At 43.3% G+C, this 72,089-nt stretch overlaps 1 protein-coding gene across 1 annotated transcript; it reads left to right on the top strand.

Annotated features, from left to right (window-relative positions):
- Window positions 1-38,403: 38,403 nt before the first annotated feature.
- slc25a36a (solute carrier family 25 member 36a) lies at window positions 38,404-69,066 on the top strand. The gene is made up of 7 exons (XM_072688298.1): window positions 38,404-38,842; window positions 45,554-45,718; window positions 49,854-49,931; window positions 56,320-56,420; window positions 66,064-66,130; window positions 67,320-67,609; window positions 68,402-69,066. Exons 1-7 carry the CDS (start codon window positions 38,802-38,804, stop codon window positions 68,593-68,595), a joined length of 936 nt encoding a protein of 311 aa, XP_072544399.1. The 5' UTR covers window positions 38,404-38,801; the 3' UTR covers window positions 68,596-69,066.
- Window positions 69,067-72,089: the final 3,023 nt, after the last annotated feature.

Here is a 72,089-nt window from a genome sequence, read left to right as displayed (position 1 = left end):
AGCTCCCCCCCAGCCCTGAGTGAACTTAAATAAATCTAGCACACGTGAGCCCGGGCTACCCCCTTTTCATTCAGGATGGAGGGAAATAAATACCAGTGCAGGGACTGAGCCATGCTCCGCTGGGGTTTGGACAGAGGGACAGAGAGAGAGAGAGAGTGCGAGAAAGAGAGAGTGAGCGAGAGAGAGAGAGAGAGAGGCTGGAACAAGATCCCATCTGAGCTACAGAAGGGAGGCCCCCCTCAGATCTCCCGAAAATCCCCCTGCTTTGTTTACCGCCTCTCCTCGAGCCCGGATTGGGAAAATATACACCTCGTCCGTCGCAGACTCCCCTGTGGGCTTCCACTGCTTTCTGAGAACAGGTCTCATTACCGTCATCTGCTCACTCCAGCGCTCCACCAGCACCTGCTGTCCGTCTGCCCAGCCTGCCCTCGTCCTGACTTTACAGGAAAACGTGTATAAATACAAGACTGTCAGCGCGAGGTCCAATATACTTGACCGTTCAACCCACGAGTGCAGAGACTAGCCTGCTTTGTGGACTCGACTGGAACTTGAACCCCAGAGAACCGAGGCTTGATTCGGACTTGAACCCCAGAGAGCGATCACTCGACTTGGACTAGTTCTCCAGGGATCTAAGGCTTAACTTGGACTCAAACCTAGGAGACTCGATACTTGACTTGGACTCGCACCCCAGAGAGCGAACACTCGACTTGGACTCGTTCCCCAGTGACCTAAGGCTCGACTTGGACTCGCATCACAGAGACTCAAGACTTGACTTGGACTCGCACCCCAGAGAGCAAACACTCGACTTGGACTCGTTCCCCAGTGACCTAAGGCTCGAATTGGACTCACATCACAGAGACACGATACTTGACTCTGACTCAAAATTCGGAGACTTAAGACTTAACTTCACCTTGAATCCCAGAGACCCAACTTGGACTTGCACCACAGAGAGTTATAATACAACTTGAACCCCAGAAACCTAGGACTCGACTAAGACTCGCACCTAGGATTGGACTTGGGCTATAGCGAACACTCAACTTGGACTAGTTCACTAGTGACCTAAGGCTTGACTTGGACTCGCACCCCAGAGAGTGAACACTCGACTTGGACTCGTTCCCCAGTGACCTAAGGCTCAACCTGGACTCGCATCACAGTGACCCAAGACCCAACTTGGACTCGCACCCCAGAGAGCGAATACCAGACTTGGCCTCGTACCCCAGTGACCTAAGGCTCGACTTGGACTCGCATCACAGAGACTCGATACCCAACTCAGACTCAAAATTCTGAGACTTAAGAATTAACTTCTCCTTGCATCCCAGAGACCCAAGACCCAACTTGGACTCGCACCCTAGAGAGCGAAGACCAGACTTGGACTCGTACCCCAGTGAGTCCAAGTCAAGCCCTGGGTCACATCACAGATACTCAAGATATGACTTGGACTCACATCATGGAAAGCGATAGCAAGGCTTAGACTTGCACCCCAGAAACCTAGGACTTGACTAGGACTCACACCCCAGATCTAACTCTAAAGATCTGACTTGGACTCACATCACGGAAAGCGATAGCAAGGCTTAGACTTGCACCCCAGAAACCTAGGACTTGACTAGGACTCACACCCCAGATCTAACTCTAAAGATCTGACTTGGACTGGCACCCTAGAGACCCAACACATATGAGGTTTGCAGTAGACACCCCAGAAACTCGCTGAAGACTGAAGACTCGCACAATTTCAGCCTTTCAGTTTATGAAAGAGACAAAACAACTTTAAGCATCTTTATTCTTTAGAGCTTCAGCAACCTTCAACTGGACTGATTATTGCACCAACCAACAAGCACACTTGCTATTCAAACTGCAGACTAAGCGAGCTGTTCGTGTCTCACTTCTGAGGGCTTCAGATCTGGCCTTCACACTGAAGGTATAATGAATAATGAAAGCCTCATTATTTTAAGCCAAGTTGATCTGGGCAGGTTTTGAGTTTTTAATGCCTGTAGTGTAGAACAAGGCTAAATATTTTAACTAAAGACTCCAGACTCAACTCAGACCCTCACCTCAGAGTCTTGCAACTCAACTCAGACTCCAGACTCAACTTGCATTTGTGGCACAGCGACTCAATACTTTCTCAGACTCCCACTCCAGAGACTCAAGACTTGAACCTGAACCTCAGAGACTTGATACTTGATTCAGACTCTCACCCAGAGGCTTAAGTCTCAGCTGTGATTTGCACCCTAAAGACCCAAAACCTGACTCGGACTAGAGACTTAATTCTCAACTCAGACTTTTAGCCCAGAGACCCGAAACCCGACTCACACTCTGACCTTGAACACTCAAGACTCAATTTAGACTTTAAAATTTGGACTTCTGAGACTCTAGATTTGACTTGGACTCACACCCCAGAGAGCGAACACTCAACTTGGACTCGTTCCCCAGTGACCTAAGGCTCGAGTTGGACTCGCATCACAGAGACTCAAGACTTGACTTGGACTCGCACCCCAGAGAGTGAGCACTCGACTTGGACTCGTTCCCTAGTGACCTAAGGCTTAACCTGGACTCGCATCACAGTGACCCAAGACCCAACTTGGACTCGCACCCCAGAGAGCGAACACTCGACTTGGACTCGTTCCCCAGTGACCTAAGGCTCGACTTGGACTTGAACACTCAAGACTCAATTTAGACTTCAAAATTTGGACTTGTGAGACTCTAGATTTGACTTGGACTCACACCCCAGAGACAGAAGATGTGACTTGGACACTCCAGAGACCTCCAGACCTCCCGTCTGATTAATGCATCCTTCCACAGTATCCGCATCAGCAGTCGGGCTGTATTTTACTTTGGTCAAAGTGGAAAGCAAAGTGTAACGTTTGTAACAACAAGGAATTGAACAGCCCAGGAGCGCTGCCAGGGATTTTAGGCCCCATTAAAAGATATTACACTGGGCCCCGGTCACTCAAAGGCCCTTAGAATCGTTTCTAACTTTCCCCGCAAAACGGCGCCCCTGCTACAGCCCAATACTTGTGCCTGGCTTTTGTCATTATCCACCCGAAAGTCCGAAGAAAGTCTGAAGTGCAGACCTGACTCTAACTGTAACTTGAAGGTAAATGTAATTGGTTATGTAATTACATATGTAATTGCATTGAAGTAGTACAGAAAAACAATAAGCAGAGCAGTAGACAGACCACCCCCCCCCCTCCACCAGCTCAGCAAGGTCAGGAAAAATTCAATCACAAGCCTCAAAAAATCTGTGGCTGTGGATAACGAGACTTCTCCATTCTGTCCTCCAGGCCACGACACTGCAGATGGAACGATCAGGAGATCTTTGCTTAGAGCCGAATTAATTGACCGTACTGAAGCTTTTCATTCCAGCCCGCGGCGTGTCCGAGGCGGCCATAAAGAACAATGGCGATGAAATCCGAGTCCCGGGATGCCTGCAGGTCCCAGTGTTGAAATGTGCTGCTGGCCCACTTTACCCCACCGATGGAGCTGATGAACAAGTGGTGGCTTTGTTTGAAAGTGAGAGCGAGGTCGAGGAATAGGGAAGAGTGAGACACAACCCTACTGTACAATCCAGCTCAAGACCGGCTTTTACTGGTAGCTGGTTTCAGATGGTCAAGGTGGTTGAAAAGCTGGTCATCTAGAAAAACAAAACAAAAACTAAACCAGCTGGTTAACCAGCTCTTGACCAGCGTAGTGTATGTGGCATTTGATTTTGTTCATGCTTGGTCATGCTGGTTGACCAGCGTGGTCATGCTTGGTTATACTGGTTGTCGAACTTGGTCTCTTGCTTGTAGACCAGCTTAACCATCAACTCAAACAACAACAAAAAATACCCTATGCTAATCAGGTTGACCAGTTTGAGCTGACCAGGCTGTTTTAGCCCCCCCTCCACATTAGCTACTCACAACCCCCAGAAATACTGTATACCTGTGCTAATACTTGGAGACTAGACACCCCTCAAAAATGATCCCCCAACAACCCCCCCGTAACCATGACAAATACCATAGCAACCACCTAACAACATGTTTGCAATCAGACCGCTCTTCAGGAAACTTATGTTTTTATACCAGTCTTAAATGCACAGTAACAAAGCCAGCCAGTCCAAATCTAAGGGATAAAAAGGTGTCATGTAAAAGGTCGTGTAAATATTTATCTGATAGAATTTTTGAATGAATTTTGAAACATAAAACCTCACAAACATCATAAGTGGGGGAAAAATCTGGCCCAAAAATATACGTGGCCCTTTAACATATTTCCATAAAAACAAGTGCAAACTGAGGCCAGACTGAGCTGTGGAGGTGTCCTGGAGAATGCCCCACCAACGATGTTTGGTATTCTGTTAGGCGTCAGAGAGCCATGTGGAGCGAGTTAGACGGTGCAGCTCAGTTTCACTCCCAGCTGCTATTGTTTTGCTCCACTGTGCCTCATGTCACAATGTTTGTGCCTCAGCTGCGTTAATATTTTTCTAACACATCAGAACGTCGCTTGCTACCGATGTGTTTCTCGACTGAATGGCTTTCTGATACCGTTACTCCGGGGGTGTTGTGGCACAATACACAAGCATTTGCATACGTACAGCCTTATGGGGAGGTTCGGCTGCCCTTGGCCAAAGGACACATTTTGTGGAGAGAGGTAGTAAAGACAGCCCCTGTTTGTTTTTTTTTTTGCTGTATTTCAGCAAATCCTAATAAACAAAACAAGCAAAAACCAGGCAAGGTTAGTTTTGCTGGACCGCCACTGGACGCCTAGGTTCTGCGGTATAACATTACCTCTGTTGTGTTTCCTGTACAGTTATGTGTGACCCTGCCTGGTACTCAAGGACTCAAGCCTTGTCCAAAGATGTAGACCCCAGTGTTTGGATGTGAAGGGCCAAGGACCTCAAACATGGGCAAGGCCAGCAGTTGGCATGGTAGTGATGCTAACACTGCAAAAGCAATTAAAAGCACAGTGCTAGTGATGCTGGGCGAGGCCGACGGTCATCGTGTTAATGATGCTAATGCTGTGATAGCGGTGCTAACACTGAAATAGCAACGCTACATCCGCAGTGGAGTTGCTGGGCAAGGCTGGAGGCCGGCAGAGTAGTGATGCTAACGATGTGATAGCGATGAAAACACCACGGTAGTAATGCGACATGCTATCGTTATGGACTTTGACACACACATTAATGCCACAGGGTGCCATTATGCCTAAAAGGGTGTTAAAGTAGTCGGTGGCCGACAGGGTTGCGGTGTTCGGATGATTCTAAGGGCCTGTGACTCACAGGGGCCCTAAAAAGTATTAACCGTGCCCAGCAGCGCCTGGTGAGGAGGCTGAGGAACGCTCATCTTCCATCCCCATCCTCACCATGTTCTATAGAGGGACTATGGAGAGCATCCTGAGCAGCTGCACCACTGTCTGGTTTGGGAATTCAGCGCCTCCGACAGCAAAACCCTACAGCGAATAGTGAGGACAGCTGAGAAGATTGGGGTCTCTCTCCCCTCCGTCATGGACATTTACACCACCCACCCCTCATCCAGACTCTTCTCGCTGCTTCCGGCTGGCAGAAGGTACTGGGAGCATTCGAGCCGTCAGTGCCTGTCTCTGCAACAGCTTCTACCCCCGAGCCATGAGACTCCTCAACACACAGGCACTGTCGACTAACTGCTGCGCTACTGGCACAAGTGCTGATGAGCTTCTACAGCGCCCCCACCCTGTGGCTCTCTTAAATGCACATGGGGGAATGAGCAAGATATAGACATGGAACAGAAATTTGACAGATCAGACACGTCGCAGGTTTGAAGTCCGGTCCTCATGGTATACGGTATGACCGTTCCACCGCCCAAGCCTAGTGGTACAAGTTTCACAGTTTCGGTTCCATTCACTTAATAAAGGATTGACTGGCTCTACTAGGAAAAGGTTAAGCTAACGAATCCCAAAGTATTGTTTATTTGTATTTATTTTAATGTTGGTGAGGTTTTTTATTCATATAAACATCTTTTCTCAGATACCTAAAGCCTCCTGCACAATACTGTATATTTTCCTAAATTTTACATACCCATAGCTGCTCTTAAGTCTGTTGTTTTTAAGCAGCTGCTGTATGAACCAGTGTTAGCGTAAAGCCCCCCCACACCCCCCACCTCGCTGCTGGGTTCCAGCAATGGCAGAGAAGGTATTCTGGTGAGAAAGAATATTATGCTAAGCCTTAGTAATGAGCACAGTCTGATCTGACAGCCCAGCAAGACAGCACTGTAGGGGAGGGAGGGTCATGCACACACTGCAGAAATGTGATGAGATTCATAGGACTGCAGTTTTATTAGCAGCAGCTACGAGAAAGGAGGGTAATTGTACAGAACAACACACTGATGCAAACACACACATACAGTATACACATTTCTGAGAGAGCACACACACATCAGAGTGGACAAAGGACAAACCTCCTGCACTTTCAGAGATGTCCTCTGAAAGCAAAGGCCTGAAAGTGCCGGTGTTTCAAACACAGCAATCATCCAGATATACTTCATGTTACTGAGCTTCAGTGACTCGATTGGACAATCAGTAATTAGGGGTGGGGTTTAGTGTAAAGTCCATGACTGGTTCCTCCAATCTGAAGGTTTATTACTAGGGATGTCCCGATCAGGTTATTTTACCACCCAATCTGATCTCTTAAGTCTCTTAATGTGGAATCTCAGCCGATACCGATCTAATCTTTGCATTTATATAAATAATCCAGTCCCACAGTTTAGATCAGATGAGCTGCTGATTAATCTGTTCAGTAAAATCCCTTTATTTTTAGTAGCAGTTTCTATAATCAGACATTCTGGACAGATTGATTTAGAGACTTTTCCTACAGATCCCAGCTCTTTTACAACACTGCAGTCTAATCACTTCCTGTGTATGTGTGTGTGTGTGTGAGTAGTGGTACGCACTCAGGACTGATATCCGTGGTTGTTGGTCGACTAGTGTGCAATAACTGGTTTATAGTGGGTGAATATGATGCTGTGATTAGGTGTTTATAGCGTGTGTATACAATGTTAAAAGGAACTTTTGGAGGTTTTTCAGTTTGTGACTGTGGAGGAACCTCTTAAGGTGCTTTAAGGAACCTTCTACAAAAGGTTTTTAGAAGAAAACAGGTTCCTCCAGGTTCACAGATGGTGTTCTGAGCGCCACAGAGTGCAATAGCACTTTTCTTTTGAAGACCTTAGGCGTGCAACCCTATGGTCTAAAGGGTATGCCAGCCTTGCGCCCAGTCATTCCAGGTAGGCTCCAGACCCACTGCAACCCTGACTCTAAGAAGATGGATGGATAAGTGGAACAGATGGATGGATGGATGGATGGATGATTAAGATGATGGATGGATGATAACAGGGTGGATGGATGGATGAATAAGAGGATGGATGGATGGATGGATAAGAGGATGGATGGATGAATAAGAGGATGGATGGATGGATGGATGGATGGATGGATAAGAGGATGGATGGAAGGATAAGGATGGATAAGAGGATGAATGAATGGATGGATAAGAGGATAGATGGATAAGTGGATGGATGAATGAATAAGAGGATGGATGGATAGATAAGTGGATGGATGGATGAATGAATAAGAGGATGGATGGATAGATAAGTGGATGGATGGATGAATAAGAGGATGGATGGATGGATGGATGTATAAGAGGATGGATGATTGGATAAGTGGACGGATGAATGGATGGAAGGATAAGTGGACGGATGGATGGATGAATAAGAGGATGGATGGATGGATGGATGGATGTATAAGAGGATGGATGATTGGATAAGAGGATGGATGAATGGATGGAAGGATAAGTGGACGGATGGATGGATGAATAAGAGGATGGATGGATGGATGGATGGATGGATGTATAAGAGGATGGATGATTGGATAAGAGGATGGATGAATGGATGGAAGGATAAGTGGACGGATGGATGGATGGATGAATAAGAGGATGGATGGATGGATGTATAAGAGGATGGATGGATGGATAAGTGGATAGATAAGAGGATGGATAGATAGATAAGTGGATGGATGGATGGATGGATGAATAAGAGGATGGATAGATGGATGGATGGATGTATAAGAGGATAGATAAGAGGATGGGTGGATAGATAAAAGGCTGGATGGATGGATGGGTGGATGGATGGATAAGAGGATGAGTGGATGGATGGATGGATAAGAGGATGGGTGGATGGATGGATGGATGGATAAGAGGATGAGTGGATGGATGGATGGATAAGAGGATGGGTGGATGGATGGATGGATGGATAAGAGGATGAGTGGATGGATGGATGGATAAGAGGATGGGTGGATGGATGGATGGATGGATAAGAGGATGGGTGGATGGATATCTGGTATGCTGTGTAGTTAGAAAGTGGTGATTTCTAAAGGCAGGCATTGTGACAAAGTTATTTGAGTAACTTTCAGCATCAGAGGACTTTAATATCTGTATCCAGTCAATATTGTATGATCCATTGTGAAGTATTAATATGATTATTAAAGTATTCATACTGTTTCCACCTTTGAACAGTAGCGTAACCGTGGGCTGAAACGCAGTGGCACATTTTGCCCTTCGAACGGCTGATGAAGAAGTAATTAGCAACTCTGTGCGAATGGATGCGGAACAGTAGCATCAGTGGAGCCTCCCGGCCTTATGAAGGCGTTGTGTGTCCACCATTCAGTGCACTTACGCTGCAGTTCGAGGACAGTAATTCACACTGGCAGAGAGAAATGTATAATGTAGTGGCATGACAAATGGAAGTGACAAGCAGCAATAAAGGTTAGCGAGAGCCGGGAACCGTAGAGAAGTTGCCTTCTCGGCCTTCATTCCTTCTGCCTGCTGCTCTCGCGCTCTCTTCCTCTCAATCTGTCTCCTTCCCTTAGTTCCTCTCTGTCCTTCTCTCTCCACTAATGGATCGATACCTGCCCCTTCTTGCTCTTCATCCTCTGTGGCCCGTGGCGATGACGTTCTGTCATCACGACCCGGAGACGGCGCCACCCGCCCACATATGTTTTGTGTTTAGCTTTGTGCAAAATGGATGTCTTTGCTTCTCAGCTCTGACTTCAGGGTCAGCCTTGCACACAGTGAAGGACTTCTTACTTACTGCATGATGCTTCTGAAAAAATGCCCTCTGAGGCCTTTGCACGTAGCCTCTGTAAGTTACAGATGAAAACCGGCAAGTTACAGACCCACACCGCTCCACGGCCACGCTGCATATGAACTGCGCATACCCAAAGCCCAAAGCTGACCCTGCCCCCTATTTACAGAGCGGGATGTTAATATAAATGCGTCTTCAGTGTGACACTGAGTTTAACTTACACAGTCTCTCAGTCACTCACTCACCTAAAAACTGACAAAAACAACTAAAAACCCAAAGAAAACAAATAAACTAAGTAACTACCAAAGTGTCTCTTTTAAGGTCACTTTGCCGGTCACAAGCCCAGATAAAGGAGGAGGGCTGAGCGTAGAGTAGCAGTTCCACCCTACATAACGGCCTTTCGATTACATTTAATATGCTAACATTTAACTGACCAGGACAAAACTGATTTATGTAATTTACGTAAAATGGTTTATGTAATGTGGGTCTAGACAAAGCATTTAAGTCATGAAGTTATTTTGAGGAGTGACGGCCTATTTCAAAGGCACAGAAGAAGTTCATTTATTCAGAGTTCATTTGTAGTTCTAACATATATTACAAAAGCTGCTTTCCTCACTGGGGACTTGGCAACACTGCACAAATGCCATTCTAGGAAACTGCATGATTAAAAAACAACAAAAAAGGGCAACTACATGATTAATCGCACTATTTTGGGAGGCTAATGGCAATGAATCACATTATTCTGTGCAGTTAATCATGAATAATAACAGTATTTTATGTGGTTGACTGCTATTAATTACATGCTTCTGTGAAGTTAATCATGATTATGAACTTTGTTGTGCAGTGGATTGCGAGTAATTGCACTATTACACAGTTAATCATGAATAATTCCATTATTTATGCTGTTATTCATAAATTAATCTCTTTATCTTATGTAGTCAATAACAATACACTGCACTCACAAAAAAAGAGATTAACCATGGGTCCACCATCTACATTAAAAGAATAGTGTATAATTATGCTGACAATAATGTAAGCAATCATGGTTAATAACAATTTGTGTAGGTGATTGCAATTAATTGCATTATTTAGTTAATTATTTAAGTTAATCAGGATTAATAACATTACTTCATGTTGACTGCAATTAATCCAATTATTTTTTGTTGTAGTAATTTTGTGAAGTTAATCATGATTATTTGCATTATTTTGTGTAATTAACCATGATTAATTGTTTTATTTATCATGGTAATCATTTTTATTAAGGTAAGAAATACAGGCTTCGGCGAGATTTAATTGTGTGAGCATTTCTACCATTTCTGCTCTAAACTTTATTCTATTTTAAGGGGGATTTGGTGCTTTTACCCTACTGTCCTTTACCCCACAGTGTAGTTTCCCATTATTAAATTTATTGTATTAATTTGGTCAATATTTTCTAACAAATAATGTAGGTTACATATCCGTTTGAACACTGCTTTAATATCAACAGGCAATTTTGATAATGTCTATTAAATGATACATTTCCTGTTGATGTCACACTGATTTTCCTGGTTTTTTTTTTGGTTGTTTTTTTTTACCTCACCATACCAATTATTTTCAAAATTAGAGCAACAACCATTAATAAACTGAGAATTTATGATAGTATGGATTTAATGCAAGCTAGTACTAGCTGTGATTTAACACACTGGAGTAGCACACAATCATATACCTTATATAATTATAATTAATTGCAGGATTTAGTGCAGTTAGTCATGATTAATCCCATTATACTGTGTAGTCAAAAGAGTTTACTTGCATTGGCCTGTGCAGATAATTAGGTTTAATTGCATTTGTATACATGTTTTACATTTTACCATAAAAACATTATACTCATATAATTTCAGTTTCCATTAAAAAACAAGAAAAGTGGACAATGTAAGATAAATGACCTGCACAAGCTGAATAAACACAGTCGACGTCCAGTGAGGGCAACCCTGCCTGCATGTTCCACCCATTGACCGTACACTATAGCGGATCCTCCTATACGCAGTCAATTGCCTGAAGCGGCAACTTGCCAGGGGCAACGGCTCTGTGCTAAATTATTCTAATAAATAAAATATATTTCTTTTTAATGAATTCTTTTGTCCCCTTTTTCCAGAAATACACCAAAGATGTTTTTTCTCCCATAAACAAACAGAAATACAATTAGATTTGGATTCGGGGTCTGAAGTCCACTGAGAGTGTTTAGCATTCGTCCTCCCTCATTCATTGCCTAACATCACTTTAAATGATGTTCCTCTAAAACCATCTCACTTGAAGGCCATCCATCATACTCTTTCTTTCTGGCTCTGCTCGCCCTGCCCAAGTTATGCTTGGATCGATATGAAATTCGGGTGGAATTTGCTGACCCCTGAGGAACGGCCTGCACTCAGGCACTCTACTCTGGGTAAGTGCTCCTGGAACAGCACGAGGTGCGGTAGAAAGTCGCAGGCCTATCTAAACAGCCTACTCCTTCCCTTAGCAAGGTTCTCCCGTGTAATTTAAGGTTTCTGTGCTTTACTTGTGCTCTATTGTTTCATTTCCTTTCATTAGGCCTTCATTCCAGGCATAAAAAGTAATATTCCTCTCGTCTCTTTTGATAAATCACCTCCTAAACTAGGCTGTTTACTTTTTGTAGCGGCAGTTTTACATCAAATAGCTCGCCGCCTGAAAGCCGTAGCCGGCGAATGGGTGTAGGGATATATGTGGCTCTGGCGGTTACGGTATCGTTCCATGGCGGGGAAAAACCATTTTTGCTCTGTGTTTTATTGTTATCAGACTAAGGAGCTCTTAAAGCTTTCAGGCCTGGCCTCGCATTTTCGTTTCCAAACTCGTGGTTTAACGAGGTGAGGAGAGTCGGGGAACATTAGCCAGGTACAAGAGGTACCTCTCTGAAAAATACAGCGGCTGGACGGCTTGTTCGGGCAACTTAACGAGTGAGATATTCCAGAGCATGGAGGGGAGCTGTGTGTGAAAAAACGGCCATGCTGTCCATGCTGTCGGGACAAGCTTGTAGGACCGAGGGAGTTGCGGGTCCACATAACAAAGTAATTCACTGTAGCTCCACTTACGTATAAAGCTGTAAAGTTACGAGGGTAATTCGGGAAAGTGATATATCCCTCTGGACGAAGGCAGCAAGGAAAAACAGCCCAGAACGCTAATGCAGTGGATGTTCTGGGTGTTACGAAGCTTCAGTGAAGTAAAGTAAGGACGTGGAAAAAGCGCAAACTCGACTCCAAAACATAAATCTTCAGACTGTTTTCAGGACACATCCATCCAGCCAGTATTTTAAGCTTCCTCTGAGGTTTATTGTAACTTCTTTCAAGCATTTAGGGTTGTGTTCTGCTTCTGGTAGTGCATTTTTCCTGGATTACAAATGACACGTCCATATTCTGTGCCATGTCATATCGGAATTGATTTGAAAGCTCCAAGTTTACACAGATGAAATATAAATGTATTTCCCTAACGAGGATTCTCTACGTCATTCTCAACGGATTCCCAACCTATAGGAACGCAGTGTCCGAAATGAAGCCCAAAGAGTATTTTAAGGTATACAGACATGCCCAAGTTAGAAAAGGGCTACAAGACGATATCCAAGTGTTTGCATATCCCAGTGAGCACTGTCGGATCAACTGGAAGGACATGGATGAGGCATCACAGCACCCAGGAACTGCCTAGACAAGGCGGTCCCGCCAATCTCGATTGATCAGGTCAAGAAAAAGGGGCTTGTATGGGAAGTCACAGAAGGGTCAACAACCACTTTGTAGGAACGGCAGAGTTCCGTGTCTGAGACTGGAGTGAAGGTACACCAGTCAGTGACATCAAGAGCTTACAAGGAAGCCAGGGTAAGATTTTGTGGCCCAAATTTAACATGAAATGTATGTGTGGGGGCAGCAAACCCCAACACTATGGTGGTGGCAGCAGATCCTTTAACTCCTGCCAGTTGTGAGGTGGATTCGTCATGGATATGATGATCCTGAAGAGTCCCAGGCCTTCCAAGTGATGCAAAAGCAAACAGGACTCCTGAAGGACCAAGCAAACTTCTTTCATTGCTTCAAAGTCCAGCCCAGGCACTTGTTTGCCCACTGCAGACACTCTTGACAGTGGACAAGGGTTAGCACTCCTACTACTCTGCAGCTGTGCCACAATGGTTGCTGCACCGTGTGTTGTGAGATGTTCCTGAGAGAGTAGCCCTTCTGTCAGTTACTCCCAGATGGGATGGCCTTCATCAATAAGACTTGTGTGCCCAACACCATGTTGCCGGTTCACCTGCCGGTTGATTCGAGCCTCCTCGGACTACTGCTGAGTGGACTAAGGCGCTGTCACTATGATGCAAGGATTTCTGGCTTGAATACCAGGTCATGCTGCTTGCCACCAGCAGCCGGAGTCGGAGAGAGCACGACTGGCCTTGCACTCTCAGGGGTGGGATTTGGCCCTGTTTTGGCTCTGTTTGGATATCCCAGCACCCAGGCACTGCCTAGACAAGGCCGTCCCTCAAAACTCGTCCAAGGTCTGCCGGAGTCGGAGAGAGCACGACTGGTTTTGCTCTCTCAGGGGTGGGATTTTGACCTATGTCAGAGTTGCTCAGGCAGTCATGCCTGGCCATTTCTCCTGCATCCAACATGTCGACTACAAGAACCAACTGTTTGGTTACTGTCGATCATTTATCAGGTGTATTTTTTTAGCCATGTATTCACCCACACACACAGACACCTTTAGCTAAACAGCTGAGGTGGCACAGCATACCGCCGGGTATATGTCATGCACAGGAGTGTATGTGTGTGAGGACGGGAGGGAAGTCTGTTAAACTGAAATACATCACAAACCGTTTGTAGAGCATTCCTTAAGGCTCTGCCCTGTGTTCTGATAACTGCAGACAAGCAGAAACGGCCCCCTCCGCGCTATCCGTCTTCATCCGCGTCTCCGTTCCCGCTGTTCCTCGTGCCCCTTCTCCAAGGAGAAAGAGATGGGCCGGAGACAAACACGGGGAGCGAGAGACCCAGGCGAGGCCAGTGGCATGTTTTCCTCATAGATTACAGTGGGACTGGAGGGGGGGAGAAGAAGGTGAATCTTGTTTTCATTACGGGAGAAAATTGAACTGGCAGCTATTGAGCCCCTATCAATCATGAATTCCATCACGGCTTGTCAGGGTTGAGTTATCAGCCTGAATGGCATTCCCCCGCAGACAGAGGGCAGGCGGCTCAGACCAGTGCCGGAGGCCTCATCAGTCCCTTTCCTTCACCCTCTCTCCGTCCCCCTCTCATTACCTCCCCTTGTCTGTCTCATTTTCAGATCTACGTCTCCCAACTACTTCTTCTTCTACGTCTCCTCGTACTTTTCACAAACTACGGCGCTCACGCCTTCAAAAGTCTCTTTTTCATCTTTTGGGCTCCGGCAACTTGGCCCCCAAACTTCTCCTGAAAAGTTTGCCCTGAAGTTGAAATCCCATCATATCTGGCGACATTGCACAGAGAACAGGGACTATTGTCAGTGCCACTGACTTAGACTTGCCCTTATCTGACTCGTGACTCCACTTGGAATCACCATTAACTGTCCAGATTCAGACTTATCCTTAACTGACTCCTGACTCTATTTAGACTTGCCCTTAACGGACTCGTGACTGCCCTTGGACTCACCTTTCACGGACTCCTGACTCAAAATACTGTAGATTTGCCCATAACTTACTCATGGCTGAACTAGGACTTAGCATTAACTATTTCCTGACTTGAAACGGACCTGCCCTTAACTTAGCCGTGACTCAACTTTGACTCACCCTAAACTTACTCCTGACTCTATTTAGACTTGCCCTTAGCTGACTCATGACTCCACTTGGACTCACCATTAACTGTCTCCTGATCAGATTCAGACTTGTCCTCAACTGACTGGTGACTCAACATGGACTCACGCTTGACCGACTCCAGACTAGATTTAGACCTGCCCTTAACTTACTTGTGACTGCGCTTGGACTCACCCTTCACTGACTCCAGACTAGATTTAGACTTGCCCTTAACTGACTCGTGACTCAATTTAGACCTGCCCATAACTTACTTGTGACTGCGCTTGGACTCACCCTTCACTGACTCCAGACTAGATTTAGACTTGCCCTTAACTGACTCGTGACTCAATTTAGACTTGCCCTTAACTTACTTGTGACTGCGCTTGGACTCACCCTTCACTGACTCCAGACTAGATTTAGACTTGCCCTTAACTGACTCGTGACTCAATTTAGACCTGCCCATAACTTACTCGTGACTGCGCTTGGACTCACCCTTCACTGACTCCTGACTCTATTTAGACTTGCCCTTAACTGACTTGTGACTGCGCTTTGACTCAAAATCGATTTGCCCATAACTTACTCATGGCTCAACCAGGACTTAGCATTAACTATTTCCTGACTTGAAACGGACTTGCCCTTAACTTAGCCGTGACTCAACTTGGACTCACCCTAAACTTACTCCTGACTCTATTTAGTTTTGCCCTCAGCTGACTCGTGACTGAACTTGGACTCACCCTCAAATTACTCCTGATGAAAAAAAAATACTTGCCCCTGACCTACCTGTGACTCAACATGGGTTGAGTTTAACTGACTCCTGACTCGAAACAGACTCACCCTTAACTTACTCAGCACAAAGACACACAGCTGCTGTAATCCTCAACTCACAAATATGATCTGATGCTCTCTCAGGATCGGCTAATCGAGAAATATCATCCGACCACATATTTTAGCAGAACATCGGCCAATACGTTACGTAGCTGACCGATTTTTCCATCTCTGTCTCCAGCTTTATTTACATTTAAGATCCCTCCACGCTTAGATACTACTAAATACAAAAGTCCGTATGGAGACACAATACTCACACTACACTTCGCAAGTACTCTCGGAAGAGGAGGGTCTTCAGTCTGCGTTTGAAGACGGCAAGCGACTCTGCCGTTCGGACACCCAGGGGAAGTTCGTTCTACCACTTCGGTGCAGGACAGACAAAGCTTGGATGCTTGAGGATGGCGGGTCCATACTTGAAGCTGAAAGGGCTCTTGGTGCAGATCGGCTTTTGACCATTGTGATCAAGTACAGAGGGGCTAGCTGGTCCATTCCTGGCTTTGTAGACCAGCATCAAGGTTTTGAATCTTATGCAAAGGCAGCAGCTACAGAAAGCCAGTGAGGCGAGAACGCAGCAGAGGAGTAACATGGCTTTGCATGAGGCATCCCTTTATTTTTCACAGTACAGGTTTGGACAATGTTGTGCATATTTGTCATTGTCGTTTGTTGCTCCTGATTCTTCTCTCTAAAAATAAAGCCCCACTGCCAACAAACGAACGAGAATCATGGCTTCCTTGCCCCCCATCTTTCTCTCTATCTCTGTTTTTTATCTCCCCACATGCAGTTTGTGCATCTGTGTTGTTGTTGTTCCCTTAGACGCACCAGTGCTCAGGATTGAGTCATATCGATTGGAGGGCAGACGTTTTATTTGGCCGATGCATCAGCCAAGATGCACAGCATCAAAAAAAAGCTCAGAGGAGCCTTTCATGTGGGTGGAGGGGGTGTGCGTTACCGACTGAGATCAAGGTTTTTGGGAGCCTCTGTGTATGTTTGTGTGTTGATGTGTGTGTGTGTGTGTGTGTGTGTGTGTGTGTGTGTGAGCGTGTGCGAGAGAACAAGTGCACATGCAAGCGCGAAAGAGAGCCTGTGTGTGTGTGTGTGTGTGTGTGTGTGTGTGTGTCTGGACAACAGAAAAAGGGCACATCTCAGTGGGGATGGAGGAAAGCAGTGGACAGTGAACGCAAGGCACTTCCTGCAGTATCAAAGTATTACAGAGAGATGAGGCTGACCATCAGTGCACTGCGTACTGGCCTTGGGTCAACAAATGATTTAACTGGACTTTGCAGTAACTGAAGTCTCGGTATTATGCTACATTATTATGCGACTTTTATGTGACGGCCATGCAGCTTTGTGCTCCTGGGCTCCCCCTATAGTTTGTAATTCACTTTCACACCACTGCAGTTAATACATATCAGGCTTCACACACAAGCATTTTCTGACAAGCTGAGACACAGAAGCAGCATCTGAAGGTAAAGAAGCATGTGGACTGAGGCGGTAGAGCAATAGTACAGGATTTTACACTAATATGACGAGCGTCACGCAGTTCTGGCGTGAGGTCTTCCTCGTGCAGCTCCACCATAGTGGAGTTCCAGAGTGCAAGAGTGGAAATGACAGAGACTGCTTAACAGTCAGACTGCTAAATCATGTGGCTTTCAGCTCGACTCTACACCACTATTAAAACTGAGGATCTGATCTACTATGGTACTTCCAATTAACCCCCCCCCCCCCCCCCCCCTGCCTTTGTAGCTACCACTAGCACTAGCAATGGTTTCGACACTAGGAGGGTAAGTAAGGTAAGCCAGCCACCGCCTCTTTTACAACTGTTAGGTGCCAACAAGCTCTGAGGAAAGCATCAGGACCTCAGCTCCGGCTGCTGACAGCAAAGCGGCATGGCTCTGGATTCGAACTTGTGCAGTGGATTAACGGCAGCCACTCGCTGAGCCACCCGAGATGTGTGATCATGATCATTAAACTAAACGGTATGGAAAAATAGGCATCAGCATCCCCAGAGCAGCTTTTATTTTCTGGCAGAGGTCAGATCTTGATTCTGTGTGTTGCATTTGATCATAAAGCTAAAATCTGAGCTGGTCAATATTGGAGAAGCCCAGCGGCCGAGCCGTGCTAATGCAGCGCCAGTGATGTTGGACGAGCCTGGCAGGCGGGCCGTGCTACTGCCACGCTAGCAATGTTGGATGCAGTCTTCAAACCACTGAACGATTCTGTGACAAGGCGTGACGTGCCACTGGAATGGTTACCCTCCGAGCTCAGAACCGTTCGGCCCTGCAGTGGAGAAGAGGCCCATCGTGTGAACATGAACCAGAATCTTTAAGAATGTTTCCAACATCTTGTGGAATCCATATATTATTATTTAATACATATATAAACAAACTGAAACAAACCATATGATGATAAAAACCAATAGTCACGTCAGCAAAAGATCTTAACTTCATTCCACTACTTTTATTTTATTGGATTATAATATTTTTTTTATTAATTTATTAGCTTACATGGTAATGTATGCCGCAAGCTTGTAGCAGTCACACAAGATCAAACTGACGCAGCGTTTATTAAGAATGTATCAGCACACGTTATCAATTATTTAAAAGGAGAAAGCGCGGAGGCTGGGTGGGGATGTGGAGGGCCGGGTGGGGGTATGGGAGGGCTCTACAGTAAACATTAAGTAGTTGTAGAAGAGCAGCTACCATGTTCAAGAACCCACATTTGAAATCCTACAGTGTTTAGGTGGTAACAACGCTCGATCTGAGACAGCACAATACAAAATTCAACACACACACACACACACACACACTTACACTTATGAGGCCCCCTAGTGTGAAGGCAGCGGTGGAGAAACGTCACGGGCCTAAAACAATTTGCCAAACTAATGCAAGCGAGGAGTTCGTTTAGTCCAGGAACTGTTTGACAAAGAGAGGAATCTCGGCTTTTTCGCCTCACACAGGTCCACATCACACGGCTGTAATCACGGCCCGAGGGCTCGAGAAATTAACACCCTGCTAGTGACGGCCCGATCATTATTTCACTCTGCTTCACGCACCTGTTACCACGGATACTCGCACAATAATAAAAAATATTTTAAAAAAGCCGCTTTCAAAATTTCTGCATAATTAAATATTTTAGAGGTAAACAAAGTCATTCAGAGTGATTTGGTTGGAAATGCTCAGTTTTAGACAAACACACCCGGCCGTAATTGCTCACAGTGGTGGTGAGGGGAACCAGACACCCGGAAAGTTTAAAAAGGCATTGCACCCATTTATCACAATTTCTGCATAAATCAGCCGCTGAGACGTAAACACTGTCGTTCAGAATGGGTTTGGTGCGAAATGGTCCGTTCTAGTGAAACGTGCTGACTGCGGTGGTGATAGGACTCAGCTAGCCATTTTACTTATTATACAAACTGTATGTGTTGTCTGGGTCTTATAGGCCACTGGAGTCGCGTCAGTCATTTTGCAGTCGGCGCCATGCTGTCATGCCCATATCTGGGACTACGTTGGGTCTACACTGAATTTTCAATGGCGGAAATGCATTGGGGTTGGGGCTAATGCGCTGCGACTATAGCCGTCAGCTTCCTGAGTCAAAGGGAGCACAACTGTCCGTTCTCTCTCTAGGTGGGTAGATGGCCTGCTAGGGGGAGTTACGCACGAGCGGATTCATTGGCCATATCAAATTGGGAGAAAGAGTGAAATATTTGACAAACAGAATAAATAAATAAATAAATAAATAAATAAATAAATAGCACTCTGGAGGAATTTATTTAGCATCTAATGTCTTTTGCAATTGCAATTCAAAGAAAGAGTTATAAATAACAGCATAGAGAACTACTCAATTTGTAATGAATATTATTATATTATGTAATGTACAATATTCCATAATAAACCGTGTGTTTTACCAATTTTAGCTGTAGCCTATAGATTAAACACAGTCAGTTGAAGCTTGAAAAAAAAAAGCAAAAGTAAATAGTAGCGAATAATGTCTTCTGGATGTGAAAAAAAACAGATTTTTCAGTAACTGTTTTTCCCCTTTTTCTCCCAATTTGGTGCTGCCACACACAACTGCTAGTGCTGGGGGGGGGGATGGGGTGTTACGAATGGGTGGGTTAATCTGCAGTACCGAACTGGGAGAAAGAGGGGGATCGAACCCTTAAAACCTCTTGTTCTTAGACCTGCCTCAGTTACATATATAAAACATACAAGCCCGTCTGTCAAGCATGGTGGAGGTAGTGTCATGTCAGGGGTCTCTACAGAAGGACTCATTAATATGTTTACTGATGATGTACCTCATGATGGTATGAGCAGAATAAATAAATAAATAAATAAATAAACAAACAAACAGGAGGGAAAAAAGGTGGAAGGTTTCGCTACATTGCGTTAAAGGTCTGTTGGGTTTGAGGACGTGAATTTGCACGCTCCAAAAGTCACTGCAGCAAAATCGCAGCGAATCCCACTGAAGCAGATGGGCCCGTGTCGTCAGTGCTCACCACTGATGGGGCTCGAGAACGAGTGCGGAAGGGCTGCAGACTGGCAAGACCGAGATTAGGATGGAAAACGATGAAGTGCTCGGGTAAAGGGGTTCTAGTTTTGCTACGCCTCCGAACACTGGGAGGGGGTTGAGTCGGAGTCCGTGTTGATAAAGATACGTACGCTGTGTGTCGGGGAGGAACATGGAGACGTGGGAGTGGAAGGCTTCCAGTGAATTTGCTCGCACTCTCTCTCCTCCCCTTCCTGATGCAGAAATCCTTCTCTCCTCCGCTTACAGGGCTGGATGGGGGGCTAGGGGGGGTACAACCCACTGAGACACTGAGATCTGAGAGAACCCAGTCTGACCCACTTTACTGAGGGCCGAGAGAGAATGCGAGAGAGAGAGAGAAAGCGAGAGTGAGAGAGAGAGAGAGAGAGAGAGAGAGAGAGAGAGACACAAGTAAAAGATGGGGCTCGAAAAGGGAGGGAGCAGAAGGATAAGGGGTCTTGCATCCATCTGCAGTCACCTCACACAAGCAAAGAAAGCACACACACACACACACACACACACGGGCGTACGCACGCCTCTTTGAAGATCAATCGGCTTGTAACCGCAAACACACACACGCACGCACACACACACACACACACATATGCATTACCAATAGCTCAGCATGATCAAAATAAAAAGCAGTAACAAAGAAGATCACAGAGGAGCGTCGAGGCCATCAGTGATCTGCACGAGGGACACTGGAACTTCTCCACTGATAAAGGCATTAATTATGAATGGAGAACATCAACAGCAGATTACCAGGCTCGATAGAGAGATCCCACATTCGCTACCCTCCAGCACTGGTTCGGTTATTGCACTGGTGACTCTGTAAGACCATGAGCGAATCCCTCAGAACCCCTTTACGGTGATGAAGAAGTCACTGAACTGCAGCTCCCATAATTAAGTCATTTCTTTGTCTCGATATTTTGTTACTAAGCCCAAACCGGAGTCTCCTGCAGGAGAAAGACTTGAAATCTGATCCAATGGCGCCACCCAGTGGCCGATGGTGATACTTCGTTACTGCAGTTTTTGCCACCAAGGGCAACTTCAAAAGGTCAACAACAGCATTTCCAAAGCTCACCTGGTCTAAGGCCAGCATTTCCAGCTCCCATCCAGCACCTAGATTAACGGAAATCAGGTGGAACTAAACAAATCCGTACAGTGGCTGAAGTGGCAGGCGCTGTGGGTTCGGAGTCAGCCCGGAATCACTGGGCGCAAGGCAGGAAAACACCCCTGGATACAGGGCACCACACACAGAACCATTCACTCACACCAATGGCCAGTTCACACGTCACGTGTGTTTTTGGGTGGCAGGAAGAAACCCATGCAGACACAGGGACAACACGCCAAACTCGGGGGACAGAATCAAACCCATAACCCCAAGCCCACAGAGCTGTGCGACACTCGCACGACCTGTGGCGCCACCGTCACACCCTGTTTACCTCCTTTCTGTTCAAAATGGAAAGGGGAGCGAGGGGAAAAATAGATGTTTCCAAAACTGGAACCTAAACGTCTCAGCAAGACCTGGTAGACCACCAGAACTGCCCCGTCAGATGAACAGCACTCAAAGCTTTCCTCTTTGATAATGAGAGAGAGAGAGAGAGAGAGAGAGAGAGAGAGAGGAGGAAATCAAGGTACTTTATAATTTATAATTATTTAAAATTCATAAACACTTTATTAGAGAAGTCTTTTGGTAAAGTGGTAACAGCTTCTTAGAATCACAGTATCTGTAGGTAATCAGCAAACACAACCAGACACCACTTGAATGAATCACTGCTTTACACTGATATACTTTATTAACGCATGACCGTGATTATAATAATAATAAAATGACTGAAATATCGAATGTATGAGCTTAATTTTACATTTTTAATTTTACTATTTCAGGTAGCTGGGTTAATTCAAATATTAAATAACACTGAAATTGTTGAATGAGTTTTTTTTAAATGAAATATAAAATGTAAAATACAGAAGGCGACTCAACACTGTGGGTCTGAAAAGATGTGGAGCTGAACCAAGAAACGAGGCAGCCACACCAAATGAAACTGCTGAAGCTGCTCCCGCTCTCAGGACAAAGCCCTGCCCAGAGTCCAGACCTCGGCGTCACTGAATGTGTTAGGGAGCACTTGGATGCTGGGAGGCAGAAAATGCTCTACTACTTCTACGACTGGATTTTGGAGGCGTGGAAACTGGATTTAGCTCCTGAAAATGAACTTCTGCTTAATGGCAGCTTTGACTGGGAATGAAATACATGAATGGTGATCTCTGACCTTAATAGCACTAGCATGTAGCTTCAGTCTCCCGAACTGGAAAGTTACTTTAGGCTCTTGTGACAAACGTCTCATTCTAAAGCGAATTCAGGTTGTAGATTTCCAGAGCATGAATAACATCAACAGTGTCATATTTATTGCCACCTTCATACATGCTGTATACCTCTTCCTGCAGTGTACTCTCTTTTGCCTTTCACCTTAATGTTTCCAAAGCCATACGATTCCTGTGAACAAATTCAATTGCCAACAACTTCCACTTTCAACCCACACGAGCATATCAGCCGCCCACCAGAGCCTCCATCTGAGGCCTCCATCTCTACCTTCTATCCCTTTAAGCAGTTCCTGCTCACCTTTAGGTCTCTGCTGAGGTCCCAAATCCTTGAGTTGCTGGTGCGTAAAGGGGGATCTCCATTCCTGCAGACAAGAAGAAACCATTTACAGAACTGACGGTTAAGCAATGAAAGCTGGGCTTACACCTTCCATACAGTACTGCTCAATGAAGAAGAACATCACTGTTCACTGAACTTCTGAGGCCTCCTAGAGGAGGGTCCCACTGTACAGTAAGGTCAGATTAGGTCATAAAAACCAAAATAACCGTAAAATCTATCATCTATAATCTGCTGTAGCACTTGAATGGATGTTGTTACAGTGATCTGCTGCTTTGCTTATTGGCGTACTTACTGAGTTTCCCGAGAGTCTAATGCTGCGTTATATATTTCCGACACCCCCTTAAGTCGTAATTCCCAGTGGGAAATTCTGAGATAATGTGGATGACAAAGTTCCTGAGCTAGGGTCACCTTCAATTGTTCCAGGTGGCAGAGAAGAAGACAGAAGTAATGGACGATACACATAATTCTTCAAATAAAATTCTTTATTTTTTAGTATTTTTGTTTTTACTAAAAGTTATGTTACTTTTTTAACCTGATGTACAATATTGCTATTTATTGTCCCATCATTTACATGCTGCAGATGCTCTTCTCCAGAGCGACTTACAAAAGTGTTTCACTGTTACTCAGAACCCTAGATACCCTTAGCTAGTTTGTATAATACTCCCACTACACTACGCTCAAGTACTCTTGGAAGAGGAGGGTCTTCAGTCTACGACTCTCCCGTTTGGACACCCAGGGGAAGTTTATTCCACCACAAGCCCGGATGCTTGTCTTTTATGGGTCTTAAAAGATGGCGGGTCGTATATGAAGCTCTAAGGGCTCTTGGGCTCACATTGGTCAGAGCAGATTGGGTATTCTGCTAGATAGTGCAAGTTATTAGCGTTACTGTTACATTAGCCGCCATTTTCCAGGTCACTCTGACAACAAAAGCACTTGAAGGAGATGTCCTAGTAGGATCTTCTGACTAGCCCGTGAACACAGCATTAGTTAGCAAAAAGATGCTTCTGACATGGTGGAGTGAGCATCAACACTGAACATTCTTACTCTACCAGTTGAGATATACGCCAGTTTTAACTCTAAAATACTTCAGAGAAACCGGGCCCATATCACAGTTCTGAAACGTCACATTAAAACAGGGTGTTAAAGGTAACTTAGTGAAGTACAGTAACTCGGGTCAAGCCCAGCTAGCTAGATCATTTACCTCCGAGCTGCTTGAGCGAACATAACATTTAGCTGTCTGAACTTGTTTAAAACCTTTTCAGCTTCAGGAATCAGCTAAACACTGAGCCTCTGGATGAAGAGGTCAGCATGTGTTTGACTGAAGAGACCTTTTTACTTCCCTTGGTTGAAGATTTCTGACTAATTTACCACCATCATATTGCAGTGGTTACAGTGATAAGTTGAGAGTAGCGTCAACAGTAATTAAACCAACTGACCGTTTGGAAATTAAAATATCAAATCATTAAGAAGTGATTAATTTGTTGAATTAGTTTTTAAGTGCAATATATAATGTGCTTGGTGTGGTGCAACAGCTAACACCACTACCTGCCACTGAGTTGCCACACCACGTGGGAGACTGGGGGTTCGATTCCCGGTCTGGGTGACTATGCTGCGCTACACCAATAAGAGTCATTGGGCAAGGCTCCTAACACTACATTAGTCGACCTCGGTAATGCTAGTACCCTTATAAGTCTCTCTGGATAAGAGCCATCAATGCAAATGCAATGTCAGGCAATTTACTGAATGCAGTTGCTTGTTTTAACAGTAGGGGGCACTGCTTATTTGCTTAATACCAATCTGTATTATTGAGACCCACCAAATAAATATTCCATTATATCCATTATATATATATATATATTTTCACAATTTTTTTTTGTGCTTCAGTAGAGCACTGGTTGGTACAACTGTTGGATCTGATGGATTTGCCTGTGTAAAATAGTAGTTTTACACACATTCAAGTCGAAATGGCTGTTTAGTGAGTAATCTGCTTTCGCAGAATTCCAGCTGAATGTGGGAACCATCATAAATCCCAGCTATGTCCTGCCTGGATGAGCGAGGAGATGATATAAAGATAAGCAGAACTGCAGACTCATTTGTTCAGCTGACCTTTCCACGCTTCCAGTGAAAATGGATACTCCTCTGGAGGCGGCATTTAAAGCATACATCATCTTCAGGCCTTTTCTCTTTCTAATTGCCAATGATACATCATTTAAACAAAGGGCGCCAAATATAACCTGCCTAAAAAGATCCAAGAAGCCAACGCGATTCATGAGGTCAGTGATGATGATAGGAGTATTTTTAGGACAATGAGAGTTTTTTTTTTTTATTATATTAAATTTTTTACTTTTCCAAACAGCCTGGTGCTCTTTGCTTTACAGGGAACTGTGTGTACAGGACTGGGACGCTGCCAGGGATTTTAGGCCCCATGAAAAAATAGAACACTGGGCCTCAACACCCTGCCGCCCCAGGCCACTCCAGCCCTGAAAATAACATTGTACGTACAGTGGAATTCAGGCTTCTGTTTGATGATATAACTGCTAACAAAGACCATACATTTCAGGTTAAATATGATTTTATTAGTAAAATTATTAAATGATCAGTTTCTTAATGTTAATGAAATGCCCTGAGAGGAAAAAATGAATAAACAAATACACAGCATAGACCAGCCAGGCTGGTCACCAGCAAAACCAGCATGGTTTTAGATGCTGCTAAGCTCGACAATCAGCAGTGGCATCCTGGGGGTGACTAGCTAAACCAGCACAAGATCAACACTAGTCTTGCGAAAACCAACACAGACCATTTCATTGTAAAGTTTTCATTAATTTTAATATTAAAATAAATTCCCACTTTAATTTTTCCACACAGTTTAATCTAAAACCTTTTCAGCTTCAGGATGGAGCTACTGAGCCTCTGGATAAAGAAGTTAGCGTGTGTTCGACTGTTTGATGTTCCTTGGTTTCATATTTTTGACAAATTTACTGACTGGTTAAGAGTAGTGTCAATAGTCATTTTCAAACTTTCAATAGGTTTAATAGAAATATTAAATCATTGTAAAAATTGCCTAAATTATTAACATAAAGGTTTTTTTAATGTGATATAAAATGTAACAACACAACTGACTGAGGTAGCTGTACTAAATGCAGTTGTTTTTTTAAACAATAGGGGGCGCTGCTTGACCAAAGCCGTATTATCGAGACCCGCCAAATCTAGAAAACAAATAAATCATAACTAGCATTAGCCTGTTTCACTAAAGACTAATGCTGCGTTCACATGCTAGCAGAACACCCCCCTCAAGTTGTAATTCCTAGTGGGAGTCATCATTCTGATGCCCAAGTTCCCGAGCTGAGGTGACCTTCCACCTTTAAACAGTGCAGCCACAGGGCTATTTATCGTTCTGTCCAGAGCTAATTGACCACTCTGTTAGCGTCGAGCGAGTTATTAACATTATATCATCCGCCATTTTTCACGTAGCTCCGACAGCAAAGCACATGCTCATTATTCCGACTTTACATGTGGGAAGTGGAACCTTCCGGCTAGCATGGAAAGGCCTGTATAAACAGGTTCATTTCTGACCTTTTCGTGGTTTTTTATGTGCGCAGAGAATTGTGGGTAACCGAGGGCAAGGAAGGATACCTCAGTCACGTCCCCCAAATCATGCCATACGGAAATGCAGCCTACGAAGGCAGGACTGGCTAACTGGTTGATTTCCACCGCCCACAGACTACGCCCACCTTCCTTCCGGAATAATCGGGAGACGTACTGTCGCGCTTTCCAAAGCCTAGGCTGCGGCCTCAGTAGGACTGTCCCGTGAAAACTCCTTCTTAGTGGCCTATTGGTCACACAGATGCAACAGTCTAGCCAGGTTGCGTGGTGACATCACAGAAAAGGCCCCGCCCCTTGCAAATGCAATTTCTAATCGGCCTCTGCTCTGGAGCCTTCATTTCCCACCATTTTCATGGTGCAAGCCCTGTGTTGTATGCGTTTTTTTTTAATAAAACAGGGAAATAATTAAAGTTATATAATAGTTTAACACTGAAATCATAAAAAAATAATGTTTATACATTTTTAAGGCTCCTGTCACAGGCCCTTAGAGGACACCAGCCCTCAATACAAGACCTGCAGTTCATTTGTTCCTTTCCAGTGACATTTGTACATCTGTAGCCCGGAGGAAGACTGGAATTGATCCGGAAATAGGCTTGGGCAAAAGTTTAGGCACCCCTGATCAAAATACGTGATATTGTAAATCGCTAGTACAGAAAAGCTGCCTGTTCTCTTAGTTGATGAGATGGCTGCGATACTCAGGAGCCCTTCAGCATAATTTAAGAACGAGATACGACAAGACAAGACAAGACAGCCATGGTCACCATTAGTGTTGGACACCCATGGAAGTTGACCTCCGACTTTAACCCATCCGTGCAGTGACCAAACACACAGAGTGACCGTAAGGGTTAAGGGCCTTGCTCAAGGCAGAGGCAGCTTGGGTCCCAACCGGATAATCGACCACAAACAAGCCATCGGTACTACTGCACATGAACTACTGCACAGTATATCCAGTAGGTGTCATTAAGACTGTTTTCCATAAGGTGTGGCCCCAAGATAATATTTTGAGGGCACAAAATAATATACTTTGGTCAAGTTTCATGATATATCATAAAGAGTCATAATACAGTATAATATAATGATATATCACTATAGAAAATTGTAGAAAATAATATATTGAATTTGTTATAAATATAATTCATATTATTTTCTATATAATTATAAATTGTATAGAAAATAATATATTGAATATAAACTCCATATGACATTTCTGGAGTTTGGAGTGCCCTTTGTTTTGCCCTACAATCACACTGAACAGCTCAACAGTGACCTGCTGTATAAAAAAAAAGACCCAGAATTTCAGGGCGCTTGGAAAATACTGGAATCGTCCCAGGATGAACCCAGCTGGAACTTTCGCGAACCCTATGATTCATTTCCTGGTGTCCTATTGATCCGTCCCTTGCAGATCAAAGCTCAAAGTCCAGAATGAAGCTCACTGAACACTGCATGCGTTTCCCACTGGCTTGGGACAATGCCACATCATGTGACACCAGCTTTGAAAGAATGCTAAATCATTAGAGCAATAGCCACAACCAGCCGCACCAGTATGACCAGTCCAGTCTGTCTGCTGTCTGATCTGAGCTACTACTGTCCACTGTGGCCTGAAGTTTACCGGCCTAATCCGTTTATCTGTCCTTTGGCACGCAGTCTTTGAAGGCGTACCGGCTAGCAAAGTCCGGTTTTAATGTCGGACGGCGTGACTGTCTCATGAAGCACGCGGACACGGAACAGATGTCCAGTCACAATATGGGATAGGACAGTTGCGCCATGTTGGGGATCCAAGTCATATGAGCTCACTCAAAAACGTGCCTCCTGTTAGACGCTATCGGCCCACTCAAGTCATGGGATATAAATTAGGCTAATGCTATCGGCACTCTTATCATTATCACTTACTTTTTTGGGCTTTTTTTTATATAATAGTAGCGTGCTCCCCTTGGCGCTTTCTCTAGCTGGCAGTTCTCTGAATGGTGCTTTACCTGGTTGGCTAGCGTTAGCTTTTAGCATTATTTTTTTTACCCCAGCTTCCAAATTCTCTCAAAGTAGTCGTCCGGTTTAGCCTCAAAAGGCTTGCGCTAGTGGGCTGGGTGTACAGCGTGTTTGAGGGTGTAAGTAAGACTAGTTAAGACTGTTATGTAACAGTTTTGGGCTTTTTGCAATTGGAACCATCTAGATCATCCTGGGTATCAGGACATGGATATTTGAGGCTCATGGTATGTCAGTTTAATGTACCGTTCTCTCATTATTCAACTATGCCAAGGTAATAAAGTTCATTTTAGGGCATCTTTAATGTAAACCTACAGGCTTACAGCCGCAGGATATGTCTTGCAGAGATTACCATTGAATGCTTTAGCGCCACCTGCAGTACTGGAGCACTCAAAGGTCACCGCCAAAATGAAACTGCAGAGACTGTGCCAGCTTGTAAGGCCTTTGCACGACTGTTGCAAGCTCTGTTTCTGACATTTCTGGCTGAAGGTACTGCTTTACTCTTTAATGGGATAGCACCGGTGTCAGGAGGGTGGCGCGGTGGAGCCGCAGGTAGCGCATGTGCCGCACAGCTCCTCTGTTAGGAGTTTGGTGCATTCTCCTCGTGTCCATATTGGTTTCCTCCGTGTGCTACAGGTTCCTCCCATCTACCAAAAATGCATTGACTATGCTAAAATGCCCTGAGCTGTGAGTGTGTGTGTGTGGGGGGGGTCCCCGGTGATGGACCAGTGCCTTGTCTGAGGGAGTATTATTGCCTTGCAGCCAACGATTCCGGGTAGGCTCTGGATCTACTCTGCGCCAGAATAGGAAATGGATTAGGAGATGGATGGACTGGTTTCCCCCTAATATGTCCCTAATATATATATATACACACACACACACACACACACACACACACACATACATACACAGGTCAGCGCAATGTGTGCAGGCACAATAGTCACATCACACCATTTGTACTATATGCAAAGCAAATTAAATCACAGCATGCTAATTAATGCTAATTAATAAATACTTGCAGAACAACAAAATATTGCAATGCCAGTAAAGAAAAACATTTAAAAATGTAATATTTAAAATATAAAGCATCTAGCATTTAACAAATGTTACACTTTTTCTCAGGGATTTTTTTCCTAATTCCTAGAAATCACTAGTACTTCTCTGAAGGCCTAGAAGGCCCTAAGGGATCCCCACAGAAACACACGATCTCTGCTTTTTTACACTGGCCTTCAAAAACTATGGTAGAAAGCTGCACATCTTCATGCTGCGTTGCTTACAACTGAAATATAAATGCAGATTTTCGCTGACGTAACGATTCCAGTTTAGTATCTTTCCGCTGCATCTTTAGCCATCGAGCAGATGAACACAGGAACACCAGGAATCAGAAAAGATCCTCAATTCTAAAACTCAAGAATGTTTTCCTAAACCAAATATGGAGGTGGGTTAATGTGCAATCTGCTGCATGCTCAGAAAGCGTGCTGGCTGTGTGGTTTGGACTCTTGGCCAATCGTTTATTTATTTTTGAACCTTTTTTTTTTTTTAACATGTGATGTGATTGTAGTGTACCTCGATGGCTTAAACAATTCCTAGAAAAGCTGACTTTTCTAAACAACCTATTTAGGCCTCTGAAACTCCTTTGTATGTTCACTGAGGAAGCAGATCAGGGAAGCAGGCAAACAAATGGTCAGCTATTGCTATAAAAATGCTGGCAGATGTTGGTCACATTATGGAAGAGCACATTTAAGAGAAAGAGAGAGAGTTTGGTGTAGTATTTACAGAAGTGCGCTGTTCACGCCCAGTCTAAAGGGCCTGTGTAGAAACTAAGCTGCGAAAACAGCCTCATTTGATAGCTTGGTTTTTGTGAGGTAACAAAAACGGTGCATTTCCACATTTCCATCGATTTGATCTACAACAGGTAAGCTCCTCCTGTTCATCCTAATTCAAGCCCTAATTCATCTGTTAGCATGGCGTAACCTGCATGTTTAAAAGCACACTCGTCTCAAAGCACACCAAAGAGGCCGTTTTATAGATGTATTACCCAATCAAGTTGGAATCCACTGTATGGAGTTTGATGCAAGCTTGTGAGGCTTTCAGCTTGCAATTAGCACTATGCTAACAGATCCTGGTCCTGGCTTAAAAGACAATATACAGTATTATATACAGAATCGTAAACACATTCAGCACAGTTGTTGGACTTCAGCTATTAATACAGAATCCCTGCAATTTGTGCTTTCCACTCAGTGAGCTGGGCTGTGCTAACGCTGCCGTAGTTATGTTGGATGAGCCCAGTAGCTGACGTGCTTGTGCAGCTGTAACGGTGGTGGACGAGCGCGGTAGCAGGACCACACCAAAACCACAGTAGCAATCTTGGACTAGACCTGTAGACCTGCTAATGCCACAGAAGCAATGTTGGACGAGGCCTGTAGCCGGTATGCTTATGCACCTGGTAGGCCCGGTAGCCGGCGGAAGTCACAAAGGAACCCAAATGAACTGCAAACCTCTCTCACCTCAAATAAGGCAAACAGGAATAAGAACCGAGGAGTTGAAAGTAGACCGTTTTGGAAGATTGGCGTTCTCTTACATTTACATTTAAGGAATTTAGCAGACGCTCTTATCCAGAGCGACTTACAAAAGTGCTTTGCTATTTACCCAAGAAAAACCTCAGCTAGTTTAAATAGACTAATAATTTAAAGATCCTCTAAGTTTAGACTCTACTAAACACAAGTCAGTAAGGTGACCATAGTACTCTGCTATTCGCCCAAGTACTCTCGAAAGAGGAGGGTCTGGAGTCTGCGTTTGAAGACAGCGAGCGACTCTGCTGTTCGGACACCCAGGGGAAGCTCGATTCACCACTTTGGTGCTTTAGTACATCTGGCTTAAGCTGACACAGATTTTCCAACAGTCAAACATGGTGGTGGTAGTGCGATAGGTGATCATGTGGGGATGCTTTGCTGCTTCAGACTCTGGACAGGGACTGAAAAGAACCATGAAACCTGCTCTCCAGAAAACCCTGCAGGAGAATGCCTGGTCATCACTGTACAATCTGAAGGTCAAGTGCAACTGGGTGATGCAGCAAGACAACAATCCCAAGCTCCAGAGAAAGTCTTCCGCGGAATGGGGCAACAGACACAAACTGAAGGCTTTGGAGTGGCCTAGGCAAAGTCCTGACTTGTACTCCATTGAGGTGCTGTGTCAGGACCTTAAACTAGCAGTTACTGCTGGAAAACCCTCTAATGTGGCTGAATTAAAGCAATTCGTAATAGAAGAGAGGGCCGGAATTCCTCCACATCAACGTGAACGACTGAACACCAGTTATAAGAAGCATTCGGCTGCAGTTGTTGCTGCTAAAAGTGGCACTGCAAGTGTATGTGTTAGCAGTGTTGCCGATTCAGGTCCTGAACAAGTGGCCTGCATTCTGCTGCATTAGCTTTTGTGCGTAAGCAGTAAGAATGCACACTGTGTTTTTGCGAAATGTGCAAATGTGCAGTTAGATGGAACCAGCATGACAACTTTGACAACTGCCTATTCACCTGTGCTGAATCAGTGCATTATAGAGATTTTGACCTATATGATAAGGAATGCTATGGACTGGTTTCCAAACAAAGAGCCATAGACTTCTGAAGTTGTGCGTCATTCTACAGTCAGCATCAGACCCTCTCTCTTTCTCTGCAGTGGACGCATCCTGTGGTAAACCAAAACACTCCAAACTGATACATTTCATCACAACGACATTGTTTAGAAGTGGAAATGTGACTATATGACATTTTATTACATGTAAAGCAGCTTGTGAAGTTATTTATGCATGTTCAGCAGGAAGAAGACTCTCCATAAGGGGGCGCAATACGTTCATAATGTGTCCTTTTTTAAAATTGCTATTTTCATTGCAATACGACACGTCAGATTATGACCACCGACCTAATAGTGTGAATAACCACCCTTGGTTCGGTTGACGCTAGCGAGGCGGCGTGGCATGGACTGTATTGGGTGACGGAATGTGGTTAACTGGTCCAGTGTGGTGCGTCAATTGCTTCGTACCATTCCCTGGAGTTGCCGTTCCCATCTGAAAACAACGGCCCTGTGAGGCACTCAATGCGAGAAGTCCATTCTCGGTACACCTTCACTACAGCTGCTCTAGCACATCCCACCGAGTTAGCGGTTTCCGAGATGACAGTACGACTTCAGGGGTCCATTGAGATAGGGTTGGCTGTGTTTATTTATTTATTTATTTTTTCTAGCTGTAGGCTCTAAAACAGACAAAATAATGTGGCCAGTGTTATTTTCGTAGATACCTCACCTGCCTCTAAAACAAGAGCAATGAATAGACAGTTATTTGTATGTGTGTATGAGAAAAGTCAGATCAGTCTGTTTGATTGAGAAAGATAGGACAAGAACTATGAACCTTATCACTTTTATTTATTTCTCACACTGTTTTCCTGTTCTGCTGGGGTTAGAACCTCCCTGTGGCCTATTTTTAGGCTTCTTATCTACGGCAAACAGTCAAAGGCTGACCACCTATTTGTTTGCTGAGATCTTGTGTCACTAGGTCACATAAAAATGTGTGGCTTGTGCAATTAATCAACTAAACAAAGCTACATTTAAAAAAATAACGGGAGCGAAGTGAAAGGACTAGACTGGTTTTCTAGCGTTTCAAGATTCTTCATAATCACGATGGTGATCAGAACCAGACATCTACAGAGTTTAATCGCTAACCAGCGCTAATCGGTGAAAGCTAATACACAAAGTAGTAAAAACTAGCATGGCCAATGCCCTAAACGTTGATTTGAGCTAGGTTTAATAGATGATTTTAGCCTGAAATACATTTTAAAGACCATTTATGACAAAACAAACGCAAAAACCTGCAGATTTATGGGCAGCTTTGGATCCCGGGAGGTAAAAAGAATCAGAATCAGAATCAGAATCTCTTTATTTCACCAAGTATGTTACACATACAAGGAATTTGTCTTGGTGAGAGCAACACGTATGCCCAAGACAAATTCCTTGTATGTGTAACATACTTGGTGAAATAAAGAGATTCTGATTCTGATTCTGATTCTTTTTACCTCCCGGGATCCAAAGCTGCCCATAAATCTGCAGGTTTTTGTGTTTGTGACGGATTTATACAAAAGTTCCTTTACAGTGAACAATTTTCCACCGAACCCACTCTGAATGACTTTGCTTTCATCACAGTGACGGATTTATACATTTTGACATTGAAAATTCCCAGAAAAAGCTCCTTTAAACTACTGTACACTGTTAGAAATGCATACCCTAGTTCCAATTCCATGAGGTTATGCAATCTAACGAAGCCCAAGATGTTCCACATTACGCTAAAATGCAATGCTGTTCCTGGTTTCTCGTGACTGGGTTTTTGGATGCTAGCATGAGACAACCTAACTTTACCTCAGAATGACTGGGGCAGAGGATGCTAATTTAGGATGCTAAATTGGGGTCTCTAATTGGCCTTAAAATGTAGAAAAAGTTTTTTCTAGGCTTTCATAATGTTATCCACAGCATCTGTCGAGCAATATTTTTAGCATGAATGTTTCTCAATAGGCTCTCTTTGGGCTAGCATTTTAGCAAAGGCCTGATAAATCACTTAAACCTATTTAAAACCTATTTACTGTACAGATAAGCTTGTTTGTCTTGGGTTTGCTCTAAAATACATCAACCTTTGCTTCGTCCCGTCAGCTGTGAAGTTAAGCCGGGAGCAGTTCTCAGGACACTCATGCAAGTCTAATGAGTGGACACTGAGGTTAGGTTAGCATTCTTGTCCTCAGTGCAGGTCACAAACCCTGGTTTCAACCCTCATTAGGTCTGCACGGTCTGGAAATTCGATTAGCCCGCACATGATCTAGACTTGTTAAATTGCGAGTCTAATTGTGAAACCAAGAGGCGTACGCATTTTATTCCGATATTGGATTAGGAAAGCAGATTTTCCCGTGAGGAATGTCGTAACCATTGTCAGCTGATGGAGGCACTGTCACAAGGCCTTTAGTGCCTTAACACGGGATAATTCACAAAGCAAACTGTGGCATATCCCATATTTGAGAGAAAATAAAGGGGGATTTCACGGATTCTTAAATAAATTCTGTTTCAATAATAATAATAATAATAATAATAATAAGTTAAGTGCATTGTGAAATATTCAATTCCAGAAAAACTTAGCAAGGCAGATTTGTTCACAGTGCAAGTGACCAGAACCAGCCGTCCAAAGCACTCAATGCCTCTAAAGCTGTGTTACAGAACAGCATGGATGAAATAGATTATGAATGGGTCACCTGGAATCTAAAACTGTGTTTACATTTAGTTTTAACAGAAAAAAAGAAAGATTTTAGCCGGTCAGCAAAATAGTCCACAAAGATTATTTTTGATTGCTGTAATATTCCTATTATCAACATTAGTTATAGAAGGTGTTAGATATAGATACTAGATACAACAAGTGCAGGTTTACTGGTGGTTTTGAAGAGTAAATAAAATGACTGTATTTGTGTTGTAGACCTCTAGTACCCAGGACCACCATTGTAATATATTATTGTAATATATATTATTGTAATATAAATCTCTTATATTTCTAATTTTCTTCACAATGAACCATTTTCCTAGACAGTATTTTTTTTTTACTATCTAGGGAAATGATTAATTGTAAATAAAATATGTATTAGATATAAAAGAAGACCTACATCTAATGTTGATAATAGGAATATTATGGTAAATTGAATATTTTGCTGACAAAATTAGGCCACAATTAGGCTAAAATCTCTGTTAAAACTACTGTAAACACTGTCGCAGGTACCAGGTGACCCACCAAACTGCTCCGAATTACTTTGTTTACATTTCCACCACTGAATTCTGCTGGAACTGGGAAAAAATACACTGCATTTAAATCCATATATAAAATTGTACTGTATAAAACATGTACTGCATGTTCCCTTCAACAGCATTTTATTAGCAATTTTGACTGAAGCTAAATGATTTTACTGTGATACTAATACTGTGACTTTACCAAACTCAATTCGAACCTCAGGAACTACAGTGAACATCACTGGCTTTATACTTCTAATAATAAAAGCTGCATTTTGGTTTAAAGAAAGTTCTCCATCGTCCGTGTGCAATCTGGTCCCCATAAAGATCGAAATGCATGGCCGCAAACCCACCCCCCCAAAACACATATACATATGAAAGGCTTGATCTTTAAAATGGATCAGACCTAAAAGGGTCAGAGCTATTTCTCTTGGTACAGGTCTAGGCATGTTCTACGATCTTGGCCTAAAGACCAGACAGGCTTCAAAATGTACGTTTGTCAGTTTACAAAGAAGAGCTTCTAGAGCAACACGGGAGTGGCATTTACTATTTTAATAAATAAATAATGTTAATTATAATAGTTTTAATAAATGTCCAGTATCATAAAGTAACACTGTGTCCAGTTCTATTTAAAACACAATGTTTTAAGAATGCACTGATCTGAGAATTGGGGGCCGATATTTCCAGTATTTTTAGATCTGCCAATATCGATACATAAACACTCAGATTAGATCACGCTGGATCAGAATTATGGCGAAACCAAGAGTATGAAGTGGGCCAAAATCATGAAATATTGTTTTGAAATATCAAAATCAGATCTGCCTAGTGCTGATATTTTGCTTCCTAGCACTTGCGATTTGACGATCATTGCCCTGCTAAAATCAAAAACAGCAAAACCGGCACATGCTATGTTTTGGATGTTGGTAAGCTGTGAATTATTAAGTGTGTGGTGCAAAACACAATACTGCCCATTCTTCCGCAAACACAAGAGTGAAGCATGGGGGTGGCAGCAGCATGTAAAGGTAAGGTAAAGGTGCACGTATTTGTCACTGTACATCTGGTAGTGAACACACACACTCACATGTGTTAGGGGCAGTGAGTACACACACACCCAGAGCGGTGGGCAGCCAACTCCAGCGCCCGGGGAGCAGAGAGGGTAAAGAGCCTTGCTCAAGGGCCCAACAGTGGCAGCCCAGGAATCGAACCCACAACCCTGTTATCGATATCCCGGCGCTCTAACCGCTGAGCCACCACTGCCCCTGTGGTGGGGATGTACCTGATCCCAAGCACAAGGCACTGGCAAAACAGGAGTGGTTGAACAACAAAAAGGTGACTGTACAATGGCCAAGTTGAAGTCCAGATCTCAATCCAATCAGGAATCTGCGGCGGTGTTTGATGATTGCGGCCCACAGGCGTCATTCAAACAGCCTGGAGCAATTCTGCCAGGAAGAATGGATGGAAATCTCTTGTAGAAACGCACCCCAACAGTTTTAAGGATCTGCTCTACACTAATAGCGAGTTTTGACTTGATTATAAAAGCATTTTGGTTTGCGATGTCAGATGTAAAGTGTATTTCTTTCATTATTAATTTCAGTGACACTCCAACATGAAAAGGCATGAAACTAGATGACACAGCTTTGAGACCATGTTGCTCAGTAATGGTGTAATAACTTATTTTATTAGCAATATGAACTAAGGCTGACATCATCGCATTATGGCAGATTGTTGCTGTAAAAATCTTGTAATTCCCTTTTTTTCTTTTACATAACTCAAATCTGGCTGTTCTGTATATTGTGTCTTATAGTGACTTTCATGAAGACCAATAGCAATGCTTCAAAATGACCTTTTACCTTGACTTTCACTGAAAATTAAGGAAAACAAGTGCACATTTATGTGTTTTTTTGCAATGGATGAATGCCCATACTGACCAATCATAAACGATCAAATGAAGCTGAGTGTAGTAGGTGTGTAGTACTCAGGCTAATCGTATTGGATCATTAATGTATTTACTGTAATATGTACTGTAAATAATATGTGATCACTGTCATGCAAAAACCTTGTTTCTCCAAAACAGCAACTTTACAGGAGGAGGACAAAAACCTTCTTAACTTTCAATGGATGACAATGACGAACATTTTATTCATCACTATTGAGCATTTCCATTGATCCATTCAAATTCTGATACATCGTAAAGGACAACTGCCAGATTACCATTATGTAAAAAATGAAACATGAAAAGAAAATTGATCAAATGAAAAAAAACATATATATATATATATAATACATATATATACATATACATATATATATAATTTATTTTTTCATTTGATCAATTTTTTTCATGTTTTTCATTTTTATACACATATTATATATATATATATATATATAACATGACAGTGACAATATGTAATGTGATTGAATGATGGCAATAAGATACACATCTATCTATACACACACACATACATATACATATATACACACATACATACATATATATATATATATATATATATATATATATATATATATACACATACATACAGACACACAATATAAATATATTATTTATGATTTATTTTCATTTTTATATACACATATAATATATATATATATACACACACATTTTATATATATATATATATATATATATATATATATATATAATTTATTTTTTCATTTGATCAATTTTTTTCATGTTTTTCATTTTTATACACATATTTTTATATATATATATATATATATATATATATATATATATATATATATATATATATATATTACATGACAGTGACAATATGTAATGTGACTGAATGATGGCAATAAGATACACATCTATCTATACACACATACATACACACACACACACACACACACATACATATATATACACATACATGCAGACAGACACACACACACACATACACTGTAGTTATTATATAATTCTTCATAATTGTGTTTTCTGTCGATGAAAAAACGCCATTAAAATAGACCTGATTTGCCATCACTGATTCATCACCGGCGCGATCATGTGAAAGGGGCATGCTAGGGGGCGGGGCGGGCCGACGTCACGCAGCGACTCGACCAATCGCGGCCTCTGTTTTGCGGCTTCTGATTCGACTGTAAATACCGAGCCCGCTGTCCGTCTCCCCTCGCTCTGCGGCTGCAGCTGGCGGACACGGTACAGGCGAGACACGCGAGACAGGCGAGACACGCTCACACCGACCGGGGAAAACAGACTGCGCTTGGGATTCCTTACGGTGGCCGCCGCCTTCAGCTCGTTTAGCGGGGGGCAGATACGAACCCTGCTGTACGGAGGTCGACTTCGCTACCGGTTGGACAGAGCAGAAGAGCGCCCAGGCTGTAGCGCTACTTCAGGGTCAGATCGCCAGATCGAGCCTGCAGATCTCGCTGCGAGCGGAAATCGACGTTGCTGGTCGAAGCGGAGAGGATCCGGTGGTTTTGGGCCGGGCGGCTGGCTGGTTGGCTGGCTGCCGTTCGCCTCGCAGGCCGATCTGAGCGAAGACGCGGAGAATGCTAAAGGATGAGTCAGAGGGACACCCTCGTTCATCTGTTTGCTGGAGGGTGAGTAGCGAGCCGCCCGCAGGAGCTCACTGGAGACTGCAGTAGGTCTTTATTACACACACACACACACACACACACACACAACTGCTCAGGTTTAACAGAAAAGGCTGATTTACGACCCAGCCGTCCTCTCTCCAGCACCGCTGCTGCCTCTGCCGCCGCCGCCGCCGCCGCCTTCTCAGCGGCCCTTCCTAACCCAGGCCTATCCGCTAGCTTAGCACTGAGCGAGGCTGGATCTGATAAGACTCCCATTGATTTTTTGATCTTTACACTCTGATTAAACCCTACAACTGTGAGACACACAGCGAAATCCGACAACAGCACAGAGTAGCTAGAAGATGGTCTCCATTATGGACGTTAGCTAGTGTTAGCTAGCTAGCTAGTTAGCTACTCTCACGGTAACGGTAGCTAGCTAGCTAACTGTCAGTGTCAGGTAGCTAGTAGCTAGCACCAACAGCAGAGGCTCCTCCTCGGGTTTCGGACGTTTCTAGAATAATGTAGCTAGCTCGCAGTTCCTAATCGTATTTTTTATTGTGCACAGAAGTGTAAAATAGTTTATAAGCCGATGTAGGCTGCATTTAGTGTCCGAGAGAAAGCAGTGCTTATCTGTAAGCCGTTAAATCAGTGTGTGGAGGGGAGGTGGTTTGACAGCGGACCCCTGTCTGACTAATACAGCGCTAGAGCTAGAGCTTATACAGTAAAATAAATAAATATATATATATATGCAAGTATTTATCTTCTGTCTGTCTTGAAAACCCACGAATGAGCTGTTGTTGTTAGCTCTGAGCTAGCTATAGCTAGCTAACGCAGTGACCGCTGCTTGTAACGACGGTGCTGTTGTTAAGGGTAGGACAGCTAGTGCTAGCCAGCTAAGTGTTAGTGACAGATAATGCAGATGGCTCTATAACCTTTTCCATTTGTCCTAGATATCTGATTAATGCTGATTACATAATGTGGTCATTACATTAGTTGGCTAGCTACCTACAGGGTAGCTGACTTGGCCAGCCAGAAGATACTAAGGGTTACTGTCAGTGTCGGGGAACACAGGCAGTTGGTCTAGCTGGCACCAACACCAGGCCCTGTTGTCCTTCAGGGCGAAATGGGTTAAAATGGGTTGAAATGGGTTGAAATGGGTTGAAATGGGTCGTATTTTGTATAAATGTGAGGTTAAATCTTTAGGTTTCGACGCATTTCGGCATTTCGATGCAAAAGACGCTTATTTTCCCAGTCAGTCCGCAGTTGGGATCCCTTGACTGTTTCCATTAGGACTCCCGTTTAGTCCAATGTGAAGGACATGGCTTGAACCTGGATAACTTGGACCAGTTTACGACACCTCTTAGCGTGGTGGTACGTTATTTAGACGTTATTCGTGACTGAATAACGACAATAACGTCAGTACCAAGAGCCCTCCGGTACGAGCTTCAAGCATGGCTCGTCTCGACCCGCCAAAACCTCAAGGATTCATGGAAGACGAGCCTCCAGGCCCTTTTCTGTCCTGGCACAACCGAAGTGGTGGAACGAACTTCCCCTTGGTGTCTGAGCGGCAGAGTCGAACATGAGTTCTGGGCTATGGAAGATACTACTACTGTTGTGGTTGTCTTTGGGAGGGACACAGGCGTGGCAGAATTTCCTCGAAGCAAAATTCCAGAGATTTTTTACCATTTCTGTACAATTCGGTGGTCAGAACGGGGATAGGACAGTGGTGGTGGTAGGAATCGGGGGTGGCGATATCCATTTTACGTACTTCCCAAAACCACCACCAAGCGTCTTCAGAATGTTTACATATGTAGCTAACATTTCTCTGAGGACTACTTTGCCCAACATCGCTCTGCATGCACCTCGTCACCCTAAACCCTAAGTCTTATTCCTCCATCCAAACCATCAGAGGTCTCGTAGAGATCTGATGTCTCCGACATCAGGCAAACATTCTCTGTAGCTTTTAAGGAGGTTAAAACTCTTTTCAGCTATTCACAACCGCACATTTCACACTCTGAATGGCTTCGTTTACACCGTAACTATTTAACTATGCAGAAACTGTGGAAATTCGCCTTTAAAAGGGGACTTTACAGGGGCTGAGAACTTGGCACGGACATATCAAAGGCAACCACACGTTCAACAGATCTATCCCCTATCTTGTCGACTGAATGGCATTCTCGTGAACGCCGAGGTCCGAGCTTGCCAGCTGCAGCGGCCAAGCTGTGTCCAGTATGTTCCACTCTATAATTAGCACCTTTCGTTTTTTGAAGTGACCCTGTGTGGTTCTCGAAAAGCAAAGCAAAGCATGCTGAGGTGCACATAGTTTCACGGTATTGTTGCGCGCCAATGTATCGCCAAATAAAGCGGGGTGTTCTTGATCTGATGATCGGTGAAGCCACGTAGCCAACGCTGTATGCCTTTTTCAGGCGCAGCAGTGAGGTCTGATCTCGGGAAGGCCGAAGCTCAGCCTCTAAAAGCAATTTGCCGCGATCGCTAATGGAAGGACATGGTGACCTCGCGGCGGGTTGGATTGTGGATTTTGTGCACCGGCTGTACACATGAATGTTAATAAACAGCTTTAATCAAACAAGAAGACTTGAGTGAGGGGTAATTGCATTACGCAGACTGCAGCAGATTGTCTACGACTGGTTTTGTCTGATTATTAGCCACGCTAGAACGCTAGAATGTCAAGCTTGCCAACTTTTTTTTTTTTTTTTTTTGGTTTGTTTGTGTAAGACATTTCAGCATTATTCAATGTTTGAGAAGTCAGTCAGAGCAGTTTAGTCTCTACAGTGGTGGCGACAGGAACCAGGGGTCATAATGTCTGCGGTGCAAATCTACCCATTTTATAGCCATTACTATCCAGAATGACCACACTTTCTCTACACTTCTCTAAACTATTTTTGCCATACTGCTCTCTGCATGTATCCCTCCACCACAAACACATTTTAATGCATTGCAAAACAATGTCTTAGCCTTTAAGATTTGTAGGAATTTATTGTAAAAGCTTTGTGTTGTAGCTGTGATTTTATAATTCAGGTTAAGCTGAAGTTATTGCTTAAGTCCAGACCAGCCTGGTCTGAGTTTAAGCTCCATTAATTCTCAGGACTAATCATTAGCTAACCGGCTCAGCTTTAGGGAACAATTAGCAGACAGAATCTTCAGAATCTTCCCAGCTTCCTTCCCATGAAGGCTGAGCTGTCGCAGCACTTCCCCTTACCCTCAGAAACAAAATCCTGGCTCAGAAAGAAAGAGTTGAAGGCTTGTGGAAGTGCTGGGAGGATAAGTGTAGGGGGATCCGAGCTATAGGCGGCTTTGTTTTGCTTCTGCATCTGAGTGTGATCATGTTTCCACACACTGCTGCCAGCTAGCGAGCGAGCGAGTAAACTCCAGCATTAACAAACCGGGAGGCCCCGTATGTGGGCCGAAGGTCACGGCTGACGCCTGTATGTGGGTCGGCCTTTTGAAAGGCGGAGTAAAAATAGGCAGAGAGAGAGGGGGCAGGACGATTCACAGACTACTGCTTCAGCCGAGACGAGCAGTGCATTGAACAGCAGTGCACAGTTTTCCACAATAGCCTAAAGATGGGACAGCAGGGTCATGCTGAAGTGCTGGGGTGGAGTTCATTTAGGCTTGATACACTAAACCTGATGCATTTTTCAGTGCATGCATGGCTAGAAATGTACCTTAAATTGACAAGTTAATATTTTCATGTTTCATGGTTTGTAAGAGAGTTCAGTGTTCTACAGTAGGGTGCAGCAGTCGGGGCATCCCTGGTCAAAATATCGGTTACTGTGAATGGATAAAGAAGTGGAATAACCCGACAAAATAAAGGAAAAGGGCCCAAAGCAAAAGTTGGGGGACCCCAACTTTAGTGAATGCTTTTTATAGAAGCTAAGAGTCTTTCAGTGCTTGTTTGGGGGATTTTCGCCTGGTTGGCTTCCCTGCAACAAGCTTCTAGTTCTGTGAGATTCTTGGGTCGTCTTGCTGCACTGCTCTTTTGAGGTCTTAGCCATGTTCAGCTCCACTGCTGCGTTCTCTTCACTGGCTTCCTGTAGCTGCCTGCATCAGATTAAAAACCCTGACGCTGGCCTACAAAGCCAAGAACGGACCAGCCCCTCCGTACTTGATGGCAATGGTCAAAAGCCGATCCGCACCAAGAGCCCTTCGAGCTTCAAGTACAGCTCAGCTCGACCCGCCATCCCTCAAAATCCACGGAAGACAAGCGTCCAGGCTTTTTTTTTTCTGTCCTGGCAGCAAAGTGGTGAATCGAGCTTCCCCTGGGTGTTCGAACAGCTCGGTGTCTTCAAACGCAGACTGAAGACTCACCTCTTCAGAGAGTACTTGGACGAATAGCAGAGTACTATGGTCACCTTACTGACTTGTGTTTAGTAGAGTCTAAACTTAGAGGATCTTTAAATTATTAGTCTATTTAAACTAGCTGAGGTTTTTCTTGGGTAAATAGCAAAGCACTTTTGTAAGTCGTTCTGGATAAGAGCGTCTGCTAAATGCCTTAAATGTAAAATGTCTATCCATTCATAACTTCCCCCATAGCAGTACAGTCACTCCCCACATTGGGAGGGTAAGGACTTGGTACAAGTCTCCTCTGATACATGCCAAGCTAACCACATGCTCCGAGAAAAGCACTGGGTCCCCAGCTCCACCCACCAGCTAAGAGCAACGTGGGGGGCGAGCACAGCCAATTGAGCCCTCTCTGACTCCGGCTGCTGATAGCAAAGCGGCATTCGCTTGAAGTCACGACCCAAGGGTTATAGTGGTAGCGCTTTTGCCACTCAGAGCCTTGTCCATTGTGGATTTTAAGGTGCATTTAGGCTCATTATCCTGCTGTAGAAGCCTTCAGCCTTTTTAAGACAGTGTGATGTTTGCTCCCAGAATGTCCTGATTTTTAATTGAATCCACTCTTCCCAGGCTCACTGGCTGCAACACAAGCCCAACGCATGACCAGCATAATCACTTCACAGTTGGAGAAGTGTTCTTTTCATGAAATTCTGCTCACTTTTCCCCTCCAAAAGCACAGTGTTAACTTTCATCCGGCTTGTTTAGATGTTTTTAAAACCCTCAGGAAAGGTTGTCTTCTTATGCCTCCTTCATGAAGGTCATATTTGTGCAGGAGTTGCTGCACAGAAGAACAGTGCACGACTACTCCAGAGGCTGCTAAATCTTCCTGAAAGTCTGTTGCAATCAAGCTGCAATCTTCCAGACCTCAGCTTGACCTCCACATTCAGTACAGAACTAAAAACAAGCATATCTTGGCTGACTGACTAAGCCTTAGGCTAAGGGGAGATATCTGCATGTTCCATTTCTGCTGACTATTCCTCTGAACCATCATAAAATGCGATGGTGACCAAATATAAGGACTGACCTGCACTTGTTTACACCAGTGAGGTCACGCGGGACAGTTGGAGACCATCCTGAAGGTTTCTTGCGCTTGCCTGGGAGGCCCTAGCGCCCTGTACACGTGTTCGCTGTAGCGCTGTCTCCTTTCACCTTTGGACCTGCCCAGCGTAAACTGACATGGACACAGGCACAAGGCCGACACATGCAGGCGATGAACTTGACCCACATCCAACTGTGCCTCAAGTCCCTTTTACCTAATAGCGTATCTGTAGTTGTAGTATGCGCCAGCACGTAACCAGCTATGGTCTCCAGGGCTCATGTTTGGCCTACTTATGGAACCAGTGCACTGTTGCATGTACAGAGTGTATTTGCAGTGTATATGCAGTGCTGTGCAAAAGGTATCTTTGGGCATCCTGAGAGAGCCTGTCAGATTAATGTTAATGATACAAATATATATATATAAACATACAACCAGCCAACCAACTGATTTTGGGATTGATTTCTAAACCTCTACTTGAGGAAAGACAGGTCTAAAAAAAATCAAAGAACCAAGGCAAGTGGTTCTTTGGGATTTCCATAAATCTGTATAAAACCACTGCCTGTACTAAAGAACCCTTTTTAAGAGTGCAGTTGATCTAATCTGTCTGGATCAGGAATTTATTTCTAATTATTCAAAAGTTGTATAGAGTTCATTTATATTTAAACTCAGTATACAAATATACATCTCATATCTGTGATGTTTGATTGGGTTGGTATGGGTAGGCGGGTAGGTACCAATAACAGTCAAGACTGATAGGATGATTCAAAGATCAGTTTTTGGTACTGTGCCTTTAAGACTGATGCTCCAAGTGGTCCAGTGGTCTAAGGTACTGCCACTATGATCCAAGGATCGTTGGTTCGAATCCTGGGTCATGCTTGCCATCAGCAGCCAGAGCCTGGGAGGGCAGAATTGACCTTGCTCTCTTAGGAGTGGGTAAATGGCACCTCCTGTGATGGCATGGGTTGGAGAAGACATGCTCCTAGTGTTGGACGGAATTCGCATGAACAGGGATTGACCAAAAAGACCAGTCCAGGCTAAAATGCGCGACATGAACCCTAGTTGGACTAAACTGCTGTAGGCGATGCTTAGGTTTTTGTGACCTCTATGTATCCATTTCTATATATAGATAGAATTTAACTGTAACCTTGCCAAACTAACTGCCCGAATTGCCCTAACTTTTCTGTAATATGAGCACAAGCCTGTATGAGGCCTTTAAACTGTTTCCTTGACTAGTTCTTCAGTCTCATTGGTCTAAAGTGAATGTTTTGTTCCATCAGATTTTTTGCATTCCCTCAAACTAATAATCTCTCTCTCCCTCTCTCGTTCTTTCTGTGTAGCTGTGGGGGCACCGTTGGTGCAATATTGACGTGTCCATTGGAGGTGGTGAAGACAAGGCTGCAGTCTTCGTCAGTAACGCTCTACATCTCTGAGGTGCAGCTGAGCACCGTCAATGGGGCCAGCGTGGCCCGCATGTCCCCTCCTGGGCCCCTGCACTGTCTCAAGTGAGTACCCTTCCTAGTGTCCCAGTTCATAGAGACTTGGGTGGGTGTGATTATTTGCCATATATGAACATGTAAACTCATCCTTCACTTAACTGAATTAGACATGTGTGGCATAGAGCAAAAATAAATTGATAGAGAACTCTTGGCGCTTTCACAACACACTGTTAGTTTACTGCAACATTCAAAGTAACCATGCCAAAGCCTGCAAGAAATAGCCAATGGCACTTCATCAGTGGGGAGTTTGGGGGGGGAAAAGTATCTGCTCTTTATTGTGGAAACGGTTCTGTGGCACGAAATGACCTCTATTATGTCCTGCACCATTTCATGTGACTGTGCCTGCCTGGTGAAGGACTCAAGCATTGCCCTCAGAGCCCATTTCTCACTAGCGTTTAGATGTGAAGGGCCCAGGACCACATCAACATGCCTTGTGACAAAAGCTGCACTCTCAGCTGCACATATACTTGTTAGCTTTGTGGCTAAAAAAGTAGTCCCCAGACAGCCAGTAATCAAAAACGTAGGCTGAAAATATTAGTTTGTCAAAAAAAAACAACAAATGACAGTTTCATTTGTCATCACTGAAAGACTGGACATCACCATCATCTTATTTTTGTAACTATAACCCAAAAAGGTCCCTCAAAACACATCTAGACCTTCATTTATTTTGCTGCAGACAAATCAATATGGTTTGCTATACACTTGTAAAAAATATGGTATTAATAACTTGGTTACAAAAAATTAAACGTCTCATTTATTTACATTTATGGCATTAAGCTGATGCTCTTATCCAGAGCGACTTACAAGGTTACTTGTATCACAGAGGTGGGCCAATGTAGGGTTAGGAGTCTTGCCCAAGGACTCTTATTGGTATAGCCACCCAGACCGGGAATCGAACCCCAGTCTCCCACATGGTGCGGTAGCTCACTGCAGGTAGTGGTGTTAGCTGTTGTGCCACACCAACAGTGTTGTCTCCAAAACACTATTTTGTAGACCCAGAACCTTAAAGGTTTAAAGAAGGCTTTGCTATGCAGACTGGTTTGCGTAGCTTTTTGCAACATTTTGGCATTTTTACTGCCAAACAGAGATAAGGTTGGGGACATTTCAAGTCCAGTGTTAGTTTGCAATGTTAGCTTAGCATTCCCTTTTTAAAGAATTGTTTAAGGAACTAAACGAATCACACATTGTTCTTCCTAGGATGTTCTCCATGCAAGAGACGGTGCCCTTTGCCCCGATTTACTACCTCTGCTATTTCTCCGCAGCTAAATGCCAAGCATAGGTGTCAGTGTCAGTATGTGCTCATCGTAATGGGGGTTATGTCACTGGGGTGCCATCAAACGGTACTATCTCCCATTTGACTCCTCCTGGAGTTTTTGGCATTCAGTGCTTTTAGAATGTAAATTCATTCAGCACATTTGAATAATCTCAAGTTTTAGTCATTTGCTGCTCCCATTTTCTGAAAGTTGAAAAGGTATGGATTTAATAAAGCAATACAACACGAGAAGCTGTGCTTCTTAGGGTGATTTAATTACTGGCAATGATAATTAAATGATTATTGATCATCAAAAATAAGGTAGTCCCCGAATGTGCCTGGTGTTTGGTTCGTAGGTTTTTTTTTTAGGCTACATTCCCACATTAGTTAATGCCAAAATCTAACATCAACATTTCGGTGAATCTGCCAGTACACGTGTTGGTAATCCTTGACCTTGGCACACTTCTTTGAATCAATTTAAAAGGTAAAAATCAACCGGCTATGTATTGGCAAATTTTCAGCCAAAATATGCAGTCGGACGATATTTCTCTTATTAGCCAATCTGATCATGAGCACGCACACACCATTAAAGCCAGCATTGAACTCTGCTCACATTTGTACAATGTGTAAATGTAACATGTTTCATGGAGGGAGCAAAGTAAAGACTTAACACCACTAACTGGAAACCTAGTAAACACCAGTAACCACAAAACAGCCAGCAAACAGAGCAGACCACATATAACCACCACCAGGTACAGCTGTCAGTACAACAGTCAGACAGCCAAGAAGTTACGTCCACAACGTCTTAAATGTGATTGCTTGTAAAAAGTAAAGTAGATTTAATCTCGAGAGAGAGAGCAGAACATTACAGCAACTGTAATGATTCATAGCCAAGTAATGCCTGGAAAAGTTCATGTAGCCTCTAGCTCTGCCCTCGATCGGTATCTGCGATCGACTGATTGACTGAGCTGAAAGATGATCATGATGGGAATCAGCCCCAAAAACACTGATTGGTCAATCTCTACTATACATCCCTCTTAAAAAAACAAAACAAAAACAACACACACAAAGCACTTCACAACTGACGGAGATGCACAGTGTGACTTTTGGGGAAGCTACGTGGGATTCTAGTCCCCGTTGAATCACATCTGAGGAGCAGGGGGTTAAAAAGAGAAAAACAGGAGGTAGGTCAGCAGAGAATACCGATGAAGATACCGATGAAGTCGCAGTCAACGCTCTACGCAGACGCCCTGTACCTTTGACTCTGCATATTTCAGAGGGTTTGCGTACTGTGCGTCAAGCCCCGTCCTCGGACCGTTTAAGCAAAATTACTGTAAATGTGTTGCCTGCAGGAAGCATGCCACTCCACCAGTCAAGTCCAAGTCCTCCTTCACAGTTAAACCTAAGACTTAGCCCAATGTTAAGCCAAGCGGTCTAATGCTCTTCCACTGTGGCCTCGGGATCGCATGTTGCTTTGCCATCAGCAACCTGAGTCCAAGAAAGCACAATTGCCCATGCTCCCTCCCCCTTATCACTCTTGTTAAAGTGCCTGTTAACTGGCATGGCCTAGCTGGGGCCCCACACTGTCCATTTCTATTGCTAGGAGGAGCTAAAGAAAAGTGTTAAGCTGAGTTACAAGGTGTTGATTTGAGCAGCTGTTGACTCTCTGAAACGAGTCTTCTGCTCCTGTTGTGGATTTAAGTGTCAGACCTCTTCCTGTACCAGACCTCTTCAGTTTTCTCCAGTTTCTAAGAGTCTTTTCATGGTGTAGGCAACTGTGCTGCCCACAATCTGGAGTTTTACTAACGGAAAGAGCTGCACTTGGAGTTGAAAGGCTCAATCAGTGTTTCTTTAATTTGTTCTAGTCATTATGATTCCAATGTTGTGTTACAACACTGCTTTTATAATGCTTTTGTAATTGAGTTAACCAATGACTTTTCTCTAAAAAGGCTCTTTACTATAAATAATTTCACATTATTTTTTTCAGTTCTTAAAAGCCCTGCCAGTTTACTGCTCACCTTTGCACCAGTCGAGGTCACTGACCTCTTTGCTCCATATCAGGTTATTAAACTGAAGAACATAAAGAGCTTAAATGTCAATAAAACCTGGAAAAACTGGGGGTGTCCTAAAACATTTGAACAGAAGTGTGTGTTTGTGTGCAAGTATGGTTGAAAGGCATGACTTGATTGGTTGGTCAGTAACAAGCATTTTGAAGCATTTGGTGCAGACGTTCATTTAGACCCTCATTTGCCATTCAGCAGCAGTGCAGACGTGTAAGGTTCAGATGCCGGATGTCGGTTCAGCCATGAATGCCGCACTGAAGACAGCAAAGCTAATGCATGATACCATGACAACAGCACGTCACATCTGTGCTTCCGTTAATGAGTCTTGCTGCTGGCTGGCTAGCTAGCGTCATCACATCGGCTGTTAATAGAACCGTGCTTTCGTTCACGGGCTTCCAGCAGTGGATCCTTTTTGTCGCCCCCCCCCCCTCCACACACACACATGATACACAATACGTAAATGTCTATATCTTGATCCAGATCAGGACCCAGGTGTCCTGGGTTTCAAAACCCAGCCAGATGCCTAACTAGAGAGCCCTCAGAAGACCTGGGGATGAACTGGGTCTGCTCAAGGGCGCTAAGGTATCCAGGTATCATATCCAGGTATCAAACCCAGTGGGATGCCTGACTGAGGGGGGGGGCTCTTAACACACCTTGGTTTCACACCCAGTCAGGTGTCTTGCTCAAGGGCCCTCAGCAGACCCGGGGATCTCAGTAAACCAGCACTGCTGTTTACACGTTTCATTTCTCGCCATTTAGCGCCCTACATTTTGTCAACGTTACAGGACTGATGCTGATCTAACTGTCTTCCATCTGTTCTTCTCAGGTTGATCTTGGAGAGAGAAGGTCCTCGTTCACTCTTTCGGGGGCTGGGACCTAACCTGGTGGGAGTGGCTCCATCCAGGTATGTCTGCTGGTCAGATAAACACTAAACGCAATTGCAAAACCTAGTTTGGAGGTTGTGCAATTTCCAGGATTGCCGCTAATGTTTTAAACACTTGCTTAATAGACCAAAACAACAATACTTCCAGAACTTCTCCCCTATTGTTTTGAAGGACGGAAGGTTTTACTGGAGTGATTTGGCATGAGCAGGTATTGCAAAGTGCTGTAAATTCAGACTGCCATTCAAAAGTCCACCTCGGAAGTGCTTTCAGCTTATAATGCGTTATGCAATTGCTAAGAAAATAAATCGCATTTGCACAGCAATACAAAGTAACGCACTGCCTGTACTCTGGTGTTATGTTAATAAAATATTGCATAATCATGAAACATCTGTTTGAACAGTTGTTATTTAATGAGCAGCTCAGTAAGCTCTATTTGAGATATGGTGCACCATTTCCCAGCAGCTAGTTTTTAAAGCATATATGATTGACACTGCACATCACAAGTTGCAATCAGGAACTCAGGGCCCAAGCACTAGAAACCATTATGAAGTGTTTTTAGACTATTTTTGGACATGACTTGAATGTGTACAGTGGCTGAACTTGATGAATTAAAGAATTCCACAGCAGTTAGTCTGTATTTAGTGTCAACGTCCACAACAATCACCAGACGTTTTCCTCTAAGAACAGAGCCCCTGGAGCCTGCTGCAGGGGCTTGGGTCTGGACCTTGTCACCTTTGTCACTGCTTATGAGTTTTCATGTCTGGATTAACAACCCTCTGAATTCCCTGTAGCGGTACATTTCCTACTGGAATTTTCTCTGTTGCTAGAAACAGAAAAATGGACTTTTCTGCCAAAACCATTGCATAACTGCTTACTGGTCATATCTCACTTCCTGAATCTCGCTGTAGCTGCATGCGCTGCCAGCATTAATATACATGTACACACACATACATATAGCCATGAGTGGCCAGTCACAGCTAGCATTTTAAAACTGTCAGCATGCAAAGATTAGAGCTTAATGCCCCCGTTTTGTCTTCTGCCGGAGTGTTTTTCAGCCCCCCCTCGCATATCACAAGGCAGCTACAGCCTACTTCAGTCTGAGTGCTTATCATTAGTCATTATCCAGGCCCCGGCAAGGTGCTCTTCTAAGATTATTCTAATGAAGTTGTTGTTGTTGGCGTTGTTTTTTATTTTAACAGACTCCTGAGACATTGAATAATAATTAAGATTGTGCATAATTAAGATAAAGAGCTCTAGGAGGTCTTTACTGAGCCAAACATCTAGACCCATAATGTTCTTATCTGAGGCTGATAAGTCTGATGAAGGGAAAATGGCTGTTTTTCTTTGATGAAAGGAAAGCACCGCCATCACTGCAGGAAATCAAGACCCGACCAAAAAATTTTAAAGGAATTCAAATGAAGGCTTTATACATTTTAGGCAATATGTAAAATTAAGTTATTTAAAATGCAAAAATTTAGCTCAGGAGGTTTAATGTACATAAACAAATTCCGTGTGCATATCAACATACTTGAATAATAATTCTTTTAGATCAGTTTGATACAGATTTATAGGTTTTTACAATCGACAACATTCCTAATTCAGCTCCATGTGATACAGTTGTTTATTATTTTTATACAAGTTAGTTCCAGCCATGCAAGCCCATTAGTTAAGAAGCGGTCTAACATGCTGTTATTTTGCCGTAACAGTTTTATTCACTGAAAGCCTTTACTATAAATCATATAATGAACAAAATAGTAACAAACGTCCCAAGCAAAAAAAAAAACAAACAAAAAAAAAAAAAAAAAAAAAATACACTTGAAGTTGTTTGTTTAAAAAATGTGGTTTAATTGAAAATATTTATTGTTTATTTATTGTTTAATAATTATTGTTCATTTTATCTCCAGAAATGAATTAATTAATTAAGTAGTAACATTAAATTTCTTACCCGATATGGCTCATGTTCCATTACCTCATCATAAAAACAACATAATGCGAAAACATTTTTTAATTTTCCAATTTTCAATTAAATGTGTGTTTGAGAGCAAACTAAGGAAACTAAGCCTTCAAACTTTTTCAGTAAACAAGATCTACAAGTGAATTGTCATTCCGTAGAGCAGTCTCCTGTCTTATTAGACATCAATTCTGACTTAAACATGTAAGACAAGTGTGAAGCCATTGTTAAAAAGGTAAAAAGGTGTTTTCTGGTAATACCAATTGTTGAGAATACCAATTGCTCCAGAACAAAATTCTGAAGATTTTAAGAATATCTATATCTGAACTTCTTATTAAGCAAAGTTATAGACAAAAATCATCTAATGAAGAATTTCAAGACAGTTTTGGGACTCCAGCCCTATTCAGTGCTATTAAAATGTATGAACTGATTCCAGATCAGCATTCTTGCTGGAATAAAAACAGGCCCAGGTCTTTGATGTCCTCTGGTCTACACTGTAATTAAACATCTATGCATCGCTTATATGATGTGCAGGTGCATCTCCCAGCTTCTGTACGTCACTGTCCTCAATACACTCTGGCTTCACAGCTGGAGCGACGGCCTCGTGACCGACGCATCATTATGTAAAGGCTCCTCTCGGATCTGTTGGGGTGCGACCAGACCTGGCGTACGCACAGTGTTTAGCATGCTGTGCTGTCTGCACCTCCCACTCGTCGTGTACATGACTGGTCTCTGCGCTCCTCTGAGCTGTGAATGAGCCCCGCTGCACATTCATTCACATTCTGTCTTGGTTTTGGAGCTTCCACCGTGCTTCATCATCATCTTCCCCAGATGCTTAAAATAAACCCCCGGCAGAAACGAGGCAGGGCTTTCATGTATCTGATTGGCAAGGAAGCGACAGATGTGGGCGCTGGCATGCGATTGGCCAGGCGTACGGATGGCACAGATTGGCTGTGTGCAGGGGGAGAGGGAGGCGGCTTAGCTTGTGGAAATGTACTGGCTCCCTCGGCTGTGGAATTAAGCATCTCGCCCGTAATCTAATGGATGCTCAGGCGGTTGGCTGTTCATCTGGTGCACGTTCAGGACAGCAGAAGTTTATAAAAAAATAAATAAAGATAAAAATCCGGTGCGCAATGGTTACGTAAGCCCAGAAGGTTGAGCAAACACACACACACACACACACACACACGTGTACGGGTTTTAAGCTGGAGCGGAAATTTTGATTTGGCAAATCCTGCAGCTCTGGGCTAAATTGCCTAGTACAGGGAATAAATCTAGCACTAATACATAGCATGTGATCCAGTGCAGGCAAGGGCATCCCATTCGACTCAACCTTATTTACACGTTCAGCCAGGCTGCTTTCTGTACTGACTGTGCCCTAGAAATGGATTATTCTGCATCACTTACACTAGATGTCCAAAAGTCTGTGGACATGCAGCACTGCGCAGAGGTTTTAGGCACCCAAGCACATCATTCATACCATTTCTCTCAGCAGTAAGACCACATTAGACGATCACATTAGAACAGATGCAGGTAAAAGTGAATACAGGAAAAGAAAGTAACATTCCTCATATTTAAGGAAGTAGTTGAGATCTTGTGTGCTAGCTTGAAGAACAAGGCTTGGTTCCGGATCCCTCCTGGATGCCTTCAGCCGTTTAACAGCATTCAGCTTTGATTTGCCAAACCAGGCATAATACCTAGACTCCTATGAGCAGGATGTATTTACTTTTTGCATTATTACTATTCATTTGATTGTAATAAATAAACACTTGCTGCCCGGATAAGGAGCTTTTAACTGTCCTGGCTGCATTGAGGTGCACCTACTGCATCATACAGGTGTTCAGCTGAGTCAGCATAATGGAACGGTCACTAGGATGGGATGTTCTGGAGCAGCCACGGTCTGAATGGCATTTGTCATCTGGAGTAATTGTCCAACATTAGTTTCTGACCTTGCTGATGCCCTTGTGGCCAAAGCAGCCTACCCTTTGCTGTATTAACTATGTAAAACCCTAGATTTAGGAAGGAACATTGGAACATAAGCAAGTGTTTTGGCCACTGGTGCAGTCCAGCACACATGATCCAGCATAAGATCCGGAGACCCCGAATATCTTGCAGACGTACTGTGGTGTATACAGCCTATAAGAACTTTTAAATACAGGCTAAATAACTAAAACCTACCATATGAAACCCTTAGCAAGATAACCTAAGCTCAAATTTGTCCAATGGGTATAGACTGAATTGACTTAAACGGATCAATCTTCCTTTGTATACTACATATTCACGATTGCATGTTTCGTTGCGGTAATGAACGATACAGTCGGAAGCTTTTCATCACGCAGTACAACAATTTTAAGAAGCTTTAGTAACGTAATATCTCCCGCATCTGGGAAGCTGCATAAATTCCACCATGTCGATCGACTGTTGCACCTTGTTTGAACATCTGGCACCAGCTTATAGTGGGACAAGGCAAGAAGAATTGACTGGCTTTGTAAAACCGCAGCAGTAGAGCTGCAATAAAGCAGGGGTATTCTTCCTAGCAGCTGACCTTTTATAGGGTACCTAAATACCTCAGGTTTTCATATTGAAATGCAGCTTTGACACTTTGCTATAAGTCTATTGATCAGACATGGAAACTCACAACCCAAAGCCCTGTAGTGGATTCCAGCAGCATCATTCTTTGGAGAAAACTGATTTGTTTACATGAATTCTGGGGCATTGTGGCACAGGGGTAATTGCTGTGGAATTATTAGTGTATTGGCATTTGCAAACAACACATGAGCAAACAAGTCATGTTAAAAAAAAAAAACAATAAACAGAGACCCATCATTTGAGCTTTGCTGACTCCATTCCAAAAGATGGTGCTTGGTCCTCGATTATTGCCACTTTTAATAGCGCTCACAGCGGTTTAAGACAGTCCATAGAAATCAATGTTCTACTTCAAATGTAGATGACAATGAAATATTAGCTGGATGTTTTAATTGCTAACATTGCTACTAATCATGTACACAAATGAACCATGTCTTGCCCACTTTTGAAAAGATACTGAAGAAAGAAATGCATATATGACTAAATTAAATCAACTTTAATGCTTAGATCTTACTGTCCCATGACAGTAAAATATTCTACATCTGGGTAGGGTGAACGATGGCATGAGCTGTTGCTGTGCTATGTTTGCGGGGTGTAGCATAGTGGGGAATAATGACCTCCAAGCAAGCAGACCACTCTACACTAGGCATGCACCGATCTGCCTTTTTTAGTTCCAATATCTAAACTTTGCATATCGGTCGATACTCGATACCAGTCCGATACCATTGCTGAATTAATAAACTGTATACTTCACCATGTGGGATAGACTTCATGAGGCATCAGGTTTGAATTAATCAATACTTTATATAACAAATTAACACCGTTATAAATGTACTAAATTGCCATTTGTTATTTATTTATTTGCACATTTAGAGCAGTCTCACACCAACAAATTAAAGTGAAAGGATCTGTTCCATGGATCGGCCTAATTATCTGATACCTGATCCAGCTAATTTTGTTCATATCTGGACCAATAGCCTACCAATAGCATCGGATATTGGTAGGTGCATCCCTACTCTACACCAATCAGAGTCATTGGGTAACATGGGTGTAACATGATTCAGTTGTAAGGGGCAAAGTCTGTAAATGTGAATAAGATTAAATAATGGTTCATATTCCTCATCACACCAAAACTGTACATTTTGCCAGTAGCTAACTAGTTTGCCTGTGCGGGGAGTGGATATCGTCCACACCTACAGCAAACCCCAGGCCAGAGTTCAGGAGGTTCTCTGGGCCACTTCCGGGCTCAAAAACAGCTTAACCACTTGACCAAACATACCGAACTCTCAGAGCAAGCGCTCCTGGGTTCTTTCAAAAAACGCTAGTTTTTACAGTAGTTCATCTATGTCTATGCTCGCACAATAAAAACGCTAACTGGTGGGCTCAGAGTGGTCCGGTGGACTAAGGTTTAAATCCCGAAACCCAAAAGAGCACAACTGGCTTTGATCTCTCTGGGTGGATACATAGCTGGCGTAATGCTGGCTGGCACGGGCGTCTGCTAGTCGATGCAATAGCTGGTTGCGCATGTGCCGGCCCTCATCCTCCCAGTGTCAGGAGCATTACATTGGGGGAGAGTTCTAAAAGTGGGTGGCCATCTAAAATTGGGGAGGTAAATTGAATAAAAAAAATTATAAAAAAAAAAAGGAAACTGGCAAAAGGTCTACAAATGACTGTCCTGAAACCCAGCAGGCCAGACTACACCTTAGTGACTTCACCTTGCTAAAAACCTCTTAGGCTTTGCTTAAATATGCATTGATGCCGACCCTCCGGACCCGGGGGAGCGCTCTCATTAGTAGATTCTGCAAAAACTGAACACAGTCATTTTCCTTTCAAATTGTTGACGCTTGACTGTCTTGACCTTTCGTCCACAGAGCGATCTACTTTGCGGCCTACTCCACAGCCAAAGAGAAGTTAAACAATGTGTTCGAGCCTGACTCCACGCAGGTCCACATGGTGTCTGCCGGCCTTGCAGGTAAGGGTCACGGCCACGGCCCTCTTATTTTCATGGTTTTTAGCAGCACTTTTATTTTAGATACTAAACGTTTGCGTTGGTTCTTTGGTTTGTGTGTCACCCTTTGAACTAAAATGGTACTCACCTCGTAGTAGTCTCAGTACTAAATTTGAGTCTTGGGTGATGTTTGTTTTCTTTCTTTCTTTCTTTTTTTATTATTGTTTTTATAACCAGTGTAAAAAAATTAAAAAAAATTAAAAAAAGGTTATTTGTTGGATACATGTTAAGCAGAGTTAACAGCCATAGCGTAGATAACTCCGGTTTAGTTGGCCCGTGTTTTGGATACATGTTTCAGGACGTTTGTTAGTTTCTAGTCCGAAAGCACAATTGAAGACTTTCAGGATCAAACTGCTGGACCCATGAGAAAAGGCCAGTTTCTACAGCTTGTGAAGCCAAATATTCAGCAGCTCTAACCTCATCATAAGGTTACAGCTCAGACAATGGGTTCCCAAATTCAATCGGAAATACTGATTGATTAACCAAGCTAATTCTTGCTTGCCTGGCTATGGACAGATCTAAGGTAAAGAATTAGTTCATAGATATGAAGCATTGTAGAAAAATTTATATTGGAAGTATGGTAGTGGATATAGGGAGAAGTTAAAGGGTCCATATCCTAAATTTGGCTCTTAAGACAGGTGTACTGGCACGCAAAAGTATGGGCATCCTGGTCACAATTTCTGTTACTGTGAATAGGGACGTAGACTGAGCTGAAAGTTTAGTGTAAGATTAGTGTATTAATTTTATGTTGGTCAATTTGAGACTGAAGAAAAGGAGCACCATGAAAATCATCAAGGCTATGTGATGCAAACCTAATAATCTTTTCAGGAAGCAGTAGCCGTTTCCTCAGCGTTAAGCAATGGCAGTTAACAGGAACGATGGAGATCAAGTTGGTCTTGAAGACCAAGAAAACGCTCACCTCGGATGGTTAAAAAGGGCAACTTGACCACCCTCTTTTTACTGCAGAAGACCTCCACAAATATGACCTTATAGGAAGAATCTTCAGAGTAAACCCTTTCCTGCAGCCTCACCACAAAATCCATTGGCATGAGGAACATCTAACAAGCCTGATGCATTTTGTAAGCAAGTCCTTTGGACCGATTTGGAGAACACCTTTCCAGCTGTTAAGCGCAAGAGCGGATCAGTCATGCTTTGGGCTTGTGCTGCAGCCAGTGTCACAGGAATACAATTAAAGAGAGAAATGGTTTCAATTAAATACCAGCAAATACTGGAAACAATCATCACACCTGAATCATCTGAAGAGAAAACAAAAAAAAGAAGCAGAAGCAGAAGATTGAGTTGGATGGTTTCTATAGCGGGAGAATGATCCTAAACACACCTCAGAATCCACAACGGACCACCTCAGGAGGTGCAAGCTGAAGGTTTTGCCATGGCCCTCACCGTGGGAGGAAGAACCCTGAACATGAACCGAAAGACTCTTAGTTGCTACCAAAAGTGCTTACAAGCTGGGATAATTGCCAAAGAGGGCGTTAATAGGTACCAACTTTGGAAATCAGGTCATCTTTTACTCGTTTAGCTGGTCGCAATAAGACATTTTGACTAGGGGTGCTCAAACTTTTGCATACCACTGAACATAAGCCACCTCTGTTTTGTTGGACTGCCTTGCATTGCGCCTTCAGGTTGAGGAGTCCGAATGGGAGGGGCTAAACTACTGTGGGTTGAATAGGCAGCTACATGTAATATGGGTCCTTTAGTTTTTGTGACATCACAAATTTGCATTATATGGATTATTTGGGGGTATACAGGCCTAGTAGCCTTTGAAGATGTTTACATATAGCATTTTTAATATGGGAAATTGATGTTCCCCTGATATGGGCCCTTTAAGCACAATGCAAGTATTCCTATTTATTGGGCAAACCGGACCTAAGGAATCATTGGTAATAGAAGGGGGGAAGGTTGAAAAAGAGAAGGTCCTCAAAGTTTGGGTTGTGCTTTCCTTTCCCACTTTTTTTTTTTTTTCTTTTTGTTTTCTTCTTCTACCTTTTGAGGGCTGGAGGACCTAAATCATTACATACCAGTGTGCTACTAAACAGTCTGGCTTCACACGCTGTCTGTGCTGTGTGTAGTAGCGGCCGCTAGCAGGGCGCTACGCTAACATATAGGGCGCCATGCGCGGTGGGCAGCGGTCCTCGCGAGTGACGCGGGCGGAATCGGGACGCCTCAGGTAGTCGCATCTCCATCTCACTGGTATGATTACGATTCTCCTAATGATACTGATGCTAATGGTTATAATATTGATGTAGCTACTCTAGCTAGCTTGCAGCTTTTTCTTTTTTTTTTTCTTTTAACCTCCTTGTTACTTGCAACAGTCTTGAGACTTGGCCCCTAACCAGCCTGTAACCCATGGTAAGGTAACTGGAAAAAAACTCATGCACTTTTTTTTTTCTTTTTTTTTTAATAAATAAATATATATATATAACCAATGCAAATGCTAACCTTGTCATTTTACAAGCTGGGAAGTATTTCACGTACCAGCGTCAATAGGACGGGAATACCGTGACCTACAAATTTAATCTTTAGCATATACACATTAAATATACTGTATGCAATACTGTGCAAAAGTCAGGCTTTTTTTTATTTATTTATTTTATTATTTCATGTCTAATCAAAAAGACGATCACATTAAAAACAACTATTTAACAGCAAATGACAGAAGCCACAGCAACTATGTACATTGTGTATAGGGCATTCACCTTTAGAGACAGGAGAGAGACAGGAGATTGACCCACACCTCCAAAGTCATCCAACTCCTCCTAAACATATTCATATCCAAACATATATTGAGGTCTGGACTCAAGACTACAGTGATTGTAATGGTCAGTCCATTGTTCTGAGAACAGAACCAGCTTCAGCCATTTAATTTCTTTAATTTGACTCTCAGTAAGAGCTTATTGATCCACTCGACATCCTTTCAGACCCAGGAGCTCTTCTGAATAAAGAGTGGAGTAGGGCTACACAAAATGGACATAAAATGAGATGTTGGACATCACATTGACCATTTGATAGGTAATTTTAAATAGTATGTATTTAGTAAGTAATCTAACTTGAGGTTCCTTTATACAAACGATGATACTGAAATACAAACAGCTACTGATATACCTACAAGTGCATTTTTTGTTGTTGTTGTTGTACATCTCTCGACTTTAAGGAATTGAACTGCTAATAGGTGATCAGACACGAAGGCACAAGGGCTATACTGACAGCACTTCAACACAATAACTGGGAATTTAAAGAAGCAATTTAAAGAAGAAATGAGAACGAAATTAAAGGTAAAGGTGCACGTATTTGTCACTGTACACTGTACAGCGAAATGTGTCCTCCGCATTTAACCCATCTGGTAGTGAACACACACTCACACACACACACACACACACACACACACGTGTTAGGGGCAGTGAGTACACACACACCCAGAGCGGTGGGCAGCCAACTCCAGCGCCCGGGGAGCAGAGAGGGTAAAGGGCCTTGCTCAAGGGCCCAACAGTGGCAACTTGCCGAGCCCGGGAATCGAACCCACAACCCTGTTATCGATATCCCGGCGCTCTAACCGCTGAGCCACCACTGCCCCGTATAAAGTAAGAGTAAAAGAAAAACAACAAAAGCTAATGGCTGAAAGTATGGCACAAACAAAAACTAGTCCTCAGGACTATCAGCTAGCGGCTACGGCTTATAACCAACAAGAGACACAGCTAGGCTAAGCTAATAAACTAAAAAGACTAAAAATCTTAAACTGGTCTAAAAGTGTCTAAAGACTGGACAGACTACTTCCATAAACCGAAGGAGAACTGAGACCCAAATATAAGCTAGACTTAAAGAAAGTTAAATTAAAAACAACAAAAAAAGCTGAAAAATGGCTAAAAACAAACCAGGACTCCTGGCTGTAAGCGGGCAGATACGGCTAATAACAAACAAACGACACGGTTAGGGCTAAGCTGAGATAAGGCTAGATTTGGCCAACGCTAAGGCTTATCCGGGACTAACCTAAGATACAGCGAATCGAGGGCTAGAGGCCAAGAAATGGCTAATATGTAAACATGAGAGGAGCTCTATCCAGCCTCCTAAGAAATATCTTTTGAAAAATGAACAGCTTGTACATTATGGTGGTTCTGGCTGGAAATAAGCAAATACAGGCTGGTCTCTGACTTTTGCACAGCGCTGTACACACCAGGGAAAATGCTTGTAGGCCCTACTCTTCACTCTAGACCTTTCTAAACCAGCCAGTTAAACAGATGTTTACACTGTGTGTAAGTCTAAACCGTGTTTCCTGAGGAAATGTAGGTCACTTTCTCGCCCGTCACAGGAACATGGAGCATGTTACATTGGCCTCCTTTCTATAACCGGCTGTACCGGCTTGCTTACTTTTGTGAACATTGCCACAGAATGCCTCTAAACGTACAGATATAAGTGGACCAGTGCCTGTCCACGGCCCTGCCTTGACCAATATGGCGTTACTTCTACAAGGATTTAGTGAAAGGTCACATTTGCCAAAACACAATTGATCACCAACCCAAGATTCAGTCAATTAGCCAAGACTTGGTTTGGTTTGGTAGCGGATGTGTGCTTCTTTAGCTTAAAAGGAAGATGCTAGTCTAATATCAAACTCTGGACTTTCTGGAGATTGTCACCAAGCTCATCTCCACCAAAATCTTTATTTGCCTGATTTAGAAATGTATTTAAATCTGGGTAAACACCTTATTCAAACATTAGAAGAAAAAAGGTTACAGTTATTTAATATTGACTGCTGGCCCAGAATTAGAGATGAGATTGGGAACTGTCTAAAGCCTGTTTTAAACTAAAGACACACATTTATTTACTTGCCAGAAATCTAGCAAGACGTTGTCAACAGCATATTGTAACATATTTTACAACATTTCCGTGTTTATAGACTAACGTAATGTTCTAAACCACATCATTTTCTCTGCACCACATAAAATGGATCCGTTTTGAGTGAGTTGAGAGATGTTTTCAGGTGCGTATTTTTAGAGACCGGCTTGGTGACAGTCCAAGTCCAGTGTTTCTTAGCGAATTTAGCCTAGCATCTCCTGTTCTAAACTAAAGAAGCACACCTTTTTCACCTACATTTCTAAGAAATCTAGCCTTTTTGGTTATTTAAAACAGCTGACCCACAATTTAAGTCTGTTTTTTTTTTGTTTACAGACTAAAGTCAGTATAACCATTTTCTAAATTTTGAGCATTTTGAGCTAGATGAAAGAGGTTTTTGTTTACAGAGACAGGCAACTTTAGCCAGCATCTCCCATGCTACACTAAAGAAGCATATATATATATATATATATATATATATATATAATATAGTCAAGTAGTCCATCACATCATGTTCTAAACGAAATGGACAATCTGGATGCGCTTAAATGGAGTTGAGAGATGTCTTTGTCTATTTACAGAGGTGATGGTCTAAATCCAGCATTTCCAGCACACATCAGATACCAAACATGACTTGGCTGATATACTGTGTCTGAGCCCAAATACTCCTTTAGCTGAGAGCTGAAAGCTTTCCAGACCATCTAGCGAGTCACAGTGAACTTGTAACAGGGTTGACAAGGTTAGCATTTGCGTCTTCTTACTTGCACTGCTTGACCTTCTTTTATTGTTGTTTATGTAGACTTTGTCCCCGCTTTACTTTTGATGACTCCCTTTATCACCCCGTTATGGTTAACTCATATAAATATTAATGATGCTAATGGTTTTACTGCTGTGTAGAAGCAGCAGGACTGTTCTGTACCCATTTGACCTCCTGTATTCCAGACCTATTTAAAAGCACTGGTTTAATGATGTCCTTTAAAACTCAAGAGACACAACATCTGCCTGTCTCTCCTTTCTCTTCTCTCTCTCTCTCTTTCTCTCTCTCTCTCTCTCTCTCTCTCTCTCTCTCTCTCTCTCTCTCTTTCTCTCTCTCTCTCTCCCCCGCTCTCCCTCCATCTCCTAAGATTCTCGCCACTCTTCTGCTTTCTTTCTATCTAAGCCCCGCCCCCAGTCTCTCACACTCTGTCTATCTCTGCCTCTATCTTTCTCTGTCCTTATGAAACGAAAAGTTGGGAAAAACAAATGAAAAGCACAAGTAGGGTAGAGGGGTACGTTGTGTCATATGAGGGTGGGTTTTTGATGGTAGGTGGTGGGGGTGGGGGGGGGGATGTGGGTGGGGTTTGTTGAAGTGCTCCACCCCCCCCATGTGCCTGCCACGGCACAGGGGTGTGCGTGGACTGCTGCTGCTGCTGCTTGTGATTGTGGTACAGAAAAGCCTGTGTCTATTTTAGGCCTGTACTGTAGCTTTGCACCCTGCGAGAGGGTCTGTGAGCCAGCCTGCTCCGCCCCCCCATATCTGCAGGCTTCGTCCTGCAGCTGTGAGGAGGAGCTTTGCCCCTCCCCTGTGAGTACTCGTCAAGAGACACACTCTCTATCTATCTCGCTCTCTCTATCTATCTATCTCTCTCTCGCTGTCTCTTCTTCTTGTACCGATATATATCATCCTCCTTCACCCAGTTGCCCTAGGCATCTTACCCTGTCTAGCGCCCCCCCACTGTCGGTCAGTAGACCTCCTTTTGGTTTGATAGATTTAAGAATGCTCTTCATGTAGTGTATACACACTAATACAGACTGTATAGTATTGTACAGCAGTTGTATACTATACACTGTACATTGATTCGTATGAGTATTTCAACATTCATCTGTAACAGTCATCATCTTATCCTTTATCATTCGCTTAAATGGGGGGGGGGGTTTCTACCAGCTTTATCCCAGAGAAAGCTCAAAACCTATGCGAAAGCTATTAGTAGCACACAAATGGCTTAGGGCATCATCTAGAACGTTAAGTCCTTCCAACTCAGCACGTAGATATTGTAGCGACCTGTTGATCTTGAGCACAAAATGTGAGATTTAGGCAACATTGTTCAGTTGTAAAATTTTTATACACAGAGTTGCCAGTTTATTATGTACACCCATCTTTTACCATGCTCCTTTGGTCTTTAGAACAGAATAAACTAACCAGGGGTCGTACGTATGAAAGTGTATGTGGAATCTCGACTTAATTGACGCATGCAAAAAGTTAGGTCGGTGTTGCTGCACAGTAGAACAGTGCAGTCTGCTGACTCGTCCTGAATGTCTTCTGCATTTAAACAGAGGGGGTATGATTTGCCTCTCTAGCCAATTAATGAGCAGTTCTCCTTGAGGGTTTACTTGGTCTTCGAGACCTCAGCCTGACTGTCTTAAGAATCCCTTCTTGTTTCAACAAAATAGATCTACCTACGTTTGGACTAGCGTAGTACGGATGGTGGTAATTCTGCAATTGGAACAGCAGCATGGTGCCCTAATGCATTCTTGGATATCTGGCTGTGCAGAGTTTCACACAAGCTACATCCCGATGCATCCTCAACAACATGGGCGGAACAAGAACACATTTGGGCATTTGGACATACTTGGGCTTCGACAGATGATCTGTCTTGGTCTGACTGCATCTATACACCTTGCCCATGCATTCTTGAAATGTATCACCCCAGGACGCTACAAGATACTTGGTGAATTGAGAAGAAATGTTAGATCATGCTTTTTAGAGTTGCTGCAGAGACCCAGAGTTAACTTGCAATATACCTTTAACAAAAACGTCTTAATTAAAGTGTTTATTCCAAGACAATCCCTACAATCGGTCCTAAATACCATCTCCTGTGTTCGGAGACGTCGACCCCAGCTGTGAATGGTTCACATGACACCTGATTGCCTGAGACACTACACTGGCTGGGCCTCCAGCGGCAATGACGACGAGACCACACACGTTCACCATTTGTGTTAGACAAGCCGTGGACAGCCTTCGCTGCGGGACCTGGGAAGCAGAGAGGTTATGGGTCTTGCCCAAGGGCCCATCAGTGGCAGATTAGCGAACCCAGGTATCAAACCACCTCATTAGTGACTCTGTGCTCTAACCACTGAGCCGCCACCACCGCTTCTGAAACCACGGTCTATCCAAACTGTCCATCTGAGCAGAGAAACAGTTACAGTGAGAGAAAGAACTTCAACAAATTCAACATGTTTAAAGTCCAGGTTCTGCCTTTCATTCCTTTTCAGTTCTTCTGTGGAGCCCTACACTCATTAAGGAGAGCGATGCAAAAGGACCCTGGATTTGTGCGACCAGACAACAACTTTCCACTTCTCAGTAGTCCACTTCTCATAATTCTCTACCCTGTGAAGATGTTCTAGCTTGTTCTTTGTGGACGTCTGCAACCACAATGGTCATCAGCTGCTGTAGCCCCTTGGAAGGAACATCCTCCAAACAAAATCAGAGCTTCATTTGAATGTGACTTGACTGGTGCTGGCTGTTCTTGCATTCTCTACATTCTCCTTTGACCTCCCTAAACTACAAGCAGTTTATCCACAGGACTGGTGATCAGTGGTAGTTATGGTAATTGATAAACGCTTGTAAAACGGTTATATGTAGATAGTCCAACAGCCATTTGAGAGATGCTAGAAGCAACAAAAATGAAGATCTTTCATTTGGCATGGGATGGGATGGGGTGTACTACTTAATAAACTGGCAACTCAGTGTCTGGTCTATGTCCATATAAGCCCATATTGCAGTCGCATAGAAAAAAGCCAATCTTTGCAACGCCAATATTTACTAATCTCTCACATCCTGCATTTTGGATCATCATTTAATCACATGGCATGTTTTTGGGAATGCCACTATGGGGGGAAACAGAAAGAGAAACTGTATGAAATTACACACTGTGGGTCACAGGTCATACCATTAGGGCTAAAAGCTGTAACTGTAAAAAGAAGCAAATGCCTGTTCAATCCTGGTCCTGGAGATCTATCACCCTGCAGAATTCAACACACCTGATCCAGATAATGAAGGCCTTTAGGAGCAGCTGAACATTCGAGTCAGCTATGTTGGATCTGAACTCTTCAGGGTGGTAGATCTCCAGCACCAGGATTGAGCAGCCCTGGCCTAAATAGAAACAATCGTAGTTTAGCACTCAAGATCAGCTCATTTCGTATATCATAACCATATTATGTTAATGCTCTCTCTAAACCATTTTAAATGAGCGTTTGTTAAAACACAGCAATAAATACATAGTCATTTAGATGGAATTGGTCAAACACGTACTGCTTTAGTCAAAAAGGCCTTATTTGCTTTTTTGTGGTCATCTACTCGAAGATGTGTTTGTGGCTTTAAAATGAGAGGTTTCCTATTAATAATAAACAGTTTTATCTAGACTCCCCTGGGGGAGGGAGGGTTGTGGTATCCATAAGATATCAATCACTGCTGACGAACCCGCTGCGTTCCTGTGCAGCCCATTCAGCCATATCCAATAAATCCTCACTGATATGAGTGCGATTTCAGATGTGTCCGATAAGGATTTATCTTGCGCTCTCCAACCAAACAGGCCATAAACACATCTTCCAGAAGTCCACAGTGCTTCTCTGGAGTGTGAAATGACTGTAGGCGAGTTTGTCTGTGTTATGTATTTTTTGGAGGCGTGTAGGCCTGCTCAGTATCCTTATCAGCCTATGCTGAGTGACTTAACTGTGGCTCGACCGTGTCACTTTCTTGTCTGACCCTGCCATCGCTTTTTCCCAGGGTTCACCGCGATCACGGCGACCAATCCCATCTGGCTCATAAAGACCCGGCTGCAGCTGGATGCCAGGTAAGCAGTGCTGCTGGTGTTGCTGTTGCTTTCGAGTCAGTGTTGTATTTAAATAGGCCATCTATTCAGAGTGGTTCACCTCTTACCCAGAGAGAATCAGGTGGCGGTGGCTCAGCACGTCAACATATCAAATGATGTAATGCGTTTTGGAGAAGTGAGGTCAGCTGTTCTGATCGAGTTCTTAAATGATCTCAGTTTTTAGATGTTTTAGAAGTTTTGGTGGTTTTCTAGTTTAGGGCTTAAATCTTTTCTTTTATTTTATAGAAATTAACAAAACAAAACCTGAGTTTTTTAAAGTGGGAATCCACATTTATCCAAAACTCATATGCATAATTTAATTATTTAGACTGTAAAGAAAGTCATTCTAGACAAAAGTACTCAGCGTTTTTGCAATAAAGCTGCTGCTGTTAAAATTAGGGATGTCCCTATCCAGTTTTTGTCCCCAATCAGAGTATTGACATTTAACAAATAATCTAGAATCATCTGCGCTACTTGTGCAACGTATGCTAACACTACGCCCTGCCCCGGGAATACAACATACCGCCATCATATTTTATAACTATGTGAAAAATACTGCCTATCCCTGTTCTGACTGATTTATTTTGTTCAGTAGCGACTTTTTTTGAAAGACCAAATTAAAGGATGTCTTATTATTCAACCTCACAGACCCCCCTGACAATTCAGCTCCCAGTGCCTTTAACATACAAATGTCCAACAAGCCATAATTTAAGATAAAACAGACAACTTCTGAACCAAGAGCAGCTCAAACACAGTCAAAGCTCTAGAACCCAAGTAAAAATGCACTTACTTAATGCAGCTTTGTCTAGGTATGTTGTAAATATACTAAATGTATGCACTTTAAAATGTTAAACATACATTATGCTTTCATTAACCACCTCTAAGTAAACGTTGATTTGATCAATCAATTCAAAAGAATTCACTTTAAAAAAATGGCCTTTTTAGCTCCTTCATTTTGATTTAGATACAGTAGACATCTGTACTGAAATTAAAAACCGGTCAGTGTGAGGTACTGTTATCAGCAGAGTGCGAGAGCTAATGTAAAATCTTTGTAAAGTCTTTGTAAAATCAGACTCCATATTGACGCATTTCTACTTGTGAACATCTGTAAGACAAAGACATTAATAATCTAATTATAATTAAAAAACATGTTTCTTTCGTCTCCCCCTAGAAACCGTGGAGAGAGGCGCATGAGCGCGTTTGAGTGTGTGCGGCGGGTCTATCAGGCAGACGGATTACGGGGCTTTTATAGGGGCATGTCTGCCTCCTACGCAGGCATTTCAGAGACCGTCATCCACTTTGTCATCTACGAGAGCATCAAACGCAAGCTCCTGGAGTCCAAAGCCAACGCTAACATGGACGATGAGGACGAATCGGTGAAGGACGCTTCCGATTTTGTTGGAATGATGCTGGCCGCAGCCACGTCCAAAACCTGTGCCACATCCATTGCGTATCCACACGGTAAGCCACTGTTTGTTTTCTTTCTGATTCTACTAGCAGGATCACAGCGTAGACGTAACAGTTACTGCTTGGAATGGATTAATATGTGGTTTTGAAACGCATATTTATTAAGGACATTAAAAAGTTGCACCCACAGCGACACAGTTGTGCAAATGCACAAACGCACACAGCTCATCTTGTCCCTGTATTTCTGCAGAGAAGTACTGGCAATAGAATAGGACTCAACAAACATAAACCTACTGGCACCATGCTGCCTAATGCCAGGCGTGGACTAGAAGGGTATAAAGCCGCCCAGCATTGAGCTGTGTGTTCTGGAATGCATCATTCAATGTATTTGGGATGAGTTGGGGGATGAGGTGGGGTGTTGACCTCACTAATGCTCTTGTTAGTCACTGAATGCAATTAAATCATCACAGCAATGCTCCAAAATGTAATACAAACTTTCCTTGGACAGTACAGACAGTTTTCCTAACAAATAAAGGATACATACATACAATGATGAAAGAGCAGGTGTCCCAATACTTTTGTCAAGTGTATGAGAAGGGATGATGACCCTATAATGATAAGGTACTTAAATACTCATAACAGCAGGTTATGCAGTGTCACAAACCACAGAGGCAAGTCTGTTTGAGATTACTGAACAACAACGTGTAATCCGCTCGAGACGGGTGCATTTAATGGTCAGTAGCTTGTGGGCTACATTACTTTTAAATCCAGCAAGTAAACGCAGGTAGCTACAGGTGTGCCATACCCTCTTGCCTTGGGAACTAACTGCATCCTCTTTTTTTGCAGAGGTGATCCGTACCCGCCTACGAGAGGAGGGCAGCAAGTACCGCTCGTTCTTCCAGACCCTGAGCATGGTGTTCCGCGAGGAGGGCTACAGGGCACTGTACCGCGGCCTGACCACCCACCTGGTCCGGCAGATCCCCAACACCGCCATCATGATGTGCACCTATGAGCTGGTGGTCTACCTGCTCAATGGTTAAAAATATAAATAAAACACGTGCTTATGGAGAGGAGAGGTGAATGTTGAGGGGATGAGGAGAGAGTGCGGAGAGGTCGGAGATAGATGACGAAAGGGCACGACAGAGATTGTCCCCGTTGTGAGACCAAAGGAAGCGGAAGCAGCAGCAGCAGCAGAGAGAACCAGGAAAACAAAGCACTATTGCCTCCAGAGGTCGCTATTGGCACAGACAGAGAAGAGAGACGATAGTAAAGAGGGGGTTTTGGCTTGGAAGCTCTCAGATTGGGGATTGTTCTAAAGTGAGAGCGAGCGAGCGAGCGAGAGAGGGAAAGGTGAGAAGAGAGGAAAGAGCCGAGGTGGTCTGTCTATTTCTCTTCTAAATCTTTAATGTGAAGAAGTCCTTTGTTGAAGGACGTTCAAGAGGGGAATGCTTGAAAAAACACTGGAATATCATTAATAGTATCCTCACAGAAGTGATCTCAATTAGGACGTCCACCGCATTCATACACATCTCCAATAAGAATTGTTATTTTTGCTGCTAGCAGTTCTTTTTGAAGTTCACATTTCTGGAAAAACGAGACTGATCTGATCCGTGGCTGACATTCAGCAAAACCCCTCCCTCCTTTCCTTTTTTTTTTTTTTGGCCTGTCAACTGTTATTTCAAACATTCCCCTCTAGAGGGCAGGGTCCCACACTGACGCCGGACAGCTCTCCACGCACACAAGTCCATTTTGCTGGAGTTTCTTCTTTCATTCATGGTCAAAATGATCTGATTCTGTGTTCCTTCACATACTTCAAACTGAAGTGTCGTTTTTTTGTTATTTTTCTTTCTTTCTTGTGTTTTGATCTCGTTTGAGTGTTTGTAACAATCAGACCTGTTTCCTAATAAGTCAGTCTGGTAGAGCCCACAAGACCGTAGTTTGGTGGGAGATACTGGGGTCGCTGGGCCTTTTCACTTTGCGTTAAGCTGCTTCGCCAGAAGTCAGCGGCCTGGCATGCCGCCGGCCCTCAAATCCGAGACGGTCAGGGTTGCAAGGCAGGAATACAATAGGCTTGTATCTCCATGTACTAACCCACCCCACCAAGTCCACATACAGAATATAGAAGGGGTGAGCGGTCGCTTCCTCCAAGCGCATCTCGAACAGTGACTTCTGACTAATATATAATCGCTGTCCAATGAAAAACATGTATCTCCAAAATAGTGAGTTTACAGAAGAAGGAAAGAATAGAAGTCAAAGGTAAATAAGAGTTTAGTTCAAGTAATTTAGAGCATTTCTATTGGTCCATTCATTCAGAATGATTCACATAGTGTACAGAGCAGCTAAAGGGGTTCAAACCATGGAGAAAACGGACATATGATACATATGTTTCATTGGACAACAGCGATATATTATATATACGCACAAAAACCCCCCTGTGTCTAAATCCGATGCTGAACGGACCAATAGAAATAATCTTTTGACATTGACTTCCATTTAAAGGTTTTTTTTTTCCTTCTCCTGTAAGATTGCCGCCATTATGGTTATACAATGTTTTGCTTTTTTTGCGTGACAGTAATGATTATTATATATGCACTTTGTGGCCTTTTCCAGGCTCACGCACCATTTTTCCTATGTTTTTGTTGTTGTTTTGGACAGAACTTACTATAAACTATAGTATTTACTGTACAGGCAAGACAGTGTTTTGCTCATCAGTTCTCTTTTGAGGCTATTGTACAGCTCAGTGTACTAAATTTCTAGTGAAGGAACATCCTTGTATGTGTGTGTATATAGTATGTATATGTATGTATGCATATCGAATATTCAGTGTTCATAACTTCTATGGGTTCTATGATTATGCAGTAGGTTGCAGTTACAAAAGTTGAACCGTTTCATATCAGACCTCCGGGTCTGTTGCGACGCGTTGACGCCTATGTTCGCTTAGGGTTTTGTTTTGTCCCCCGCCCCCCCGCGTGTCGTCAAACAAAATGCCAGCTAATGATGTTCTGCATTTCCTCCATGTTTACACGTCGTTCGTCCGCAACCTCATCCCCAGTAATATGAAGGAGTTCAGTTTGAGGAGTTCAGCCGGAGATGTTATTTAGATGAGGGACGGGAATGTGATCTTATAAATCTGCAGGCTCCATGGCGCTGGTCACCAGCCTCGTTCCTAGAGTTCGACCTTCCTGACCGCCTGTTGCCTTTAGAAGTCCCAGGTTTGCTGAATGAGCTGTTTTAGATGTGGTTTCGAAGGTGAAACCTACAGGAAGGTTGGTGACCACCGCTCTACAGCATACAGTCATAATTCCCTCAACAACTGAATCTTGAGTTCATACCAAGTTTAGGTTTCCATTTCAACTGCGTTTCAAATACTGGGAGACATGCCCAAATCATTCCTCGTCGACCACGCCCTCGCAGTAGTCCTTCAAAAAGCAATTCCATGTTTTCATAAACATTTCAGCATATGTAAGTGGCTGAGATAATCAATTTAAAGTAGAACTGGTGTGAAATAATGAAATGTAGAGAAACTTAGCCTCCTCTTTACAGTGGGGGTAAATGGAGCTAATATTCACAATATTTACAAACACAAATCGAGACATTTTTATAAAATTATCCAATGGCTCAGCATGAGTCTAATGTGCTGCCACACAATTTACTGTGCTCTCTCCCCAATCACACATCTTCGGTGACGTTGGCCAGCCCGGGCCTCTGTTAGCTGGTGCATTGGAGCTGGGGGCCTGTTGCTTTCCTCCGAGCATGTTGCATTGCAAGCAGTCTGGGGAGATGTGATAAGTCCTTACCCTCCTAGTGTCCGTAGCATTGCTAGTGCTAGGGGGAGTTATGAACAAGTGGCTTATTTGGCAGTACCAAACTGGTAGAAAAACCACCACAAGCATTTTTATGCCGTGCTGGTGATGGTAAATAGTGGCTAATCTAAAAGAAAATAGTCTGTCTTTTTGGGGGACTACTTTTCCTCATAACGCCCGGCATGCATCAATCTGGTTCCATTTACTACCACTGTGAACAACTCTGACTCTACAATTGTCTTTACAACGGCCTAAAACCCGAAGGTCGGTTTCCCAGACAGGGATTAAGCCTAGTTCTGGGCTGTATTTCCTTTTTAATTGTGAAATTTGTGAACCCTTTCAGATGAGAACTCTTGAGAAACGTTCCTGAACGCTTGGCTTCACCCCTAAAGCCGGACAGTAACATTCACATCCTTGTTTATAACATCAGCATGCAACCCCGAAGTGTGGTCCTAGGTATCTAGCTCAGTCCATTTCAATTTTCAGTCTAATCCACCAGACACAGTGTTTTGTTTTTCTTTGGGGGGGATTTATTTTTTTATTTCTCATCAGTATTAACGAACGTCGTGGGTCTGCGCAGGCAGGTGCCGAGACTCTACCTGAGCCATCTCCCAGCCTCCTTTGCTGCTAACCAGGTTGTGGAGTACCGTAACGATTCTCGTTTGTCACGAACAACTCCTCACAAACGACACACGTGGCATTACCAAGCAAAAGTACTTCAGAGATTAATG

The sequence above is a fragment of the Salminus brasiliensis genome, chromosome 9 (genome assembly GCF_030463535.1).
Source record: "Salminus brasiliensis chromosome 9, fSalBra1.hap2, whole genome shotgun sequence".
Classification (NCBI taxonomy): Eukaryota; Metazoa; Chordata; class Actinopteri; order Characiformes; family Bryconidae; genus Salminus; species Salminus brasiliensis.
This window is presented reverse-complemented; position numbering and strand designations above follow the sequence as displayed.

Coding starts and splice junctions, on each gene's coding strand:
- slc25a36a (XM_072688298.1), top strand. CDS start 38,802: ATGAGTCAGAGGGACACCCTCGTTCATCTGTTTGCTGGAGG. Junction 38,843..45,553: donor GTTCATCTGTTTGCTGGAGG/GTGAGTAGCGAG, acceptor CTTTCTGTGTAG/CTGTGGGGGCACCGTTGGTG. Junction 56,421..66,063: donor GGTGTCTGCCGGCCTTGCAG/GTAAGGGTCACG, acceptor GCTTTTTCCCAG/GGTTCACCGCGATCACGGCG.